Here is a 72,089-nt window from a genome sequence, read left to right on the forward strand (position 1 = left end):
GAGAAGTTTGGTTTGTATGCATCAGATCTAGATCCGACGGCTATTGGTGAAAGATGGCAGGCACAACATCATCACCAACTCAGGGCCTGTTTGATTCGCAAGATTTTGAAAACGCAGGAATAGGACACGGCAATATTACAAGTTTCAAACTGATATTACAAATGTTCGAAGTAATGCTGCACCTACGAAGAGGGAATTACTAGGAAGTTTACGTAAGAACATTCGTTACTTTAGGTGGATGCAGCATTATCGTACAAACTAAAATCCACCGCCCTGACAAGTCACTAATGGGCAAATAAGTTTTCCAGTCTCTGGCCACTTGATGTTTCAAAAACAAATTTAGCTTCTACGGAGACTTTGTCATTTAGGCTTAGACGCTTGCGGTGATCAGCACGCCATTCATTGTTGCACCAGAGAACGCCAAACCTCATTACCTTGAGCACACTTGCCTCCAGAGCAAAGAACCTGGCCAATTTAATCTCAGATGTGCTGCCTCGGTAGTCGATCAAATCAATTTCTGTAAGATGGAGATCAAGGCATTCGATGAGATTGTTATAGTGCAGCACATTTTTCACTTTTGGGTCTTTTTTATCTGCAAAAGAAGAGAACATATTAGAGCAGCTGGCTGTATAAGATTGTCGTGTCATCAAGAGGTACCAATATCATTCGCTCATACGATAGGGTTGGCTGGCTAGTGATATTTTTTCACTCTCTCTCTCTTTCTCTTTCCTCTCATTTACCTAGGAGTATGTGAAGAGCTTGGGCATTTGTTGCCTTCCACTATGGGGCCGATGCCATATTTCACAAAAGTATGCCACATAATACGCATCGATGTCAAATCAAAAGATTTTGGCACCGCTCTCGCGATGTGAGAGAGTTGGCACCACTGTGCACACAGACCCACATGTATAAACAAATCAATCAAACCAACAACACCAGCCTCTCACTCTCCCAAACAAGTGTTTTTATTGCCTCAGTCCTCTCTCTCTCCCATGAAAGTGTTTCTTCATTGCGTGAGTTAATTTGGCACCGGAGCAAAGTAGGTGATCCAGATTGGGGCACCAGATGAGCAATGGAGGGGCATCGATGCCAAATGCATCACAAGTGAATTTGGCACGTGTTTTGGCCTACATAGTGGAGGGCCGTTATAGCCCACTTTTGTACTACCTCTTATTTAGTATAAAATTTTGACCATATATTTATGTAAGAAAATGCCAATGCATGTCACTAAAAATTACACCATTTGAAATTATGTTCAAATACGAATCCAACGATATAGTTCTTAGTGACATGCATTAACACTTTGTCAGTTAAATCTATGGTCAAATTTTCATACTAAAAAATAGGAAGAGTAAACCAGGACGGAGGTAGTACTTGCTCTTAGGGTAACCATAGAGTTACTGGAGTAGTCTAAGTTACTTTCCACTATGACTAGCCTAGGCTACTATAGTAGTACAACAAAAAACGGTGCAGGTGATCACGTGAGAAAAAATACTAAAAACATTTCTTTCGGTGCAGTGCGTAGATGCAGTTTTGAACACTACACTTGTCATCGTAATTTGGCAAAATTACGAAAAATTTGAGCTACGTTGTGATTACCGCTTACTAATAGGAAAGAAGTTTCACCTCGATGAGTAGCTTCTCCGTGCACGGAAAGCATGTAAGGAATCCAACAACTTGATCCAGATTGGGGCCGATAGATTTTATTGCCAAGATCTTCACTGTGCGCATAGACTGGGTCAAGCTTGTGGGAATCATTTTCTGGAAGACGGTTGTAAATACATCAAGAAGAAATTTAAAAATGTGAATTTCAAGAAGACGGAGAAGAAGATGAGTGCTGTACCTGAACGATTACGGATCCAATAAAGAGTTCGGATAATTTGGCAGACGAGTGCACCAACGCTGTCAATTTCGGCGCGTCAATGACCCTGATTTTTGTTGGACCTTCTAGATCCGATACAAGCAATCTCTCAAGGAAAGGCGCATTCTCAATGACCATAACGTGGAACAGCTGGAGTGATCTCTTCCCAATTGATGTCTTGTTGCGGGGCCAGCAAGACACATAAGTCCATCGGAGATTCGTCGAGGCGATGTGGAGGCTAATGAACCCGTGGATCTGCTCAAGACGAAGGTACTCGAGTGCAGTACAACTGCGGAGCAGGTGCTCCATAGCCTTGTTTGAGATGACAACGTCGAAGAGGTCGAGCTGCTTGAGTTGAGGGAGAAGAAGGGCGGGCGCGAGATTAATCTAGGGAAGATAGCAGGAGCTGAAGCTGGCGCGGCGCAGCGTTGGCGCGAGGCGGAGCGCGGACGGCGGTAGAGAGCGACATCGTCTAGCTTCAAAGCTGAGCTCCTCGAGCTGATCTAGGGCGGGGGATAAGAACCACTCATCAAACTTGGGTTGGACCTTGCAGTTGGTACTGAACATGCGGATGTCAAGGCGTCTGGCTGGCCCTGGGTGCGATGAAAGGATGTTGGAGACTGCGGCCATGCGTTTGCAATCCCCATCGCAGAGGCAGCTGTCGACAGTGAGGTTGAGGGGGACGCGGCGCCAGAGGGGGCGCCACCGTCGGGAGAGCAGGGCGGTCTGCACGACAGATTTGGTGGGGAGGAGGCCGATGATGACGAGCAGCATGTCGTCGGGAGGCTGCTGATGAACTCTAGGCTTGCCGGATGCGGTTTTGGCTCGAGCCGCCTCCGCTTGTTGGCTGCCTCGCCGTCCATCTCAACCGGCGGCGACGCCGGTGTACACATGTGCTGGTGTGTGTTGTGTGCCGGGTGTGCGCGAGTGCGTCCTTCTGTGCATGCCGCCGCGCGATGGTGAATTGTGCGCGAGTGCGTCCTCCACGCGGAAGAAGTGTGTCCTCAATGCGCCCTCAATTTACTAGCGTGCGGGGTGCTACCCCAAGTGGTTTCAACTTTGTTTACTTCACCGGTGTCAGATGGGCCTCTAGTTTACTTATTTTCACCCACTGCCACATGGGCCAGCACACAAAGATACAGAACACGAGCTGACAAGGCAGCATGTGGACTGGTTGACCGGTCAACTAAACAATATACGAAGCTATACGCTGACACAACGAGCGTATAATCCGTCGGTATAGAGTGTTCGTGTGAGAGGGGAGGCCCATGAGAGATAGCAGAGAGAGAGAGAGAAAGAGCTACTCCTTCTGTTCGATAATGTAGTCCCAACATTTTTTTAAAAGTCAAACTTTTGAAACTTTGACCAAGTTTATAAAGAAATTACTTATATCTACAATACCAAAGATAAATGATAGTATGAAGTAAGTACATGTTGTGATGAATCTAATGATCTTTCCAGATGTAAATGTTTTTCTTCACATATATCTGGTCAAACTTTTCTGAGGTTTGACTTTTCAAAACATCCATATGGTTATGGACATGAGAGAGTCCCTAACTAGAGAGAGAGAGAGAGATAGAGAGAGAGAAATAGAAAGAGTGAGTGAAAAAAGTGTGTGTGCGTGTGTGAAAGAGACATGGACAACACTCGATAAAAGTCGAGAAAAAACGTGTGTGTCTTATGCAAACATATCACAGATGCATCTTCGACAACGGAAGCAAGGTGAGGAGATAGTATGTGGTTGTTTGCAACCGAGAGAGCAAGACCCCTAGCACGTGGCCAAGAGGGCTCTGACAAACAAGGGAGAGAGGTCGAGAGAGACATACGAAGGATGCAGACATGGGGGGGAGAGAGTGCATGTTTGTCACAGAGAGATCCTGTGGAGATCGTGATGGGACTACATGGGTATGAGATCGAGTGACAAGGTGTGTGCGTGATAGAAGATACCCCGAGAGATATCGAGATAGACGTATGGATGGAAGGAGACAATACGTGTGTTCTTGATGGCTAGTGAGAGATAATCATACTTAGGGGGGGGGAGTGCTTGCGCCTATGATGGAGTGAGGGATTATGGTACTTATTAGGGGGGTGCGTGTCACATAGAGAGAAAACAAGGGCGGAGAGTGTTGGATGGGTCTATCTGTATAGCGCGAGCAAGACATGTGTATGTGTGAACCAGGGAGATATGAAGTTTGAGACAGATTGAGGAGCCCCAATAAGGCTGAGTGGTGCGTCAGATAGCTGAGAGGGGGAAAGAGATATTCCATCCGCTCGATAATGCAGTGCATGCAACTTTTTTAGAAGTCAAACTTTGGAAACTTTGATCAGGTTTACACAAATGTTATTTATATCTTCAATACCAAAGATACATCATACGAAACTACATCTCATGGTGAATCTAATGGTATATGTTTCTCGTTCCAGATGTAATTGTTTTTCTCCACGTACATGGTCAAACTTTTGATGTTTGACTTCTCAACAAATCAATATGCTATGGACCGAGGAGAGTGCCTAAGTCAAGAGGGATCAAGTGCGTGTGAAGGAGAATGAGTAAGTGTGCAAAAAGAGTGTGTGTGTGTGTGAAAGAGAAAGTGACAACAAAAGATAAATTAGAGAGAGAGTGTGTTTTTTTGTTTCTTAGGCAAACATATCACGCATGCATCTCCGAGATAGAAAAGCCAGGCGAGGAGATACACGAAGATAGCTAGTGTGTGATTGTTTGCAACGGAGCGAGACACCCCTATAGCACATGTCCAATAGAGGTCTGGCCAACAAGGAACAAAGGTCGAGTGGGACACATGGAGAACATGGACGCATGGGGAGGGCGAGAGGGTGTGTTTGTGATAGAGAGACCCCCTCGAGATCGTGAGGGGACTATATGGGTGGGAGATCGAGGGAGGTGCGTGCGCGATAGAAAGATGCCCCGAGAGAAATCGAGATAGACCATGCACATGTTTGTGATGGAGACTAAGATTAGCTAGTCATATACATATAGGGGGGACTGCGTGTGCCTACAATTGAGTGAGAGACCATCATACTTGGCTAGCTAGGCATGAGATTGTGTGTGTGTGCGTGTGAGATGGAGAGAGAACGAGGTAGGGAGATAGAGTTTTAGATGGGCCTATCGAGTGCGAGTGAGATATGCATGTGTATGTGTGACCCAGGTAGATGGAGAGTTTGAGAGAGAGGGGGAAGAGCTCCGAGACGACAGAGTGGTGCGTGAGAGAGTTACGGGCAACGAGCCAAGGAATTTGTGTGCGTAAGATGAGTGCACCCAAGATATCTAGCTTGGACTAGAGAATCATACATAGTGTGCGAGAGAGACCTATAGATGGAGTATATATGCATGCGAACTAGAAAGACCCCCCACCCACCCACGCACACACACAAAGAGAGAGAGAGATGGAGAGAAAGAGAGAGGACCAACAAGGTTTGTGTGTTGGATGCGTGCGACAGAATTGAAGATTGTCGGCGAGAGAGAGAGAGAGAGAGAGCAGGAGTCCGGGAGAGCGGGAGGTCGCGTTTTATGCATTAAAGACTGATATAAACCATGTTTCGATATAAACATGTATTCAAATATTTAAATTGGAGAACATGTTGTCTGCAATCCACACATGAACGGATATATGCGTATATCAAACAAGTTCATTAATTTGACTTTCAACATGTTCATGGAGTACTATAATACTGTACAACATGCTATTCGATTGAGGTGTTCAATTTTGGATTTAGTTCACTATTTTGACCTGGTGAACGAGCTATTTCATTGAATCAAGATATTTCATTTTGGGTTTGATTCCCGTTTTTGAGTGGGTCAACTATTTGTCATATAGTAAATCGCTAGCAACGAGCATGTAAAAACACATTACTCCCGAGCATCATCTCTCCATCTAAAAAAGAAGCGGCAAGCTAATATTTCTAAATTTGATTCGAATCGACTTTTTTGAGCTTGATTCGAATCGACTTGGTAAGGTAGACGTGGATGCTCGTTCTCCCAAATTTTGAACGAACCGTTAAACATCCTCTGCTCGGTGTTATTTGCCTGAGCAAATAAATGGGAGACGCGAAATTACCGTCATATGTGGGAGATGCATTAATTGGCCCGTTGTGCATCGAGGGTAGGTTCGTAACTTCATCCAAGCGCGCCTTCTCCTCGGCCGAAATGACATGTGCCGAATAATTCATAAACCATGGTCAGAAAAACACGCTCTCCTCGCCCGAAATAGCTCGCGCCCACTATTTCAAAACACGCTCTCCTCGCCCGAAATCGCTCACGCCCACTATATTTCAAAACATGCCCTCCTCGCCCGAAATCGCTCCCGCCCACTATTTGGGGAGAAGCAAAGTTACTCTACTATCCCCGACCCTCAGTACACAGACCCAAGCCGAGAATCCTAAAGGCAGGGGTAGAACTGTATCCCCCCCTCACATTTCAAACAAATGCGTCCGTAAAAACATGGTTCCACTCCCCTCCCAATTCCCCCCCCCCCCCATTCATACCTCGTGGGCACCAAATCACCTTCTCCCTAGAAGCTCCCTTCTCCCGAACCGCGAAACCTCAGCCCCTCCTGCATGGTGCCCCCACCGCACCAATTTCACAGCCGCCCTCCTCCCTAACGCCGGAGACACTGTCCATTTGCCGTCGTGCACTGGGCCGTGTGCCTCTTACTCCGTGCTGCTGGAGCTGCCTCGACGATGGCCGCGTGAACCGTATCGGAGCCGATTCACCCCCGCCGTTGTTCACAGCGCCGGAGCGGCTCCAACTTCGGAGTCCCGGCGCTGCTTCCCCGTAGCCATCGACTGTCGCGACATCGTTGTTTCCCTGCCGCCGGTGGCCACCGCAACCGCGCCGGCCTCACCGACTCGGCAGCTGGACCTGCCTACTTCACCATGCCGCCAGATAGGTCGCACCCTCATCTCAAATCACTTTATTTAGGAGTCAGTTGTCTAAATTTTTATTCTGGGCCAATCGATTCCCAATGAGAAGCAGCACCTCTCGAGGCGGCGGAGCTCCTAGGCTGCCGGTTGGCTGGTGTCAAGCGTAAGGGTGCGGGGCCGCAAGTTCGCCGCGGAAGCAGCTCTTAGATGGCTATCTTAGAGTTGCGTGGGTTCAAGGTACTGCCGCCGCCGGATCTGAATGACGGGGAGTCTTTATGGATTGGCCCGGGGGCGGCGCAACCACGGCAGTGCGGTGGGGCGGGGAGCGGGGTTTTGGCCGGGGCCACGGACGGCAGAGGCAAGCTGCTCTGCCGTTGGTCACTGGCTCTTCGGGGAAGATTCCTAATAGTGTCACCCGGGAGGCACAAGACGGCCATCAAGCCATCTGGCGTAGATCAGACAGTACCAAAATAAAATAAAATCGTGTGACCCCAATTTAGTCTCAGTCAACAGACGTGTGACCACTCTCGTGCCTTGCTGTTGATCTCTTAGTGTATTTCTTCAGATCAAAGAGATGTGTCGTTCTTAACATTATGCGTTATCTGCATGTTCAGCCACACCGTCTTTCGACTCACCGCAGCTGCTCCAACAAGGGAAGCATACACCAGAAGGGAGCTATAGTCCCCACTCAATAGTTCCCTGCATCGAATGCGCGTGCCCGACATGGATAGCCACAACAACTGCAGGGCCATCGACAAGTCAGCACATGATGCTCACTCCTATGGATGGCGGCCAGATAGGTTGTACCCTCATCTTACTTCTGTGCAACATTTATGGCTTTGTTATTCATCTAAGCATGGAAAATAGATTATCACATTTCACTGTATATTCATGCTGATCTCTTACGAGTCTTGTTCAGGAGTTAACGCTATTCCATAGTTCAGCTAAGATACTTGTTCTTTAGGTAACGCTGTTCCATAGTTATCATCCATCAGCCAATGCTATCCCACACGCTGGTTACCTATGTTGCTCTTTAATACTTTTGTGTGCCATCTAGTTAATCTCGAGTACAAACGATACATATTCTGTAGCTTTCATCTCTATTCTCCCTTTAGTGTTTGAGACCTGTTGCTACTAGTTAACCCCAGTCCTACTATTTATGTCGTCTCCTACAGGCACTCATTACATAAATCTAACTACTAGTTGTCTTCCATGCATGTCAGATATAATTGCACACACTGATATATCCACAAGAACCTCACGGAGCAATGTAAAGGCCAATAAACTTGATGTCAATGATACCCAATATGATGGAACATGTAAAGGCAGTCCTTCAGAAGACTTGCAGAAAGATGTTGAATCCTCTTCACCCCACAAGGTCCTTGCTCTATCGCAATGCCATCTGCTTAATTTAGACATCATGCTTCTGAATATCTTATGCATTGTTATTCATCAGTATGTACTTCATCTATCTACCATACCATGTTTTTTACATTCAAGTGCTGTTCTAGTGCTCTGTTGCAATGCCATCTTAGTTTCCCAATCATACACGTGTATGTTGCCTTAGTTTTTTCTGTACGTATTCCGCTAGCATACAGTTTTACATTCAACTAGTGCTTTTTACTATGTTTTCCTGTCGTATCCCTAGCTCTTACACCATACTCCCTCCATCCGGATTACATGTTGCCGAAATGGATAAAAAAGGATGTATCTAGAACTGAAATACGCCTAGACCCATCCATTTTTTTCCGGATGGAGGGAATACATGTCAATATTTCATGCCTTTCTATTCTTCAGTACCTATTCCATTTCTCTGCTGTAGCATGTTTTATAATTGAAGCACCATTCTTCTATACAAGGCATGCAAGGGGAAGACGACTATGTTAGAATCTGAAGGGTTACAAACCAGGTCTTTGCAAAAGATCCAAATGCCAGGAGATAATAAACCAACTCCAGTTTTTATAGATACTGCTCCAGCACAGAGAAACCCAACTCCTATTGATAATAAGCAGATTTCAGTGGCCAAAGAACTAGTCCGCTCCAGTCCAGCAAAAATATGTCAACTCCATTCTAAGAAGCGTGTGCGTATCCTTGCATCATGAAATTTTATAGCATGCTGATCATATTTTCTACATGTTTCTTACCCATCTCTCTTTTAGAAAATAAGCTTAACAGATAGAAGAATTTCTGCACTGGTATCGTCTGTGAGGAAAGATTCTTGCAGGAATTCTCTGTACTCCAATGTAGATGTAAGTACCTCTTGTATATCACTATATTTTTACATCAGCATGTATTTTGTTAATCGGCGTGAATCCAGCCTTTATCTGATCTAAATTTAGTTGTAGCAAAATGTATGATTAAAGGCCACAATGTTGATTTTTGTAAGGAAAACTGCCTGGTAGTTTTGCATCCTGAGCTGCATGAGGTACTATCTCATATCAGTGGGTTTTTTACTTTGGTTCTGCAGTGGGTTTTCAGTGTTTTTTTACTGTGTTGTCCTGTCGTATCCCTAGCCCTTACATCATACTCCCTCCGTCCGGATTACATGTCGCAGAAATGGATAAAACTGGATGTATCTAGAACTGAAATATGCCTAGACCCATCCATTTATTTCCGGATGGAGGGAATACATGTCAATATGTCATGCCTTTCTATTCCTCAGTACCTATTCCATCTCTGCTGTAGCATGTTTTATTATTGAAGCACCATTCTTCTATATAAGGCATGCAAGGGGAAGACGGCTATGTTGGAATCTGAAGGGTTACAAACCAGGTCTTTGCAAAAGATCCAAACGCCAGGAGATAATAAACCAACTCCATTTTTCATGGATACTGCCCCAGCACAGAGAAACCCAACTCCCACTGATAATAAGCAGATTCCAGTGGCCAAAGAACTAGTCCGCTCCAGTCCAGCAAAAGAATGTCAACTCCATTCTAAGAAGTGTGTGCGTATCCTCGCATCATGAATTTTATAGCATTCTGATCATATTTTCTACATGTTTCTTACCCATCTCTCTTTTAGAAAATAAGGTTAAATGATAGAAGATTTCCTTCATTGGCATTGTATTCGAGGAAAATATCTTGCGGGAATTCTCTGTGCTCCAATGCTGATGTAAGTACCTGTTGTATATCACTATATTTTTACATCAACATGTATTTTGTTAATCGGCGTGAATCCAACATTTGTCTGATCTAAAATTTGTTGTAGAAAAATGTTAAAGGCGCCAATGTTGATTTTTGTAAAGAAAACTGCCTGGTAGTTTTGCATACTTAGCTGCATGAGTGTACTATCTCATATCAGGCACATTACCGAATTGTAGTGCTGCTCTGGTTGCCCATTCATTCATTGTGTCAATGTTGCTTTCGTATTAGCTTACCTGGCTGATGATAGCTGTGCCATATTGTGTTAATTTGGTGTTGGCTAGTTGCCCAAACATTCGTTGTGCCAATGTTGCTTTCCTATTTTCTAACTTCGCCAATGATAGCAATGCTAGTGTCTTAATTTGGTGCAGGCTGCTGAAGATAAGAAGACAAACTCTGAAAACAGCAAGGCAACCCCATTGTTTCTTTCCAATAAATCTAGGCCAGGTAATATGCCAATAACTCATGATTAATCTGTTTGGTTCCCCTCCTAATTTATGTTATGATGCAGTGGTCGAGACACTCTCCACTATCAATAATACAAGCCTGCCAAAATCGCCATCTGAATCTGTTAAGTATCCTCTGTCTCGAATGCAATGGAAAAAATGTATGTTTGTGAACCAATTAATGGCTGAAGGAATGATGGAAATGGTGGAGGAATCAGAGGTGCAGAGTCGTGCGACACAACAACTGATCAATGTTTTCAGAGAGAGTGTAGCAAAGCAGCAAGAACTTGCCCACATGCTTATGGGCGTCATCCGTGCTGAGGTTGCAGATTGTGACGTTGTAGATCATTAGGTTCTGTTCATTTATTTGCACTGGCATCAATCTTTGATTGCCCAGTGGATGTAATTTCCTGTAATATATGCTGGATGTGCAACGTTTTTGCCTGTATGTCGTACCTTTGCTTGATCGGTTTTGGTCCTGTGCATAATTGCTCGTCGTAATGGGCTCAAATTATCTAATTTGGCCTAAAGACATGTACGAACTTTAGTGGGCCCATTAAGTTAATGGGCCGTTACCAGGCCGAAAGTTAATGGTCGGCCCTCTTAACACCCGGGTCGTTAACAGGCTGACATCAAAGCGGGGAACAGGTGGGCCCAATTGATTTCACGGGCCGTTAACAGGCTGTTACTAAGTTCGGGCTACATATGGCCCAACGATACTGTGGGCCTTTAGCAGGCCGAAAGAGACAGCGGGCTTGTACTGGGCCATGTAGAGCATGGGCCGCTAAGAGGCTGAAAGTCAGGTCGTATTGTAAATGGCCCAACTGTGTTGTGGGCCTTTAGCAGGCCGAAAGAGAAACCGGGCTGGTATTGGACCATGAAGGGCATGGGCCGTTAAAAGGCCAAAACTCAGGTCCGACTACAAATGGCCCAACTCATTTATGGTCGGTTAACAGGCTGAAAGGCACACAGGGCCGGGAATTGGCCCAACACTTAAATGGGTCGCTAAAAGGCCAAAACTCAGGTCCGACTACAAAATGGCCAAATAGATATATGGGCCGTCACCAGGCTGAAAGACACACTTGGCCAAAAATTGGCCGAACACTTAAATGGGTCGCTAAAAGGCCGAAACTCAGGTCCAACTACAAATGGCCCAACTGCTTTATGGGCCGTCAACAGGCTGAAAGACACACCGGGCCGGAAATTAGCCCAATATTTAAATGGGTCGCTAAAAGGCCGAAAGATGTACATCGTGAGAATTGGCCCATCCACCGAATGGGCCGTTAACATGCCGAAATCTCATCGGGCCGATATTGAGCCCAAATATATAGCGGGCTGTTAACGGGCTCGAACTGACGACGGGCTGCAATGGTGTCAAATCTTTAACGGGCCGTTGACGGGCCGAATTGGCACATCTCGTATGGGCCGTGGGCTTAAATGGACCTGACACAAGTAGGCCTTATATGGGCCGGCCTGCTATTTTTTTACTAGGCTGGCCTTTTTCACCGGAATGGGCCACTGTTGGGCCATGCCACGTGTTGACCTATCATAGGCGCCTCCTGTCCAATAAGTGGATGACATCTGTCCCAACGGTGAGGCAACACGTGTTTCCTCCGGCCAATGATGATTTTACACGTGGAAAATCCCCATTGGTCCGGGCTGTTAACGGGTTATCGGATCCAAAACCGGACCCGATAGCTTAACGGTGTTCCGTTACGGTGGATGCCACGTGTTGGTCACCCTTGACGAAAGCACTTCTGTGACGCGCGATTTATCGTCATGGAAGTGGACACTTCCGTGATGATAATTTTGGTAATGTCATGGAACACTTCTATGACAGCACAGGTATGACTATCTTGATTCTGTCATAAATTTGTCATGGATGTACATGCATGACAGAAAACGTGACCTACTGTGACAAACACGTATCATCACAGAAGTGTCTTTTTTGTAGTGCAACAATCCCACACTAGAGTAGGGTGGTGCATGGTTTCAAAGTGGCGAGGAGATAATTGCCATGATTCCATAATGGGGCACCTTAGGGAAGGTGACTCTTAGAATCATTCCCTTGAGTGGCAAAAAGAATTACTTTTGATATAGAAATCATTGAAACTCTCCATACTAGCCTAAGGAAAATCAGAATCAATCATTTGAAGGAGTTCGAAAGAATGGCATACTCGGACTAGAATGGATGACGTGGACTACCTTGTTGAAGACAACGCAATGGATGATTTTTGCTCATCATCGAAAAATGGATGGGACCCATGGTAGGACCACTTTTGAAGATGATCCTGAATAAGAATTACTAAGAAGGCAGCACATAGTAAAATGGCACAAAGACGGGTGCAAGCTGGGAACAAAATGCAAATGCTGGGAATGTTCCAACCATCATATCTGCCTGAGATTCAGATCTGGTTGGTAATGGGATATTTCAGACATCATTTCTGGAAAACAAAGTTTGCAACACAAACCGACGAGATGACATTGCGAGATTCTCGAGAAATGAACTACGATAGCAAGCTCCAAACCATGAGCTGGTTCTGCTACATACCTGTGAACATGCTGTCTAAGACAAGCATGACAACATAGTTGTCTTACAACAAAACACTATCGGGTTCAGGTGGGGAACCATCATCGAGGATAGTGGAATCTTGTGCATGAACTAGTATTCGCACAGCAACTCCATTTCCTTGAACAAATCAATAATTGGTTGTAACAGCCCCAAAATTGGGTTATCAATTTTTGTGCTGTTATTCCTTCCTGGGAATCATTTTTCAAATCTTTCTCTTGAGTTTGCTGGATGACTCTGACAATTCTTGCCATTTCAACCTTTCAAAACCTTGCTCATGTCTTTGTTACTGGGCAAGACCCCATTTGCATCATCTCAAATCCATCAAAACCCTAATTCCAATTTTTCGAACTTGAATATGTCCTTTGTGATTACAAAGGATCCTTCATTTCTCTTGATCAGTTGATCTTCCAAATCCTCTCAGAGATCCCCCTACCCTTTCCAATCTTGGATATGCAAAAATATTGCTAAGTCTTATGCAATATTTTTCATTTGTGATTTATTCCTTTTCTTGTCTATCTGAGGGATAAAATCCAAAGGCATAGCTATTCATCTCCTAAATTCATGAAAATTGGTGGAGATGATATTTATGCCTAATCCTAGCTCTGGCAAAAATATTGGCCCTAAGTAAATAAGGAAAATTGCCTTATCCTATTTTAAGCCAATATTGCATTTGTGCCATTTTCCAAAGGAGCTACCATTTTTATAGCAAGGAAAATTCCCAAATAATTTGTGGAGCTTGTACTTGCTATTTCTTCACCATTTCCATCCAAACCCATGCTCCAAAGATCATAATTTGAGCACATGATCCAATGCAAGTTTCTGCCCTGTTTGAAATTTTTGCAAAGAAAGTGCTTGAACCCTTGATCCATTTGAGCTCCAATTTGGCAGGGTGATTAAACTTGATAAATCACCTCTGGATACCAAAAATCAGCTCAATCCATCTATGCTATATTCCTTGGCAATTTTCTCAAGTTTCTATTCAGACTGCTTGTCTGTGAAGGAAGTACCCTCATAGATGATCAAAATGAGCTGAAACTTTTCCAGCAGTCTCTAATGATCATATCACCACCCTTCTCCCAATTCATATCATTCCATTGAACTATGTGAGCACAGGAGCAATTCTTGGTTTCTGTCCAAATTTTCAGTTTGTGAAGCAAGTGTATTTTATCTTGCTCCATTATGGCTGATAATTTTCCCAAGCATTCTCCTATCCATATAACCTGCCTCCACAATATTTTGGCTCATTTTATCTAGCCATTTGTCCTGACGATTTTTCTCAAGTTTCTGGGCAGAAATAATAGCTGTGAACGAAGTACCATTTTGGCAAGTTCATTTGGTATGAAAATTTTACAGCAACATTATATGCCCAAATCATCAAGCTTTGCCAAGTTTTAGCCCAATCCAACACTCCTAGTGAGTGTTTCTTCATGAATTAGCTTCTGAGCCAGATTTGGTAGTTGGACAGCAACTATGTTAAATAGTTGTCCAAATCACCTCAAACTTAGCAGGATCATAGTCCTTACTAACCTAAGCCTCCCAGACATCAAGTTTACTCTTTAACCTCCTTGGTTTTATCTCAAGGATGTGGTCAAGTTTGCTACAGCAAACTTATAGAGCTTAGTTTACTCAGCTCCCTTTGTCTTTGCCCGTTTCTTTACCGTAGTAATACTCTACCTTGGAAGGCCATCACTAATGACATGGGCTGGCACTTTGAAAGAGTCCAGAGCGCGCCTTGCCTGTGGTGACCACGGGGGTAGACCGGCCAAAATGGTGGTCTACGCACTGTTCTCATCGGCAGCGCTGCTCCGACCGGCTCTAGCCTCCCCATTAATGTCCTACAGCTCCCTCTCGACGTCTTCTTCCATATGGACCTCTGGCCCCCTCTATTTTCTTCTCCCGCGAGCCGTTCCAATGACCGAACAGTGAGCTCCGTGGCCATCGTCGCCTTCCTCGCTTTTGTCCTCTTCCTCCTCTCGTCTCCGAGCGCTGCTCGTCTCCGTGACCCTTTGGCACTCGTCCGCAACCCCCTCGCCGGCTTCCCGTGCCTCCCCGTGACCTCTGGGCACGACCAGAGCCACGGCCGGACGCGCTCGGTGGCAACCGGCTCGAGTGCCCTCGCCCGGCTATAAATAGCCAGCCCGAACCCTCCCCGAGCAAGCCAGCCCCCTCCTCTGTCCCTCTGGAACCCTCTCACACCCGTGCCCGGCCGAATCCCCTGCCGGAGCCCAGTAATTTAGCTGGAGTCCGCCCACGGCCTCCGTGCCTAACCTCTCTGTCCGGCCGACCCCTGCCCCGTCCGAGACCTCCATCAAGCACGCCACTCCCCGGCGAACCTCCCTGGCTCGCCGCCCACCTCATTCCCCCACCGGAGCCCCCAATCGCCGAGCCCGGCCGCCCTCTGTCTCCGACTGTCACCGCAGCCTCCCCATGGTGCGGGCGCTCTGGTGCACGCCAGACAGGCCCGCGACCACCATTGGGCGTGGCAAGGAGCGGCCGTTCTCCTGCGCTCGTCGGCCGGCCCACTAGAGCAGCGAGGCGACGGCCAGGCCGGCGGTCGGCCCGCCTCTATGCTCTGTATCACGGGCGAGAAGAAGACCGTGAGGAGAGAGAAGGAGATGAAGCGGGTCCCATCCGTCATTGTCTTAGCGCTGACCAGGCCCACCCGCTGACTGGATTAAGTGGAAGCGCACTTCGGGTGAGTATGTCCTCCTTTATTGAAAGCACATTTAGCTGTTTCCTCTGTTAGCTTTTTCCATGCTAGTTGGGATGTTGTTATTGATAATGCCATGTCACTACTCTACTTTATTTTCATGTCATCATTATAAAATGTTACGGTGGTTGTAATACACCGTTGATATGCTAGTACTTGGTATTGTCATGTTCTTTATGCTATAGTTGTTCAATTGAGAAGCTTGGAATTTTGTTAAAGCATTTATATGATGCATGCTCATTGTTGCATTCATGTTAAATATGTTCATGATGATGGAGAGGATAATAATATGACTTAATAATAGCAAACCTCCTCCGTCATCGATGGATAGAGTCATAGTGCCACCAAATCGAAAAAAATTTAGTGCAGCCACATTTGCCTTTATGGGAAGGCCCTAATGCAATCTATTGTCGTGCCTCTCACCGGTGCCTCCAATGAGGGAAGGTTATGGGCGCGCGCTACCCTGATCAGGTAGTTGGACATAAGCCTTGTGTTCCCGGGTTTGGTTTTGATCTCATGTCCCCGTTTGGGACCGTTTTGTTTTGCCACGACGGTGGCCGTTGGTGCCTTTGGTAGGCACGGGGCCACCTAGGACTGAACCCAAAAGGGGTGTTGGTCAGAGTGGCCGGGAGAGTGTCATGGCAGTAGGTCAGTTTTGTCGGAACGCCGTTGGTCCACCCGAATGGGAGTGCGAGGCCATAGGTTTCGTGGTGTGGGTACACTGCGCTACCTCTACAAAGTGTTTATTAAGCCTATCGATAGCAGCACAGTTCGTAGTAGGTCACACTATCGGGTCTTGGTCAAAATGGAGGATAAACCTGAATAATTAAGTTGATTAATTCGTAACAAATAATGTGGTGACTTGGACTATGAGACAGTCGTGGGTAGTCACGATGATGTGTTGATATGATCACGAGACGAGGTCTCGGCGAGTGTTGAACCAAGTGTGGTTCCATTTGTGATCCGTGAATGATCACCGTTTGGTTACAAGGTGACCCGTTGAACCGACTATGGTTCCGTTTGTGATATGTGAGTGATCACCATTCGGTTGCGAGGCAACCCATTGTTAAGAGAGTCCGAGAGACTCGGTGCACAAGTTTGGTTGCATTGCATGAGTAATATGTTGTTATTTGCATTTAAAGAACCATGGCAGAACAGGAGATGGTTGCATAAAGTTAACATGGTATGTCTGCATTGGATATGACCGGCAGTTTATATTCAGCATAGTTTCATGATGCCATGTCATGCTGTAACGCCCCGGATCCGATGCGCCAGGTGTCTGTCAGTTATTCGCAGTCATTGCCATGTCTTTTGCTTGCGTGTTGCATTTTGCCATGTCATCATCTGCATTTCATATCATGTCATCATGTGCATTGCATTCGCATACGTGTCCGTCTCATGCATCCGAGCTTTTTCCTCGTTGTCCATTTTGCAATCCGGCACTCCTATCTCCTCCGGCGCACCCCTCTTGTTTCTTTTCGTGAGCGGGTGTTGAACGTTCTCGGAATGGACCGAGGCTTGTCAAGTGGCCTTGGTATACCACCGGTAGACCATCGGTCAAGTTTCGTTCCATTTGGAGGTCGTTTGGTGCTCCAGCGGTTAACCGGGCAACCGCAAAGTCCATTTGTGTGTTGCAGCAAAACCCCCCCTTCAAACAGCCCCAAACCCCCTCTAAGTCCCCGCCATGCTCTCGGTCGTTCGATCACGATCGCGTGGGCGAAAACCGCACCCCATTTGGACTCTCGTAGCTCCCTCTACCTATAAATATGCCTCTCCCCCCGAAATTCCGGGTCCAAACCCTAGTTTTTCCCCTCTCGCCCGCCGGACATGTCCGTCCCGGACCGGACGAGACCCCGCCGCCGCTCCCCGCCTCTCCCGTCGCGCCACCTGTCGCCTCCGCCGCCTACCTCCACCGCGGCCCGCGGGGCCCGAAGCAGGCCCGCGCGAGCCCGCGGGAGCCGCCGCCGACCCTCGCCTCCACCTCGCGCCGACCGCCGCCCGTCCCGCGCCCCGCCGCCACTCGCCGCCGGTGACCTCCATGCCGGAGCCCGCGCCGCGCGTCTCCCGCGCCGTCCGCGGCCGCCACCGCCGCGCTTCGCCGACGCCGCCTGCGTCCTCCGCCCCGCACCGCCCGACCTCCCGTCGCCGGCCCCCTGTCGCGCTCGCCGCCTCGCTCGCCGGCGCGCGCCGCCGCAGGGAGCGCCGCCCGCCGCCTCCTTCGCTCCGGCCAGATCCGGGCGGATGGACGAGATCCACCCGTCCCGTGATCCAAACGCCCCGCCGTCCCGCTCCGCTCCATCCCGGGATCTCCCCATCCAACTTTCGCGGAGGTGAAATTCCACCAAGTCCTTTTCTGATGTTATTATCATGCCCTGTTTATCACGCCATATTTCCTCATCCGCTGCTCTGTTTTGCGTGCATATTATATTGAAATGTTCATCTCGTGATGCTCTACATTTTGTTCCATTGCACCATGTTCATTTGAGTTCATCTTGACGCACAAATCTCTGGTGCAAGAGTGCTAGTTGCTGTTATCTGCAGTTACTTATCAGAACTGGGAGATTTGTTATTTTTGTATCATTTAATCTGTGCATCTTATGAGTATGAGCTCTACATGTGTTTTGTTGTATGCCATTCCATCTTTCCAGTGGTGTATGTAATGTATTTTGGTGATCTCTGTGGTGACTAGCACAAGCACGCAAACTAGGCTCCGTAATGTTTCTGATTTCAGAGACTTACTAATTTCTCCAAGTCCTTGTCTGCTGTTATTTTGTTGCCACGTAAACTTGATGCTACAGAGAGATCCATGCATATTTTGGAGATGTTCAGTAAGGATGTTTTGTAGATATTGTCGTAATTGATCCATTCCTACCCTTGTTTGCAATTATGGAGCTACATAGCATGACTCAATCTTGCTCTACTTTTGCTATAAAATGTTCCTGGCAGATTGTTTACGTGTTATTCAATTTTGCCAAGCTTATTGTAGTTGTTTCATACATGCTATGTACTTGCTCTTGCCATGCATAGCTTCATAAACATGCCATCTTGCTGTAGGTATGCTTATTTTGTCATGCATTTCTTTGTGGGGGTGCATCAAGCTCACCAAGATGTCTTCATATTATAGTTTGTGCCATGCTCTGTTTTCTGCTAAGTCTGAAACCTGTTAACGAAACTTGCTATGTTTACATGGTTGCCATCATATCTTTGGTTCCTTTTGGCTTATGGTCAGTCAGGGACTTTTGTTATATGCTTTGAGTAGATTCATGCCATGCCTTGTTTTTCCATGTTACGTTCCTGTAGCATGTTGATTTCGTGCTCTGAACATTGCTACCTGATGCTGTTTCTGTCATGTCCAGTAATTTCTGCTAAGTCTGTGAACCTGTTATTATTTGCAATCTTGCCATGTCCTTTTGAGCATGTTCTAGTGATTTCTGGAGATAGCTCAGTGTTCATGTTTTGTCATGCTTTACCGGTACATCATGACCATGCCTCTTGTTTTCATGTTGAGCTGCTGTAGCATATTGTTTTGATGCTTGCTAGTTGCCTAGTTGCTGTTTTGGACAGAATATTGCTATGTCTTGTTTGGAGTGTATGTGTTGCACCGTTGCTCCGTTTCGAGCATGCTCTATATGAAACTTGCTTAGAATTGTATGTAGTTCCATATTATCGTGTTGCATCCTTGGTTTGATGTGTTTGCTTGATGTTTGTATGCATTTTGCATCAATGCCATGTTTATCTTGTGTTGCTCATATCTTCTAGGTCGTAGCTCCGAATCTAATGAACTTTATATGTAACTTGACTAGAATTTCATGTAGATCATCATGGTGCTCTTTAACTTGCTGTTTAACAACTTCAACTTAATGCTTGTTCATTTCTGTACCATTTTCAAAATTTGCATATGAGGACTTACCGGAATTATTATGTGTTGCTTCCGGCCTCATTTAAACTTGCTTTGATGTGTTGCTCTTGTATGCATCATCTCTTGTCATGAGTAGCTTCATATAGCTTTGTCATGCATCATTCTTGGTTGTGCATCATCCCTTGTTCATGTGTGGTGTGTTTACCTTGTTGTGTGCTTTTTCTCGATAGTTCCCGTGTCGTTGCGATCGTGAGGATTCGTTCGTCTTCGTGGCTTCATCTCCTTCATGGATTCGTTCTTCTTCCTAGCGTGATTTCAGGCAAGATAACCGTCACCTTGGATCTCATTACTATCATTGCTATGCTAGTTGCTTCGTTCTATCGCTTTGCTGCGCTACCTATTCACTTGCTCCTCAAGCCTCCCAAATTGCCATGAACCTCTAACCTTTGTCACCCTTCCTAGCAAACCGTTGTTTGGCTATGTTACCGCTTTGCTCAGCCCCTCTTATAGCGTTGCTAGCTACAGATGAAGATGAAGATTGCTCCATGTTGGATTATGTTTATGTTGGGATATCACAATATCTCTTATATTATTAATGCATCTACATATTTGGTAAAGGGTGGAAGGCACGGCCTTATGCCTGGTGTTTTGTTCCACTCTTGCCGCCCTAGTTTCCGTCATACCGGTGTTATGTTCCTGGATTTTGCGTTCCTTACACGGTTGGGGTGATTTATGGGACCCCCTTGACAGTTCGCTTTGAATAAAACTCTTCCAGCAAGGCCCAACCTTGGTTTTACATTTGCCTCACCTAGCCTTTTTCCCTTGGGAGTCGCGCTCTCGAGGGTCATCTTCATTTTACCCCCCCCCCTCCGGGCCAGTGCTTCTCCAAGTAGTGGTCCAAACCGAGCGATGTCCGGCGCCCCCTGGGCAACCAGGGTCTATGCCAACCCGACGTCTGGCTCATCCGGTGTGCCCTGAGAACGAGATATGTGCAGCTCCTATCGGGATTTGTCGGCACATTCGGGCGGCTTTGTTTGTTTTGTTTTACCATCGTCGAAATGTCTTGTAACCGGGATTCCGAGGCTGATCGGGTCTTCCCGAGAGAAGGAATATCCTTCGTTGACCGCGAGAGCTTATGATGGGCAAAGTTGGGACACCCCTGCAGGGTATTATCTTTCGGAAGCCGTGCCCGCGGTTATGTGGCAGATGGGAATTTGTTAATATCCGGTTGTAGAGAACTTGACACTTGACCTTAATTAAAATGCATCAACCGCGTGTGTAGCCGTGATGGTCTCTTCTCGGCGGAGTCCGAGAAGTGAACACGGTTTCTGGGTTATGTTTGCCGTAAGTAGGAGTTCGGGATCACTTCTTGATCATTGTTAGTTTTACGACCGTTCCTTTGCTTCTCTTCTCGCTCTTATTTGCGTAAGTTAGCCACCATACATGCTTAGTCGCTGCTGCAACCTCACCACTTATCCTTTCCATCCCCTTTAAGCTTTGCTAGTCTTGATACCCATGGTAATGGGATTTCTGAGTCCTCGTGGCTCACAGATTACTACACCACCAGTTGCAGGTACAGGTTTTGCGATGATCTTGACGCGAGAGCGATGTCTTGTTTTGGAGTTCTTCTTCTGCTTCTTCTTCGATCAGGGGATAGGTTCCAGGTCGGCAGCCTGGGCTAGCAGGGTGGATGTCGTTCGAGTTTCTGTTTATGTTTCATCCATAGTCGGATGTTGATCTTATGTATGATGTATTGATGTATTCTTGCGGCATTTGTATGCCTTGTATGTATCCCCAAATATTATGTAATGTTGATGTAATGATATCCACCGTGCAAAAGCGTCTTCAAGATGCGCTTCTATCCTTGGAGGGACCTTCGTGTTCCTTTAGGATAGGGTCGCATCTTGGGCGTGACAAGTTGGTATTAGAGCCTCGACCGACCCTAGGAGCCCCCTTGATTGATCGTGTATTTTGGCCGTTGTTGAGTCTAGAAGAAAAAATTTCGGAGTCTAGTTATATCGGAGAGTAGGAATTCTTTTTACTCCTCAGCCCCTTCGTCGCTCTGGTGAGAAATCTTGACGTAGGTGTTTTGAACTATTCCTCTTCCCCTTCAATTTTTCTTAGGATCACGTGGTTAGTTTTCGTTCGTTGTCCATCCTTTTTCTATCCGGCGCATTTCTCTTCGAGTGTTTTCGGTCCTCGTCATCTTTTGCGAGATCAGTCCTCAGTTCTTTCTCTTCCGATGTTGTTTTCTTGTCCGAAGTTGTCCTTGTTTTTCCCACCCGCCCTCCCTTCTTCTTCTCGGAACCGGAGTCTGTAATCGAGTATCCATTCTACTCGTGCGAAATCTTTGCATTCTCTCCTCAATTATTTCAACCGGTGTTTTTCTCTTCAAAGTTATTCGTCGATTTCCCCTTCCAAGTTGCCGTTGTTTTCCCCGCCCTCCCACCCCTTTTATTCACGGAGTCTGAGCCGCTATTCAAGCATCTATTTCATTCGTGCGGAGTATCTTCAGTCTTTCCTCAATTATTTCAACCGGTGAATTCTCGTCTCGTTTGACATTCTTCATCTCTTTTCTCTTCCGGTGGATTCAATTCCAATTTTCGGTAGTGATTATTTTTTTTCCTCGGCTCAAATGTTTTCCATTGCTTGTTCCCCTCTCGTCATTTAATCGTTCCGGAGTGATGAAGACATCTCAGGAGATTCGTCTGTGTTCGAATTAATTCGAGGTTGTCACCTCATTCAAATATTTCAATTGTTCCGGTGCATCATCTATCTCTTCAACAATCCTTTCTCAACGGTGTTTCTTTTCAGTGGGCCCTAACCCACAGGTCTTTTCCCAGGATCTTACCTGACTCTTCTAATTTTTCCGGAGCTATTCTCAAATCTTTTTCGAAGTTTGATGCAAGTATGAATTTCATCAGTCAGACGCTTTCCATTTTCAAATTATTTTCATTGTTGGCTCAACCTCTTCGCTTTTTATTCTCCCGGAGTATCTCAACAATTTTGGTGTTCTTTCTCGTCGTCATTCTCAACTTTTGAGGACTAAAGAAGAGTTTCTTTTAAATCTTGCCCGTTCTCTCGGTGATTCGTCATGCTAGCTTCTTGTTGTCCTCTCAAATTTTTTCTAGCCGTGTAATTCTTTTCATTCATCCGGAGTATTTCAGGAGCTGTTTTCCGTCTCAATTATCCGGAGGCCTCCATTTCGGAATATTTCTTCATTCTAAGTTTTCAGATTCGTTCTCCATTTATTATATATCCGTGCCCCTTCGTTCATTTACATATTCTTCCGGTGCTGCGTTCAAGTATGCTTCAATCAGCTCGCGATCTCTTCTTTCTATTGCATCTTGATTCCTTCAAGTATATTCGTGCTTTTCCTATTTTTCCCGGTGAGTCATCCTCCTTCGTCAGTCAATTTTTGAATTCTTACGGTGGCTCGTTCAAGATTCTTTCTGTTGTTATCATATAAATTCAGTCGTTCTTTCCAAATCCTACCGGTGGTTCATGAAGACTTTCGCAAGTTTTGCGCTATATCTTCCCCTTAATCTTTCCAACGAGAATAAGTAGTATGCGAAATCCATTGCTAGTCATCAATTTATTTTGATGAAGGATAAGCATACAATAAATCTTATTCTTATTTCCTCTAAGTGATTAATCCCCTTCTTCGGAGTTTGTTCTTGATGAATAAATCCTAGTTCCAAGTGTTTTTCATCTTTTCTTTTCCGGAGTTCCTAGCTTCTCGCCGATTTCGTCGCGAACCTCCTTCCAAATCATCGCAAGGCTTTAATCTTATTCTTGTCATCCTTTAGTTCTATCTCATCATTCTTTTGTGACCGGTGGCTCGTCGTGATTTAATTCATTCTTCAAGTGTTCATCAAGATTGTTTTGGAGGAGCTCAAGTATCTTTCTTTCTTGCTTCCTAAAGTGCAATTAATTCTTCGTATTCTTTTGAAGTGGAGTTTTGCATTTCTTCGTTCTTCTCAGCTATCCAATCTTTTCCGGTTGTGGCCGGTTATCACCTTATGATCTTGAGATGTTACCTATAAGACCACAACAAACTTATTCTTTTGTTGTTGAATTTCAAACAACTCCGTTCAATCCTTTCTTCTAAGGTTACGTTCTATTTCATTCGTGGCACAAGTTGTCATTTTTCTTCCCCGTTCTTCTCATTCTATTAATTCAAGTCTTCCGGAGGTTTTGTGTTGTTCCTCAAGTCAAGTATCATTCCTTCCTCTCTAGCTCGTGTTCTATACCTCCATGTTTCAGCCGGAGTGCTGCCTAAATCCTTTCAGTCGTATTCATTTTCTTATCTCGTCTAACCGGAGTGGTTTCAAATTCAGGCTTATTCCTTGAGCTTTTGCTTCTTGTCTCACTCAACATTCCTCTTTTCTTCTCGAGTGTTCTTGGCGTTGTTCATCCTCACTGTTTTGTTCTTATTTGACCTCATCTTCTTTCCCTTCCATCTCGGTCCTAAGATCTCGGGACGAGATCTCTTGTTAGTGGAGGAGTGTTGTAACGCCCCGGATCCGATGCGCCAGGTGTCTGTCAGTTATTCGCTGTCGTTGCCATGTCTTTTGCTTGCGTGTTGCATTTTGCCATGTCATCATCTGCATTTCATATCATGTCATCATGTGCATTGCATTCGCATACTTGTTCGTCTCATGCATCCGAGCTTTTTCCCCGTTGTCCGTTTTGCAATCCGGCACTCCTATCTCCTCCGGCGCACCCCTCTTGTTTCTTTTCGTGAGCGGGTGTTGAACGTTCTCGGAATGGACCGAGGCTTGTCAAGTGGCCTTAGTATACCACCGGTAGACCACCGGTCAAGTTTTGTTCCATTTGGAGGTCGTTTGGTGCTCCAGCGGTTAACCGGGCAACCGCAAAGTCCATTTGTGTGTTGCAGTAAAACCCCCCTTGAAACAGCCCCAATCCCCCACTAAGTCCCCGCCATGCTCTCGGTCGTTCGATCACGATCGCGTGGGCGAAAACCGCACCCCATTTGGACTCTCCTAGCTCCCTCTACCTATAAATATACCTCTCCCCCCGAAATTCCGGGTCCAAACCCTAGTTTTTCCCCTCTCGCCCGCCGGACATGTCCGTCCCGGACTGGACGAGACCCCGCCGCCGCTCCCAGCCTCTCCCGCGCCATCCGCGGCCGCCGCCGCCGCGCTTCGCCGACGCCGCCTGCGTCCTCCGCCCCGCACCGCCCGACCTCCCGTCGCCGGCCCCCTGTCGCGCTTGCCGCCTCGCTCGCCGGCGCGCGCCGCCGCAGGGAGCACCGCCCGCCGCCTCCTTCGCTCCGGCGAGATCCGGGCGGATGGACGAGATCCACCCGTCCCGTGATCCAAACGCCCCGCCGTCCCGCTCCGCTCCATCCCGGGATCTCCCCATCCAACTTTCGCGGAGGTGAAATTCCACCGTCCTTTTCTGATGTTATTATCATGCCCAGTTCATCATGCCATATTTCCTCATCCGCTACTCCGTTTTGCGTGCATATTATATCGAAATGTTCATCTCGTGATGCTCTATATTTTGTTCCATTGAACCATGTTCATTTGGGTTCATCTTGATGCCCAAATCTCTGGTGCAAGAGTGCTAGTTGCTGTTATCTGCTATTACTTGTCAGAACTTGGAGATTTGTTATTTTTGTATCATTTAATCTGTGCATCTTATAAGTATGAGCTCTACATGTGTTTTGTTGTATGCCATGCAATCTTCCCAGTGGTGTGTGCAATGTATTTTTGTGATCTCTGTGGTGACTAGCACAAGCATGCAAACTAGGCTCCGTAATGTTTCTGATTTCAGAGACTTAGTAATTTCTCCAAGTCCTTGTCTGCTGTTATTTTGTTGCCATGTAAACTTGATGCTACAGAGAGATCCATGCATATTTTGGAGATGTTCAGTAAGGATGTTTTGTAGATATTGTTGTAGTTGATCCATTCCTGCCCTTGTTTGCAATTATGGAGGTACATAGCATGACTCAATCTTTCTCTACTTTTACTATAAAATGTTCCTGGCAGATTGTTTACGTGTTATTGAATTTTGCCAAGCTTATTGTAGTTGTTTCATACATGCTATGTACTTGCTCTTGACATGCATAGTTTCATAAACATGCCATCTTGCTGTAGACATGCTTGTTTTGTCATGCATTTCTTTGTGAGGGTGCATCAAGCTCACCAAGATGCCTTCATATTATAGTTTCTGCCATGCTTTGTGTTCTGCTAAGTCTGAAACCTGTTAACGAAACTTGCTATGTTTACATGGTTGCCATCATATCTTCGGTTCCTTTTGTCTTATGGTCAGTCAGGGACTTTTGTTATATGCTTTGCGAAGATTCATGCCATGCCTTGTTTTTCCATGTTACGTTCCTGTAGCATGTTGATTTCGTGCTCTGAACATTGCTACCTGATGCTGTTTCTGTCATGTCCAGTAATTTCTGCTAAGTCTGTGAACCTGTTATTATTTGCAATCTTGCCATGTCCTTTTGAGCATGTTCTAGTGATTTCTGGAGATAGCTCAGTGTTCATGTTTGTCATGCTTTACCTGTACATCATGACCATGCCTCTTGTTTTCATGTTGAGCTGCTGTAGCATATTGTTTTGATGCTTGCTAGTTGCCTAGTTGCTGTTTTGGACAGAATGTTGCTATGTCTTGTTTGGAGTGTATGTGTTGCACCGTTGCTCCGTTTCGAGCATGCTCTATATGAAACTTGCTTAAAATTGTATGTAGTTCCATATTATCGTGTTGCATCCTTGTTTTGAGGTGTTTGCTTGATGTTTGTATGCATTTTGCATCAATGCCATGTTTATCTTGTGTTGCTCATATCTTCTAGGTCGTAGCTCCGAATCTAATGAACTTTATATGTAACTTGACTAGAATTTCATGTAGATCATCATGGTGCTCTTTAACTTGCTGTTTAACAACTTCAACTTAATGCTTGTTCATTTCTGTACCATTTTCGAAATTTGCATATGAGGACTTACCGGAATTATTATGTGTTGCTTCCGGCCTCATTTAAACTTGCTTTGATGTGTTGCTCTTGTATGCATCATCTCTTGTCATGAGTAGCTTCATATAGCTTTGTCATGCATCATTCTTGGTTGTGCATCATCCCTTGTTCATGTGTGGTGTGTTTACCTTGTTGTGTGCTTTTTCTCGATAGTTCCCGTGTCGTTGCGATCGTGAGGATTCGTTCGTCTTGGTGGCTTCATCTTCTTCTTGGATTCGTTCTTCTTCCTAGCGGGATTTCACGCAAGATGACTGTCACCTTGGATCTCATTACTATCATTGCTATGCTAGTTGCTTCGTTCTATCGCTTTGCTGCACTACCTATTCACTTGCTCCTCAAGCCTCCCAAATTGCCATGAACCTCTAACCTTTGTCACCCTTCCTAGCAAACCGTTGTTTGGCTATGTTACCGCTTTGCTCAGCCCCTCTTATAGCGTTGCTAGCTGCAGATGAAGATGAAGATTGCTCCATGTTGGATTATGTTTATGTTGGGATATCACAATATCTCTTATATTATTAATGCATCTATATATTTGGTAAAGGTTGGAAGGCTCGGCCTTATGCCCGGTGTTTTGTTCCACTCTTGCCGCCCTAGTTTCCGTCATACCGGTGTTATGTTCCCGGATTTTGCGTTCCTTACACGGTTGGGTGATTTATGGGACCCCCTTGACAGTTCGCTTTGAATAAAACTCTTCCAGCAAGGCCCAACCTTGGTTTTACATTTGCCTCACCTAGCCTTTTTCCCTTGGGAGTCGCGCTCTCGAGGGTCATCTTCATTTTACCCCCCCGGGCCAGTGCTTCTCCAAGTGCTGGTCCAAACCGAGCGATGTCCGGCGCCCCCTGGGCAACCAGGGTCTATGCCAACCCGACGTCTGGCTCATCCGGTATGCCCTGAGAACAAGATATGTGCAGCTCCTATCGGGATTTGTCGGCACATTCGGGCGGCTTTGCTGGTTTTGTTTTACCATCGTCGAAATGTCTTGTAACCGGGATTCCGAGGCTGGTCGGGTCTTCCCGGGAGAAGGAATATCCTTCGTTGACCGTGAGAGCTTATGATGGGCTAAGTTGGGACACCCCTGTAGGGTATTATCTTTCGGAAGCCGTGCCCGCGGTTATGTGGCAGATGGGAATTTGTTAATATCCGGTTGTAGAGAACTTGACACTTGACCTTAATTAAAACGCATCAACCGCGTGTGTAGCCGTGATGGTCTCTTCTCGGCGGAGTCCGAGAAGTGAACACGGTTTCTGGGTTATGTTTGCCATAAGTAGGAGTTCAGGATCACTTCTTGATCATTGTTAGTTTCACAACCGTTCCTTTGCTTCTGTTCTCGCTCTTATTTGCGTAAGTTAGCCACCATACATGCTTAGTCGCTGCTGCAACCTCACCACTTATCCTTTCCATCCTCTTTAAGCTTTGCTAGTCTTGATACCCATGGTAATGGGATTGCTGAGTCCTCGTGGCTCACAGATTACTACACCACCAGTTGTAGGTACAGGTTTTACGATGATCATGACGCGAGAGCGATGTCTTGTTTTGGAGTTCTTCTTCTGCTTCTTCTTCGATCAGGGGATAGGTTCCAGGTCGGCAGCCTGGGCTAGCAGGGTGGATGTCGTTCAAATTTCTGTTTATGTTTCATCCATAGTCGGATGTTGATCTTATGTATGATGTATTGATGTATTCTTGCGGCATTTGTATGCCTTGTATGTATCCCTAAATATTATGTAATGTTGATGTAATGATATCCACCGTGCAAAAGCGTCTTCAAGATGCGCTGCTATCCTTGGTGGGATCTTCGTGTTCCTTTAGGATAGGGTCGCATCTTGGGCGTGACACATGCATATTTTGATATACCATGTTAGAAGCATATTCTGATATACCATGTTATTTCCATGATAGTAGATGTTATAATGTTGTTCATGCTTTGTTGATCTATATCATGCCATGTTTAGTAATTGATATGAGATAGGTTGGTGCATGCGCTTGGTTCTTGCTTTGTCTTCTGCTTGTTTGGATGGTATATAATTGGTTGTCTTGCAAGTACATTCAATGTACTGACCTGGCGTGTCATGCCAGTTTGTAGGTCGTGTCTTGATTGTTTGCTTGGTCGCGCTAGGCCGTAACCTTGCCAGTCTTGTGAGTTATGGAGCCCAGCCAGAGTTCTTATGTTGCTAAACCCAGACTTCCGCTGCCATTTAAATAGACTTCTGCTGCCATTTAAATAGCCTTAGGGCTATGCTAGATAATTGTATTCTTCAATGATGTAACCATATACACATATATTTGATGAATAATATTGTACCTGGAATGCTGTATCATGGACCTGTCATGCGTCAGGTGTCATCCTGGGCTGACGTGCGAAGGCCCCTGCTCCATGCGGATTGGGGTGCCATAGGAGATGGTATCAGAGCAGCCAAGCTGGCATAGGTTATCCTAGCATTAGATCACCGCTACCATTAAACCGTAATGACCCTAAGGATTTGACCCATCCCTAGCATCCGGCATGGCCACTGTTAATCAACAGGTGGCGCAGTCGGGATTGATACGTCCTTACCCCGCTATCCCCGCCTAGTTATCCGTGGAGCGAATAGCAACCATATCCTTTCTGGTCGGCCGCACCGTTTACCTTCACCATTAAGGGAAAGGGGCCCCACCATGTGGGCATGTCCCACATAGCTGCCTATAAAATCCCCTTTCCGTTAGCCGGACCGCTCACTCCTCAGTCAGCCTTGTCCCTGCAAAGAAGCCTAGCTAGTAACACCCCAGCCATGACTCGTGCTCTCAAAGCTCCCAAGTTTTACACCCACACCTTTGTTGTCAACCATAGAGGCTTTCCACCTCTTCTTACTGAGATGTTCACCAAAGCCTTTAGCTGTAATGCTAGCCCCGATTACCTGGTGTTCCAATCGGCACTCGTCCCTCACCTTCACCGCTATGATGCTAGAGTGCAAATCTGCCCAGGTCCCGCGGCAAATGGTCAGCCTTTGGTTTTTTAGGGCAGAGCCATGCCCACTACTGATTTGGCCATTCAGGCCGCTGCTGTGGAGGCTATCCTATACCTCCGAACCAAGTTCCCGCAAGTGGCAGAGAGGCGGGAGTTCTGCTTTTTCCCCGTGGTGACACAAGCGGGAATACAGCCTCCTACCACTGTTCCGGGAGATGACCCAACAATCCCTCGCCTGGTGCAATATATAACTGCCCAGGGGTTGATGATTGCCAAGATGCTTGCCGAGTTCACAACCATGGACAACGATGCGGTACGAGTAGTCACAGAAGCCAAACATCATTACCCTCGACAACACTCTTTACCGAATCCACTAGCAGCATTTGCTTGGATCAATTTCAGCCACACCCCCAGTAGTCGAACCCCAACTCATAGTAGTGTCGGAGGATGAAGATGGAGATTGGCTCAGTCTTCGTCCTCCCGGAGAGCCCCAGCAAGGCTAGTCCTCTGCATGACCTCAGTCACGTAGTCAGGTGTTTCTGCGAGTAGGTTGATCTGTCTGTTCATCCTTGATGTGAGGGTAGAACTATGTATCCCGGAGTGAGTTGTTTCTTTCAGCGCATAGCACTTTCGTGCTTTGTTGTATGCTTGCACTATTGTAACTCGTATGATGTGTTTTATGTATGCTTTCTTGCTTTTGTTTTTGTTTTTGATTGTCTCTCTGTCAAGCAAAATGTTTGACAGGGCTGCCTCTACGATCAGGGCCTGGGGCCCCATCGGAGGTAGTTGCCCCTCAGCAAGCTTGGGGTACCCGGCAACCTCCTTGCCGGCGGCTCCTGGGAGCTCAGCAGGAAGGTACTTGCCGGGGCTTGTCTTCCTTCGTTTGTTCTGCCCTGCCGATAGCTCTACGGATGGTTGTATTAACTGAAGTACGAAGGTACCTGGTTCCACGGGCAACTTGAGGGCAGCGCGTTTCGATAGGTCGTCCGCAAGGCTGTTCTCCGATCGGGGAACATGTTCTGCCTGTAGGCCGTCGAAACGTTCTTCCAACTTCCTCACTTCATTCACGTAGGCCTCCATCAACGGGCTCTAGTAATCCTTGTTGACTTGCTTGACGACGAGCTGCGAATCACCTCTGATGATGAGCTTCTTGATTCCGAGGTCCACCGCGATCCTGAGACCGGCAAGCAACCCCTCGTACTTCGCCGTATTATTCATTGATTTTTCTCGGGGGAAGTGCATCTGGATTACGTACTTGAGGTGCTCTCTGGTGGGTGCGACGAGTAGCACGCCATCACTAGCACCTTGGAGTGAGAAAGCTCCGTCAAAGTACATAACACACTCACTACTCGTCTCCTTGCCGGGAAGGGTGGTCTCTTGGATCTCCTCGTCGGGTGTTGCGGTCCACTCTGCTATGAACTCTGCCAAAGCTCGGCTCTTAATTGTTGAAGTACTTTCAAACCTGAGGCCAAAGCTCGACAGCTCCAGTCTCCACTCCACAATCCTCCCTGTCGCATCTGGGTTGTGCAAAACCCATTGCAAAGGGAGGCGGGTGACGACGGTGATCTCGTGCGCTTGGAAATAGTGGCGCAGCTTCCTCGAGGACATGAGAAGGCCGAAAACCAGCTTCTGCATTCCAGAATATCTGGACCTAGCCCCCTACAAGAGGGAGCTGACAAAATACACTGGGTGCTGCACCATCTTCTTCTTCTGTCCCACTTCACCCATCCGCTCAGGCTCTGCCTCGCCAGGTTCGGGCCTTGCCGGGGATTCTGGTTTGCTGGCATTAGGCTCTGCCGGGGAAGACCCCGATCCGCCATCCTACGGCTCTGCCGCAACAGCTGCTTCTCCCTCAGGTTCCCTCTGCGCCACCAGCGCAGCACTGGCCACTTGATTCGTTGCTGCTAAGTACAGCAGCAATGGCTCTTGTGGTTTAGGCGCGACTAGTATTGTCATGCAGGAGAGGTACCTCTTCAATCTTGCAGTGCTGCCTCTGCCTCCGGAGTCCATTTTACTGGACGCGCCTTTTTAAAACTTTGAAAAAGGGGAGGGCGCGCTCAGCAGATTTGGAGATGAACCTGCTTAGGGCGGCAATGCAGCCGGCAAGCCTACGAACGTCTTTGACCCGTTTTGGCGCCTCAATCTGCTCAATCACCTTGATCTTGTCGGGACTTGCTTCGATACCGCGTTGAGACACAAAGAACCCGAGAAGCTGCCGGAAGGGACATCGAACACGCACTTCTCTGGGTTGAGCTTGAGGTTGATCTTGCGCAGGTTTGCGAATGTTTCTTCTAAATCTTGCACAAGCGTGGCCCTGTCCTTGGTTTTGACCACTATGTCATCCATATAAGCTTCCATATTTCTATGTAGCTGGGGCTCAAAACCAATCTAGACTGCTCGGGCAAACGTCGAACCAGCGCTCTTCAACCTAAAAGGCATTCATACAAAATAGTACGTACCACATGGGGTGATGAACGCGGTTTTCTCTTCATCTTCCTTCATCATGAAGATCTGGTGGTACCCTGAGTAGGCATCAAGGAATGACAACAGGTCACACCCGGTAGTGGAGTCTACAATCTGGTCGATGCGTGGCAGAGGGAAAGGATCCTTTGGACAGGGTTTATTGATGTCTCTGTAGTCAATACACAGCCTCCACTTCCCATTTGCCTTATGCACCACCACTGGATTGGCCAACCACATGGGGTGGAGTACTCCTCTTACAAGGCCTACCGCCTCCAACTTCCTGATCTCTTCAATGATGAACTCTTGCCGCTCCAAAGCTTGATTCCTGACCTTCTGCTTGACGGGCCGCGCGTGAGGACAGACAGCAAGATGGTGCTCAATCACCTCCCTTGGAACGCCGGGGATGTCAGATGCTTGCCATGCAACATCGACATTCGCCCGCAGGAAGGCGACGAGCGCGCTTTCCTATTTGCTGTCGAGGGTGGAGCTTATAGTGAAAGCCCCGCCCGTTCTGTCCTCCTTGACGGACACCTTCTTGGTTTCAGGTGGTGCAGTCTTTGACTTTTTGCTCTTGCCGGTGGAGCTCTATGGCACGTCCTCAACGGGAGCACAACACTCCGAAGAGGTGCGCTTGCCAGAGTGGGTGCAAGAGGTCTTGCCGGAAGAGGTCTTGCCGGCCTTCTTCCTCCCTGGATCTTTAGCGGCAGGAGCAAGTGCCCTGCCGGCAGTTGCTGCAACTGCCTCTCGGTAGAGTTGGTCGGCGCAGATGAGCGCGTCTTTCTTGTCAGAGGGGATGGTGATGATGGTCAACGGCCCCGGCATCTTCAACGTGTTGTAGGCATAGTGGGACGCCGCCATGAACTTGGTCAGCGCTGGGCGGCCAAGGATCCCATTGTATGGCAAGGGGATCTCGGCGACATCGAAGACGAACTTCTCCGTCCTGTAGTTCAGCTCGCCTCCAAACATAACGGGCAGCGTGATTTTACCTTTAGGCTGGCTCCTTCCCGGGTTGACCCCTTGAAACCTGCCCGTTTCTTCGAGGTCTCCATCAGGAATCTGCAGCTTCTTGATCACAGCAGGCGAGAACAAATTCAGACCGGCCCCACCGTCAACCAGCACCTTTGTCACCTTGAGGTTGCGTATTCTTGGTGAAACCAACAACGGCAAACACCCAACCGAAGTTGTGCGGTCTGGGTGATCCTCGGTGTCAAAAATGATGGGCGTGCGGTACCACTTCAGTGGCTTCTAGGCATGATACGTCTATGTCGTATCTACTTTTCCAAACACTTTTGCCCTTGTTTTGGACTCTAACTTGCATGATTTGAATGGACCTAACCCGGACTGACGCTGTTTTCAGCGAACTTTCCATGGTGTTATTTATGTGCAGAAGCAAAAGTTCTCGGAATGACCTGAAACTCCACGGAACATCTATTTGGAAAATAAGAAAAATACTGGAAGAAAAATCCACGTCAGGGGGCCCACACCCTGTCCACAAGGGTGGGGGCGCGCCCCCTACCTCGTGGGCCCCCTGACGCTCCACCGACCTCAACTCCAACTCCATATATTCACTTTCGGGGAGAAAATATCAGAGAGAAGGATTCATCGCGTTTTACGATACGAAGCCACCGCCAAGCCCTAAAACCTCTCAGGAGGGCTGATCTGGAGTCCGTTCGGGGCTCCGGAGAGGGGGATTCTTCGCCGTCGTCATGATCAACCATCCTCCATCACCAATTACATGATGCTCACCGCCGTGCGTGAGTAATTCCATCATAGGCTTGCTGGACGGTGATGGGTTGGATGAGATATATCATGTAATCGAGTTAGTTTTGTTAGGGTTTGATCCCTAGTATCCACTATGTTTTGAGATTGATGTTGCGACTTTGCTGTGCTTAATGCTTGTCACTAGGACCCGAGTGCCATGATTTCAGATCTGAACCTATTATGTTTTCATGAATATATGTGAGTTCTTGATCCTATCTTGCAAGACTATAGTCACCTACTATATGTTATGATCCGGCAACCCCGAAGTGACAATAATCGGGACCACTCCCGGTGATGACCATAGTTTGAGGAGTTCATGTATTCACTATGTGCTAATGCTTTGTTCCGGTACTCTATTAAAAGGAGGCCTTAATATCCCTTAGTTTCCATTAGGACCCCACTGCCACGGGAGGGTAGGACAAAAGATCTCATGCATGTTCTTTTCCATAAGCACGTATGACTATATCCGGAATACATGCCTACATTACATTGATGAATTGGAGCTAGTTCTGTGTCACCTTATGTTATGATTGTTACATGATGAACGGCATCCGGCATAATTCTCCATCACCGATCCAATGCCTACGAGCTTTTCCTATATTGTTCTTCGCCTATTTACTTTTCTGTTGTTACTGTTACAATCACTACACAACACCAAAAATATTACTTTTGCTACCGTTACCACTACTATCATATTACTTTGCTACTAAACACTTTCCTGCAGATACTAAGTTATCCAGGTGTGGTTGAATTGACAACTCAACTGCTAATACTTGAGAATATTCTTTGGCTCCCCTCGTGTCGAATCAATAAATTTGGGTTGAATACTCTACCCTCGAAAACTGTTGCGACCCCCTATACTTGTTGGTTATCAAGACTATTTTCTCGCGCCGTTGTCGGGGAGCATAGCTCAATTCTTTGAGTCACTTGGGATTTATATCTGCTGGTCACTATGAAGAACTTGAAAGACGAGAAAACAAAAATCTATCCCTCAACTACGAGGGGAGGTAAGGAACTTCCATCTAGCTCTGCACTTGATTCACCTTCTGTTTTGAGTAAGCTTGCGACACCTAAACCTGCTTCTGATATTTGTTCTGATATGTCGCATGTTATTGATGATGCCACTTCTGCTATGCATGATACTTATGATGAAACTACTACTATGCTTGATACTACTGTGCCACTTGGTGAATTTCTTGATGAACAACTTGCTAGGGTTAGAGAGAATGAAATTATTGAAACTGATTACATTGATGAAAGTGATGATGAAGACTCTCCCCTTAATAAATATGAATCGCCTGTTATTCCCGAGGGTTATGTTTTTGAAAAAGAAGCTGCTTTAACTATTTTAGCTTGCAAGGATAGATACGAACTCAAGAGGTTATTAGCTACATGGAAGCAGCAATCTCTTAATGCTAGAATGAAACCTAACCCTGCTTTTGCTACTTCACCTATCTGTGTTACTGATAAGGATTATGAATTCTCTATTGATCCTGATATAATTACTTTAGTTGAATCTGATCCTTTTCATGGCTATGAATCTGAAACTGTTGTGTCACATCTTACTAAATTAAATGATATAGCCACCCTGTTCACTAATGATGAGAAATCTCGCTATATTTATATCCTTAAAATATTTCCGTTCTCATTAAAGGGTGATGCTAAGATATGGTTTAATTCTCTTGATCCTGGTTGTGTGCGTAGTCCCCAGGATATGATTTATTACTTCTCTGCTAAATATTTCCCCGCTCATAAGAAACAAGCTGCTTTAAGGGAAATATATAATTTTGTGCAAACTGAAGAAGAGAGTCTCCCACAAGCTTGGGGGAGGCTTCTCAAGTTACTTAATGCTTTGCCTGATTATCCTCTTAAGAAAAATGAAATACTTGATATCTTTTATAATGGACTAACCGATGCTTGCAGAGATTACCTGGATAGTTGTGCTGGTTCTGTTTTCAGGGAAAGAACACTGGATGAAGCTGAGATTCTATTGAATAATATGTTGACAAATGAAAATAATTGGACACTTCCTAAGCCAATTCCAGAGCCTATTCATAAACCAACTCCGAAGAAAAGAGGTGTTCTATTTCTCAGTCCTGAAGATATGCAAGAGGCAAAGAAATCTATGAAAGAAAAAGGTATTAAAGCTGAAGATGTTAAGAATTTACCTCCTATTGAAGAAATACATGGTCTTAATCTACCACCTGTTGAAGAAATATATGATCTTAATCCATTACCTATTGAAGAAACTCATGGTCTTGATAACCCGACACAGGTTGTGACGCCCCCGATTCAATCATACACTAATCATACACGCAAATGTGTACGATCAAGATCGAGGACTCACGGGAAGATATCACAACACAACTCTAGACACAAATTAAAATAAAACAAGCTTTATATTACAAGCCAGGGGCCTCGAAGGCTCGAATACATAAGCTCGAAAACACAAGAGTCAGCGGAAGCAATAATATCTTAGTACAGACATAAGTTAAACAAGATTGCCTTAAGAAGGCTAGCACAAAAGTAGAAACGATCGAAAAGGCAAGGCCTCCTGCCTGGGACCTCCTAACTACTCCTCGAAGCCGAACTCCACGTAGAATCATCCTCGGGATCTCTAGCTCCTGCACTCCAGCATCTAGTTGCGACAACCAGGTATAGAAAGAGGAAAAGAGGGAGAAAAGCAACCGTGAGTACTCATCGAAAGTACTCGCAAGCAAGGAGCTACACTACATATGCATGGGTATATGTGTAAAGGGCCATATTGGTGGACTGAACTGCAGAATGCCAGAATAAGAGGGGGATAGCTAATCCTGTTGAAGACTACGCTTCTGGCCACCTCCATCTTGCAGCATGTAGAAGAGAGTAGATGGTAAGTTCACCAAGTAGCATCACATAGCATAATCCTACCCGGCGATCCCCTCCTCGTCGCCCTGTTAGAGAGCGATCACCGGGTTGTATCTGGCACTTGGAAGGGTGTGTTTTATTAAGTATCCGGTTCTAGTTGTCATAAGGTCAAGGTACAACTCCGGGTCGTCCTTTTACCGAGGGACACGGCTATTCGAATAGATAAACTTCCCTGCAGGGGTGCACCACATAACCCAACACGCTCGATCCCATTTGGCCGCACACACTTTTCTGGGTCATGCCCGGCCGCAGAAGATCAACACGTCACAGCCCTATCTAGGCACAACAGAGAGGTCAGCACACCGGTCTAAATCCTATGGCCCAGGGGTCTGGGCCCATCGCCTATTTCACACCTGCACGTTGCGAGGGCGGCCGGAAGCAGACCTAGCCTAGCAGGCGTTCCAGTCCAATCCGGCGCGCGCCGCTCAGTCGCAGACATCACGAAGGCTTCGGCTGATACGACGACGTCGAGTGCCCATAACTATTGCCGTGTAGTCGGTTAGTGCGTATAGACCAATTGGCCAGACTCAGATCAAATACCAAGATCTCGTTAAGCGTGTTAATTGATGTAACCGCGAACACCCACCAGGGCCAGGCCCACCTCTCACCTAGGCGGTCTCAACCTGCCCTGTCGCTCCGCCACAAAGATCCACCCAGAGGGCCGTCGGGACAAAGGTCCTTTCAGCCCCCAATCCGTGAATCACTCGCGGGTACTCCTCGAGCCGACCCGACTTTAGTCACCACATGTATCATGTATAATGTATATAGTATATACCCGTGATCACCTCCCGAAGTGATCACGGCCCAGTAGTATTGCACAGCAGACGGACAAGAAGGTAGGGCGACAGATGGAATACTAGCATCCTATACTAAGCATGTAGGATTGCAGGTAAAGGTAACAAGAGTAGTAGCAAAGACAGGCTATGCATCAGAATAGGATTAATCGGAAAGCAGTAACATGCTACACTACTCTAATGCAAGCAATATAGAGAAGAATAGGCGATATCTGCTGATCAAGGGCGGGCTTGCCTGGTTGCTCTGGCAAGAAGGGGTCATCATCACCGTAGTCGTACTCAGTGGCATCAGCAACGGTCTCGGGGTCTACCGGAGAAGAAGAGGGGGAAGAAACAGTAAATACGGAGCAAACAAAGCATCACAAAACATAATGAGCTAATACGCGATGCTAGGTGTGCCCTAACGCGGTAGGAGGTGATACCGGCGAAGGGGGGAAACATCCGGGAAAGTATCCCCAGTGTTTCACGTTTTCGGACAGATGAACCGGAGGGGAAAGTTGTGTGTTTGCTATGCTAGGGATGCGTGCCGGACGAACGGGCCACGTATTCGGATTCATCTCGTCGTTCTGAGCAACTTTCATGTACAATGTATTTTCATCCGACTTATAGATTATTTTATATGATTTTTCAATGTTTTTAAACATTTTCTGAAATTCCCGGAATTAAATTAATTCGAAAATAAATTAAACGCTAAATGCTATGGGTACACAGAAGTGTACCCAGAGATGTTCATGTGTGGCTGAGAAGGGGGGCCCAGTTGACTGGGTCAACTGCCCAGTCGGCAGAGGCTGACTTGTGGGGCCCGAGGGCTGAGTCAGGATGTACAGTCAGCAATTGACCAGTCAACGTTGACTGGTCAACAGGGTCAGCGGGGCCCACATGTCATTGACTCCTACCTTTTAACAGGGTCTTGTTTTAATTTAATTTATCCTAATTAGTAGGTGGGGCCCTGCTGTTAGTGTCTATTAGAGGTTAGCTAGTTTGACTAATTAGATTAGTTCCTAATCTAATCTGCTGGGGCCCGCGTGTCGGTGGCACGTGCTGCTCACGCACGAGCACACCCAGAGCCGGGGCGCCGGCGGTTGGCGAACGTGGCCTACGGCCACGGCGAAACGGCTCCGGGGAACCACGGCGGAGGGGCCCCGGGAAGCTACGAGAGCAGCGGCGGCTAGAGCCGTCGCGGGCGGGGCGGCAGGCAACACGGCCGGGCGGCACGGGCGGAGGCGGGGGCCCGACGGGAGCGGCGGCGGTGGACGCGCACAGGGATGGTGCGCTGGTCTGCGGGCGTGGGCACGACAGGGGCGAGCGCAGGTGATGGCGGGCGCAGCAGGTGCGGACAAGGGGCGCGAGGCGACGACGGGCGGCGGAGCGTTGGCCGGCGCAAATGGGGCAAGGCAGGAGGGCGTGCGGGGCGCTGGCCGGCGGCCTTCGGCGAGCAGCGTGGTGCGTTGGAAGGGGAGCGGAATGCGCGGCTAGAGCTCCGAGGGCGGAGGCAGGCGCGGCACCGGCGGGGTTGGCGGGCAGGACGTGGACGCATCAGCAGCAGCAGAGCAATATAGCAGCAGCGGCAGTAGTTGAAAGCAGCAGTGGCAAATGAGCAGCAAAGCAGCGATAGGAGAAAGAGGGGTTCCGGGGCGGTGCTCACAGAGATCTCATGGACGGATCGATGATGGTGGTCTCGCTGGCCGTAGATGAAGTAGATGATGTGTGCGGCGACCATGCAGCTCAACAGCTCCGATCCGAAGGGGCGGGCGACGTAGACGAGGCAGTAGGGGCTTCCACACATCTGCTTGAGGCTTCGGGACGGCCCTGGCCACGAGGACAGCGGCGGCATGACCATGGACGCGGTCGGGTCAGCGTGGAGAAGAAGGGGAACGGCGCGAGGGGAGCGATGAATGGGGATTAGGGTTGGCAAAGGGGGGTCCGAGGGCGTCAAGTAGTGAGCCGGGGAGCCTAGATGCGCGCCGCGTGGCGATCTCCGACCATGGACGTGCTCACTGCGTCCATGGAGACGCGATGAACAGAAAGGTAGGGGGGAGGGGGTTACGTGGGCTGTGGTGGATTGGGCCACATACCGTGCTACTTGGGCCCAGTAGCATAGTATGTCATTTCTTCTTTTCCTTTACCCTCCGCTTTTATTTATTTCTTCACAATTTCATATTATTTTGATCTACTATACCAGTTTTGTTTAATACAAAACTTGGCACACAATTCATGCACAAAAGTGTGGTGCTGCACAAATAAAGTTCCAGAGCATTTGGCAGGCTTTAAATATTTTTTTGAAATCAAAAGGTTAATTAAGTTTGATGCTCGTCCACTATATTTAATTCCTAGGGGCATTTTGGTAATTCAATTGAGGTTGGTTTCAACATGATAATTACTTAGGGATTTTATGGGACATTACCAACATTTTTGTTTTACTATTTGAAATCTTTTACCGTTTAACTCGATTTGAATTTTGAATTCGAACGGGATTTGAGTCGGAGTGAGTTTAGTAACAACAACAGTGGTGACGTGGCATCATTAGTACATGGTTACTGTAGCTTAATTATCCGGGCATCATAATTCTCCTCCACTATAAGAAATCTCGTCCCGAGATTTAAGAGGGGACTAAGGGGGAGGGGATTTGGTTACGAAATTCTAACGAGTCTTCTCGGTCTTGGTTGCTCTTCTCGAAGAGGTCGATCCATTACGTTGAGGTCTTCATTTCTCCGCTTTAGGTCATCATGATGAAGTCGTCATCATTCCTTCGGGATTTCCATCGTACTTACGAAAGAATAAAGGGTGGGTATTCCGGGAGAACGGACCTCTACAATGTTTGCTTATCTAGCAGATAACATCAGGGAAGGTGGCGGAAAGTAACTCTCGAATTGAAACCTTAGACATTATCGAGAGCAAAGTGAGGAGGTATCATGAGAAGTTTCGAGCGGATAGACAATCGTTCGCTGCCTGAAATAGAGTGTGAAATGGGTTCAACGCAACGGGAATAAGTATTGTGCCTAATACCAGAATTGATTATCACAGGGAAGGTGGCTCGTGAATTACATATGAAGCCAAGCATGAGGAATATCTTTGGAAACAGGGTGTACAGGAGAGTCAGGTTTCGATCCTGTGGAACTATGGGTTATGGGCCCACCATGTGGGTTAAAAGTAGGAAGGGCGATGACGTCTTGCACGATCATGTTAGCAAGGCATGTCCGAGGTTAGCCTGTCAGTTATATGTCAGTAACAACGTTCGTACCAAGGGCGAGGTACGAAGTGAACCATTTTCCTGCTCGTTGAAACGAGGCGGACCAATAGGCAAAGTTCTCGTCCATCGGTGGTTACCGGAATGTCATCAACAATAGTAACAGGGTCTTACTGACAGAATTGTACACCGAGATGTTTACATAGGCAGGAGAATATTACTGCTTAGTTCATACATATCACAAGAAAGGTTAAACCAAACAATGAAAAGGAAAATATGATTATCAGATTAAACAGAACAATGGAAAGGAAAATGTGTTTAAAACACATATTTCAAGGGTATATCCTTCCCAAGGACAAGCAGAGCATGATATCCATAACAGGATATAATGTAGAAAACTCTTTAGGTAAGGGGATAGAAATTTCATGACATTACCCATACAGCGGTGTTTGGATAATTGAGCAGAAAACATTTAGCATTGGGCTTCAAATGTTCTTGTTAAAAATCGGAGTACCATAGACATGCTCCGAGATAGCATTGACATGGTCATCAGGTGAAGATCAGACTTTGGAAACACAAAGGATCCATCAGGAATAACTTGTAGAATAAGTCTTACAATTTTCTCATGGAAGAATGGATAACCTTGCTAAAAAGGAATCTATAACAATATGGCCTCCGGCCAGGTGTGCTAGGCATTACATCACCTTACTGGGTCACATAAAGACCATTGTTATAACTCTTGGAAATATGTTCCAACCATCATATCTGACCGAGATTCAGATCCGATTGGTGTCATGATACTTCAGACTCAGGATGTCCGAGAAGAAAAGGTGCAACACAAATCGATGAAATGACATTGCAAGATTCTCGGGAAACGAACTATGGAAGCGAGTTCCGAAATAAGAGTCCATAATTAAATCAAAGAGAAGATGAGGAGGTGGATGATGGACTTAGTGGCATTTCATCGAGGTTTCCAAAAAGATGGGTTTCCACAATTATGTGAACAAGGAGATAACATTTGTCAGATGAAATGATATAATGAGGTATGCTCGAGGAAAACATGCCCAATTTAAACATTGGTTGAAAGGTGCGCCCGAAATATGGGCTGGGTTGCACGACCAACGTCGGAATGGTGATTCAATAATCAATAGTCTAAGAATGAACGGCTGACCATTAACTTCAAAGCAATAGGGTTGCTAGAAGGGCAGGATCCAAACAACACCGCTCACTTGTTGGTACCCCGGTTGGAATCAACACGAGGACCCAAGAAGGAATGGTGATGGTGAGAAGTATCACCATACCAAGATTTCTTAAGAGGTGGTGAAATTCTCACAACATTGAGGACAAAAGAGATGTTAATGTTCCAAGGTAAAGAAGAACAATTGCTGGATAGCAAGGAACTCAAGGTATAACACCAGACACGAACAAGTTTGTGTTGAGCAGAAGGCAATAAAATGGTCGATGATAACACAAATCATCAAGGGCAAGGATGGTATTTCACCTCATGAATTCAATTGATATCCTGGAAGAGCTCAGAATGCTGATGATGATCACGATGCATTTGTCGAGAGATTTCATGAAGATGTAATCGGTCGGTGACGACATCAAGCCAAGGGAATAGTGAAGCAAAAGGCTATTATAAACATAGATAAGATGTCATCTCGGGATTCAGAGTTGTCTCTCAAGACAAACATTATGATGGTGAAAGTTTGATGTAAGCTTAGAGCACTGTCGGGATTGTGTCCCGGGGATGAAGGATATAGGTAGAATGGTCAAGCAGTCAGCCTGACGATGATGATGTAGTCAATCAGCTAGGAATGACTGATCGAGTACAAAATCATAAGAATTGAAGATTACTAATAGTTGTTGAATCATAGTGCGGACTCGATTCAGTTGTCGGTGTCCTTGAGGGGTTCTATCAATTCAGAATCCGTTGGAAAAAGGAATCGGCAAGAATATTAGTTGATGAAGAACTCATAAGAAGTTATGTAGTTCCGTGGTATCCTCGAGATACCAGAGGGTAATACTCGAAGGCAGATCAGAATAGAAACTGAACTGGAGTGTTGACTTGCAAAAGCAGATACTTTAATCTTGTCATAATAGACGAGGCAATGGAATGGTTTCCTTTCAGAGGTATTGAATAAGGTTAGCATGGTCGAAACCATAAATGCAAGGGATCCAATTTACTACACCGGAAGAATTATTCGAATGATTAAATATTCTTGCAAGAAGCTTTCATGATAAGTTCCACATCGTGTCCGTGGGCATGAACACAAAGGTTCAAGGTCGACTCCCACTTCTCCAATGCATGACCATTCATTCACTCCTCACTTTCGAAGAAGTTGTAGTGTTGAAATTTTATCTGGCAAAATACCATAAGAGTATGACTTGTGAAAACCTTCGGGTTCATACGGTTTTTAGGGAAGGTATAGGTTCAATCCATCGGGGCATCTTAGAAACATATACCTCAAACTTCAAGAGTAAAATCACCAGCTCAAAAGTAGAGTATGGTTATCAAGCAGAGGATACAAATTACCAAAGGCATTATATATCCATGGAAATGATCACAAGGTTATTGACTATGAAGGACAGTGTCGGATAATGACCCAACAAGGGGTCTTGTGGTCTACAACGGAGCTGATGCGAGTATCGGTACTCTATCAAAGGAAGAAGGAACGAAAGGGCATCGGACTATAAAAACAACTGAGTAATTCAAAGCTCAAATGCAAAGGAATTATCATTTCCAAATCAAGGGATCAGAAGCCAATGGTCTGATTAAGAATGGATAAGTTGAATAGACTTAGGGGTACAACCGACGGCAATTTGATTGGTCGATAACCAGTTCACGTTCCAAATGACGTCTGAGCCGGAAGGATGAAATCTAGGCTCTGATTGAGGATTGCGAGCATTCGCAATAAATTGAATCAACGGACTCAAAATGATAGTGACAAGAGATGCCAATAAGATTACGAGACTTAAGATTAATCATAATGCAAGTAAGCAAGAATTTCAAGAGCAAAAAGGCTCCTGAGGATTTTCGGAAGATCGAATGGTATTTTGAACACTTTTGTGAAATACTTGAATCAACTGGGGGTGAGCGGATACTCGGTAAGTGCGAGAATTATCCGTAGGGGTATTCAGGTGACAAAGAACTGCAAGGCAGTAGGCACAAGGATTCTTGGAACAACAACGAGTATTTCAGGGTAACTTGTAATCGCAAGAGCAACTGGGGACTAATGTAAGAATGACAAGTGCATGTAGTTATCTGTAGGGGTTGACGGTGGAAGGGGAATTGCAAAAGAAGTGGGCACAAAGTCTCGAGAGAACTTTAGAGAGTATCTTCGGAATCTTCTGGTGCAGCAAGCGACCATCTGGAGTGAGGGCTCTCCGGGAGAAAGTATTTACGAGAACCTAGAGTTAGAGTTAGCAAAACCATTTAACCCGAATAGAAGAGAGATCAGAATCCCAGAGTATAGACGAGGAATAAAATATCCTAATTCCACCCAATGGCGACGTGGGCCCGTAAGCCGCATAGCCATGTTAGTAAAAGTTTTTCAATGACTAGACTCGACTTCGGCCAAGGAGTTGGAAAGGGGGATTCCTACAGGCAGTCGGCTCTGATACCAACTTGTGACGCCCCCGATTCAATCGTACACTAATCATACACGCAAATGTGTACGATCAAGATCGAGGACTCACGGGAAGATATCACAACACAGCTCTAGACACAAATTAAAATAAAACAAGCTTTATATTACAAGCCAGGGGCCTCGAAGGCTCGAATACATAAGCTCGAAAACACAAGAGTCAGCGGAAGCAATAATATCTGAGTACATACATAAGTTAAACAAGATTGCCTTAAGAAGGCTAGCACAAAAGTAACAACGATCGAAAAGGCAAGGCCTCCTGCCTGGGACCTCCTAACTACTCCTCGAAGCCGAACTCCACGTAGAATCATCCTCGGGATCTCTAGCTCCTGGACTCCAGCATCTGGTTGCGACAATCAGGTATAGAAAGGGGAAAAGAGGGAGAAAAGCAACCGTGAGTACTCATCCAAAGTACTCGCAAGCAAGGAGCTACACTACATATGCATGGGTATATGTGTAAAGGGCCATATCGGTGGACTGAACTGCAGAATGCCAGAATAAGAGGGGGATAGCTAATCCTGTCGAAGACTACGCTTCTGGCCACCAACATCTTGCAGCATGTAGAAGAGAGTAGATGGTAAGTTCACCAAGTAGCATCGCATAGCATAATCCTACCCGGCGATCCCCTCCTCGTCGCCCTGTTAGAGAGCGATCACCGGGTTGTATCTGGCACTTGGAAAGGTGTGTTTTATTAAGTATCCGGTTCTAGTTGTCATAAGGTCAAGGTACATCTCCGGGTCGTCCTTTTACCGAGGGACACGGCTATTTGAATAGATAAACTTCCCTGCAGGGGTGCACCACATACCCCAACGCGCTCGATCCCATTTGGCCGGACACACTTTTTTGGGTCATGCCCGGCCGCGGAAGATCAACACGTCGCAGCCCTATCTAGGCACAACAGAGAGGTCAGCACGCCGGTCTAAATCGTATGGCGCAGGGGTCTGGGCCCATCGCCCATTGCACACCTGCACGTTGCGAGGGCGGCCGGAAGCAGACCTAGCCTAGCAGGCGTTCCAGTCCAATCCGGTGCGCGCCGCTCAGTCGCTGACATCACGAAGGGTTCGGCTGATACCACGACGTCGAGTGCCCATAACTGTTCCCGCGTAGTTGGTTAGTGCGTATAGACCAAATGGCCAGACTCAGATCAAATACCAAGATCTCTTTAAGCGTGTTAATTGATGTAACCGCGGACACCGACCAGGGCCAGGCCCACCTCTCACCTAGGCGGTCTCAACCTGCCCTGTCGCTCTGCCACAAAGATCCACCCAGAGGGCCGTCGGGACAAAGGTCCTTTCAGCGCCCAATCTGTGAATCACTCACGGGTACTCCTCGAGCCGACCCGACTTGAGTCACCACATGTATCATGTATGAAGTATATAGTATATACCCGTGATCACCTCCTGAAGTGATCACGGCCCAGTAGTATAGCACCGCAGACGGACAAGAAGGTAGGGCCACAGATGGAATACTAGCATCCTATACAAAGCATGTAGGATTGCAGGTAAAGGTAACAAGAGTAGTAGCAAAGACAGGCTATGCATCAGAATAGGATTAATCGGAAAGCAGTAACATGCTACACTACTCTAATGCAAGCAGTGTAGAGAAGAATAGGCGATATCTGGTGATCAAGGGGGGGGGGCCTTGCCTAGTTGCTCTGGCAAGAAGGGGTCGTCATCACCGTAGTCGTACTCAGTGGCATCCGCAACGGTCTCGGGGTCTACCGGAGAAGAAGAGGGGGAAGAAACAGTAAATACAGAGCAAACAAAGCATCAAAAACATAACAAGCTAATACGCGATGCTAGGTGTGCCCTAACGCGGTAGGAGGTGATACCGGCGAAGGGGAAACATCCGGGAAAGTATCCCCGGTGTTTCACGTTTTCGGACAGATGAACCGGAGGGGAAAGTTGCGTGTTCGCTATGCTAGGGATGCGTGGCGGACGAACGGGCTACGTATTCGGATTTGTCTCGTCGTTCTGAGCAACTTTCATGTACAAAGTATTTTCATCCGACTTATAGATTATTTTATATGATTTTTCAATGTTTTTAAACATTTTCTGAAATTCCTGGAATTAAATTAATTCGAAAATAAATTAAACGCTAAATGCTATGGGTACACAGAAGTGTACCCAGAGATGTTCATGTGTGGCTGACAAGGGGGGCCCAGTTGACTGGGTCAACTGCCCAGTCGGCAGAGGCTGACTTGTGGGGCCCGGGGGCTGAGTCAGCATGTACAGTCAGCAATTGACCAGTTAACGTTGACTGGTCAACAGGGTCAGCGGGGCCCACATGTCATTGACTCCTACCTTTTAACAGGGTCTTGTTTTAATTTAATTTATCCTAATTAGTAGGTGGGGCCCTGCTGTTAGTGTCTATTAGAGGTTAGCTAGTTTGACTAATTAGATTAGTTCCTAATCTAATCTGCTGGGGACCGCGTGTCGGTGGCACGTGCTGCTCACGCACGAGCACACCCAGAGGCGGGGCGCCGGCGGTTGGTGAACGTGGCCTATGGCCACGGCGGAGGGGCTCCGGGAAGCTACGAGAGCAGCGGCGGCTGGAGCCGTCGCGGGCGGGGCCAGCGGCAGGCAACACGGCCGGGCGGCACGGGCGGAGGCGGGGGCCCGACGGAGCAGCGGCGGTGGACGCGCACAGGGATGGTGCGCGGGTCTGCGGGCGTGGGCGTGAGAGGGGCGAGCGCAGGTGATGGCGGGCGCAGCAGGTGCGGACAGGGGGCACGAGGCGACGACGGGCGGCGGAGCATTGGCCGGCGCAAACGGGGCAAGGCAGGAGGGCGTGCGGGGCGCTGGCCGGCGGCCTTCGGCGAGCAGCGAGGTGCGTGGGAAGGGGAGCAGAATACGCGGCTGGAGCTCCGAGGGCGGAGGCAGGCGCGGCACCGGCGGTGTGGGCGGGTAGGACGCGGACGCATCAGCAGCAGCAGAGCAATATAGCAGCAGCGGTAGTAGTTGAAAGCAGAAGTGGCAAATGAGCAGGAAAGCAGCGACAGGAGAAAGAGGGGTTCCGGGGCGGTGCTCACAGAGATCTCATGGACGGATCGATGATGGTGGTCTCGCTGGCCGTAGATGAAGTAGATGATGTGTGCTGCGACCATGCAGCTCAACAGCTCCGATCCGAAGGGGCGGGCGACGTAGACGAGGCAGTAGGGGCTTCCACACATCTGCTTGAGGCTCGGGGACGGCCCTGGCCACGGGGACGGCGGCGGCATGACCATGGACGCGGTCGGGTCAGCGTGGAGAAGAAGGGGAACAGCGCGAGGGGAGCGATGAATGGGTATTAGGGTTGGCAAAGGGGGGTCCGAGGGCGTCAAGTAGTGAGCCGGGGAGCCTAGATGCGCGCCGCGTGGCGATCTCCGACCATGGACGTGCTCACTGCGTCCACGGAGACGCGATGAACAGAAATGTAGGGGAGGAGGGGGTTACGTGGGCTGTGGTGGATTGGGCCACATACCGTGCTACTTGGGCCCAGTAGCACAGTAGGTCATTTCTTCTTTTCCTTTACCTTCCTCTTTTATTTATTTCTTCACAATTTTATATTATTTTGAGCTACTATACCAGTTTTGTTTAATACAAAACTTGGCACACAATTCATGCACAAAAGTGTGGTGCTGCACAAATAAAGTTCCAGAGCATTTGGCAGGCTTTAAATATTTTTTTGAAATCAAAAGGTTAATTAAGTTTGATGCTCGTCCACTATATTTAATTCCTAGGGGCATTTTGGTAATTCAATTGAGGTTGGTTTCAACATGATAATTACTTAGGGATTTTATGGAACATTACCAACATTTTTGTTTTACTGTTTGAAATCTTTTACCGTTTAACTCGATTTGAATTTTGAATTCGAACGGGATTTGAGTCAGAGTGAGTTTAGTAACAACAACAGTGATGACGTGGCATCATTAGTACATGGTTACTGTAGCTTAATTATCCGGGCATCACACATGTGGTAAAGGTAAATTCTCTCTATAGATTTGATGAAGGTGATATTCCTCACTATAAGTTTGCTAGACAATGCTTAGAAGAGTTTGATAATTTTATAGTCAAACAAGAAAACTTCAATGCTTATTTTGGTAGACAATTGAAATACAATTCCGATACGATTGAGCACTTGGGTGATTATATGTCTAGAGTTAAAGGTGAACTTAAACTCATTAGTAAACATGCTTCTATGGTTACCACTCAAGTAGAACAAGTACTTAAAGCTCAAAATGATTTGCTCAATGAAATGAATAGTAAGAATAATGATTATGCTGTTAGAGTGGCTACTGGAACTGGTAAGATGACTCAGGAACCTTTGTATCTTGAAGGCCACCTTAAGAGAATTGAGCAAGATTCTCAGAGAAATAATATTGATGCACCTAGTCCTTCTAAAAAGATGAAAAAGAAAAGTGATAGGACTTTGCATGCTTCTAGTGAACCTATTGCTGAACCACCTGAGAATCCAAATGATATCTCTATTTCTGATGCTGAAACACAATCTAGTAATGAACATGAACCTAATGAAAATGCTAATGATGATGTTCATGATGAAGCTCAACCTAGTAATGATAATGATGTAGAAATTGAACCTGTTGTTGATCTTGATAACCCACAATCAAAGAATCAACGTTATGATAAGAGAGACTTTGTTGCTAGGAAACATGGTAAAGAAAGAGAACCATGGGTTCAGAAACCCATGCCTTTTCCTCCGAAACCATCCAAGAAAAAGGATGATGAGGATTTTGAGCACTTTGCTGAAATGATTAGACCTATCTTTTTGCGTATGCGATTGACTGATATGCTCAAAATGAACCCTTATGCTAAATACATGAAAGATATTGTTACGAATAAAAGAAAGATACCGGAAGCTGAAATTTCCACCATGCTTGCTAATTATACTTTAAAGGGTGGAATACCAAAGAAACTTGGAGATCCAGAAGTACCTACTATACCATACTCCATTAAAAGAAACTATGTTAAAACTACTTTATGTGATCTTGGAGCCGGTGTTAGTGTTATGCCTCTCTTTTTATATCATAGACTTGATTTGAATAAGTTGACACCTACTGAAATATCTTTGCAAATGGCTAATAAATCAACTGCTATACCTGTCGGTATTTGTGAAGATGTGCCTGTTGTGGTTGCAAATGTTACTATTTTAACGGACTTTGTTATTCTTGATATTCCCGAGGACGATAGTATGTCTATTATTCTTGGAAGACCTTTTTTGAATACTGCAGGGGCTGTTATTGATTGCAACAAAGGCAATGTCACTTTTCATGTTAATGGCAATGAGCATACGGTACACTTTCTGAGGAAACAACCTCAAGTCCATAGTATCAACTCTATTGGAAAAATTCCATCGATTACTTTTGGAGGTTTTGAATTTCCTCTTCCTACTATCAAGAAGAAATATGATATTCTTATTATTGGGGATGTGCATATCCCCGTTGAGGTAACATAGTGTTATTCGAAATTTCTCCCGTTCCATGTTATTCGGAATGAGTTTGTTAACAAGACCTGATCAACCTTGTTAGTGGATTCCTTTTGATGAGAATGAGATGGATGAAACTAGAAGGCACAACCTTCTGTGCCCTCTTTCTACTTTCTGTTATTTAGTTGAAATAAAGTATAAATAGTATTTTTTTTGTCTGTTTTCTGATTTATCCGTGCAATATAAAAATACCCCGAAAATAAAAGTTCTCCAAATGCCCTGAAAATGGAATATGATTTTTTCTGGAATATTTGAGAATACCTGGCACAGAGAACACAGCAGGAGGGGCAAGCACCTGGCCACGAGGGTGGAGGGCGCGCCCTACCCCCTGGGCGTGCCCCCCTACCTCGTGGGCCCACGGTGGCCCCCCTCCACTTATTCCTGCACCCACGCACTTCTACTTCCTCCCAAAAAATCACCATCCAGCTCAAGGACGAGTTCTAGCTCATTTTGCTGCGATTTTCGATCTCCTTGCTCAAAGCACCTCTCACAAAACTGCTTGGGGAGATTGTTCCTTGGTATGTGACTCCTCCATGGGTCCAATTAGTTTTTGTTCTAGTGCTCTATTCATTGCAAATTTGTGCTGCCTAGGTGACCATGTTCTTGAGGTTGCATGTCAAATTTCTATGGTTCCAAGTAGTTCTAATGCATGATATAGTCTCTAGGCACTTGTAGGAGTAGTTGCTATCAATTTTGTTGAGCTTGGTTCACTTTTGTTTGAAGTTACTAAAAATTTCAGAAATTTTTTCAGAGGAAGAAATATGCTTAGGAAAATGTACCAAGGTGGTTCTTCAAGGAAGCAAAGACCCCGGCTTGCAATGCGTGATGCCGACGATGAGCCACCAAGGGACGCTCCAGTGCGGCCTTGTGAATGGCCTTCAGAAAATTTTATGGATCGAGCGGGAATCAAGGAAGAATTTAACGCATATTTGCGTAACGCTGATCTTGTGAGCTTCGAGGCAGAAAAATGCCGCCAGTACCACTATCCCACTAGTTCCTTTGTGAGGAGGTTTGAATTTTCATCTTCACATAATTCTCCAACTGTCCTGTTTCATCTTTATGAAAAATCTTATACCATGGAGTTAGAGGATTTTACCACTGTTTGCAAACTTCCGCAATGGGGTTGTGCTAGTGAACCCCGCAAATCTGAATTTAGAAATTTTCTTGCTAGTGTAACTGTGGGGGAATCTAGAGATATAACACAAGCTACCATAGGGAGCATTCATTTTCCTGCTATACATTACTTTGCTCTCTTCATAGGTAGGTGCATAAATGGTAAAGATGAAGCATGTCACATGTGTGTTCCTGACCTCAGTATTCTTAGGAGTGCTGTGTTAGGAGACAAATCTTATAATTTGGGAGCCATTGTTGCACGTAGGTTGCATAATAATAGATTTAATGGAGATTTCTTTGATGGAATTTATGTAACCCGCTTAGCTGATTTTCTTGGTGTAACCATACGTGATGATGATATTGAATTGCCTCCTGCTTACCTAGACTTTAATGCTATGGTTCACCACCAGTTTGTTGAGAGGAATGAATCACCTCTCCAGTATAGCTTAATCTTTGACAGACGTCGTGCTGTCCGTATTACTCTCCCTGCTCCTGCCTTCTTTGATTATCAGGCAAAAGGAAGATATGTTATTACCAGAGAGGAGGCAGATGAGTACGAGAGGAGGGCGGAGGCAGCTCGCCGCCATGCTGCAGCTCAGGAGGCGATAGCCGCTGCATCTCAGTACGAACCCTGCTACAACTACGGATATCTGTCAGGCCACCCGTGGCAATGAACCAACTTAGGCCAAAAGCATAAGTTTGGGGGAGTACGTACTTCCCACCGACATTACATTCATGTTCACACACTCATTGCTAGATGTCGGTGCTCATACTCTTTCATTGTATTATCCATGCTAGTTTATTTTCTTTTTCTTGCTTTCTTCTTGTGCGTTTGATAAACTTTAAGAAAAACCAAAAAAAATTAGTGTAGCTTTTAGCTAGTTTACTTTTCATGCTGTAGTAGTAATAATTAAAAAAGAAAACCCAAAAAGATATCCCGTTCTTCTTTTTCTTGTTGCGAGCTTTCCCGTGTAAATAGTTTTATTTCTTTTCTTTTCTTTGGGGCTCGATAGGAGAAGACCATAATTAAATTGTTGAAGTGGCTCTTATATGCATTATTGTTGATTTAACCAAGAGCCCATATTGCCTTGTCTTCTCCTGTTTATTGAATGCTCACAGATTCCAGCTTAGTCCAATGCACGTGCACTCTTATTATTATTCACATCGTTCGGTCGTGCAAGTGAAAGTCAATTATGACGATATATGATGGATTGTCTGAGATGAGAGAAGCTCGTATGAACTCGACCTCTCTTGTTTTGTAAATATGATTAGTTCGTCGTTCCTGATTCAGCCTATTATGAATAAACATGTTTGCAATGACAATTAGAGATCATAATTGCTCGTGCCATGCTTTATTAGCTATGAGTTATAATGGTTTACCTTGCGTGCCAACATGCAATTAAAATGGTTGTGATGTGGTATAGTGGGGTGGTATCCTCCTTTGAATGATTTAAGTGACTCGACTTGGCACATGTTCACACATGTAGTTGAAACAAATCAACATAGCCTTCACAATATTTATGTTCATGGTGGATTATATCCTACTCATGCTCGTACCCAATGTCTATTAATTTTAATGCATGTTCATGACTGTTGTCGCTCTCTAGTTGGTCGCTTCCCAGTCTTTTGCTAGCCTTCACTTGTACTAAGCGGGAATACTGCTTGTGCATCCAATCCCTTAAACCCCAAAGTTATTCCATATGAGTCCACTATACCTTCCTATATACGGTATCTACCTGCCGTTCCAAGTAAATTTGTATGTGCCAAACTCCAAACCTTCAAATGAAATTCTGTTTTGCATGCTCGAATAGCTCATGTATCAACTACGGATGTCCATATCTTCCATGCTAGGTGGGTTATTCTCAAGAGGAGTGGACTCCGCTCCTCACACATGAGAAAATGGCTGGTCACCGGGATGCCCAGTCCCATGCTTTATGCAAACTAAATCAATATAATTGCAAACAAAACTCCCCCTGGGACTGTTGCTAGTTGGAGGCACTTGGTGTTTCGAGCAAGCTATGGTTTGATGCTTGTTGGTGGAGGGGGAGTATAAACTTTACCATTCTGTTTGGGAACCGCCTATAATGTGTGTAGCATGGAAGACACCGCCATCTCTTGGTTGTTATGTTGACAATGAAAGTATGCCTCTCAAAATATTATTTATCTCTATTTCAAAACCGAGCTCTGGCACCTCTACAAATCCCTGCTTCCCTCTGCGAAGGGCCTATCTATTTACTTTTATGTTGAGTCATCGCCCTCTTATTAAAAAGCACTAGCTAGGGAGCGCAGCTGTCATTTGCATCCATTACTATTAATTTATATTGGGTATGACTATGATTGGATCTCTTTTACCATGAATTACAATGTCTAGTCAGTCCTTGATCTTTAAAGGTGCTCTGCATTTATGTTTTGCGGTCTCAAAAAGGGCTAGCGAGATACCATCTTGTTATATCATATCATGATTGTTTTGAGAATGTGTTGTCATCCGAGATTTATTATTATGTCTCGCTAGTTGATTATGCCATTGATATGAGTAAACATGAGACCTAAGAGTTATTATGAATGTGGTTAGTCATAATTTTTGCTGAAAACTTGAATGCTGGCTTTACATATTTACAACAACAAGAGCAAATAGAGTTTGTAAAAGTTTTCTTTATCACTTTCAGTTTATCAACTGAATTGCTTCTGGACAAGCAAAGGATTAAGCTTGGGGGAGTTGATACGTCTCCGTCGTATCTACTTTTCCAAACAATTTTGCCCTTGTTTTGGACTCTAACTTGCATGATTTTTATGGAACTAACCCGGACTGACGCTGTTTTCAGCAGACTTTCCATGGTGTTATTTATGTGCAGAAACAAAAGTTCTCGGAATGACCTGAAACTCCACGGAACATCTATTTGGAAAATAAGAAAAATACTGGAAGAAAAATCCATGTCAGGGGGCCCACATCCTTGTCCATGAAGGTGGGGGCGCGCCTGCCCCCCTGGGCGCGCCCCCTACCTCGTGGGCCCCCTGACGCTCCACCGACCTCAACTCCAACTCCATATATTCACTTTTGGGGAGAAAAAATCAGAGAGAAGGATTCATCGTGTTTTACGATACGGAGCCGCCGCCAAGCCCTACCTCTCGGGAGGGCTAATCTAAAGTCCGTTCGGGGCTCCGGAGAGGGTGATTCGTCGACGTCATCATCATCAACCATCCTCCATCACCAATTTCATGATGCTCACCGCCGTGCAAGAGTAATTCCATCGTAGGCTTGCTGGACGGTGATGGGTTTGATGAGATCTATCATGTAATCGAGTTAGTTTTGTTAGGGTTTGATCCCTAGTATCTACTATGTTCTGAGATTGATGTTGCTATGACTTTTCTATGCTTAATGCTTGTCACTAGGGCCCGAGTGCCATGATTTCAGATCTGAACCTATTATCTTTTCATGAATATATGTGAGTTCTTGATCCTATCTTGCAAGTCTATAGTCACCTACTATGTGTTATGATCCGGCAACCCCAAAGTGACAATAATCGGGACCACTCCCGGTGATGACCATAGTTTGAGGAGTTCATGTATTCACTATGTGCTAATGCTTTGTTCCGGTACTCTATTAAAAGGAGGCCTTAATATCCCTTAGTTTCCATTAGGACCCAGCTGCCACGGGAGGGTAGGACAAAAGATGTCATGCAAGTTGTTTTCCATAAGCACGTATGACTATATTCGGAATACATGCCTACATTACATTGATGAATTGGAGCTAGTTCTGTGTCACCCTATGTTATGATTGTTACATGATGAACCACATCCAGCATAATTCTCCATCACCGATCCAATGCCTACGAGCTTTTCCTATATTGTTCTTCGCCTATTTACTTTTCTGTTGTTACTGTTACAATCACTACAAAACACCAAAAATATTACTTTTGCTACCGTTACTTTTGTTACCGTTACCACTACTATCATATTACTTTGCTACTAAACACTTTGCTGCAGATACTAAGTTATCTAGGTGTGGTTGAATTGACAACTCAACTACTAATACTTGAGAATATTCTTTGGCTCCCCTTGTGTCGAATCAATAAATTTGGGTTGAATACTCTACCCTCGAAAACTGTTGCGATCCCCTATACTTGCGGGTTATCAGTGCATCGAATGACGGCTCCGCCGCAGTGACCTCACGCGCCCACTGGTTCAGCTGGTAGTGTGAGGTGTGCAACGAGGCGCCACCGTCGACGCACATAGCCTCTGTAGCCTTCTGGAATTCGTGCTCGCCGGACTCGTCGACCTCGTCGTGATCATCATCCTCCTCTTTCTTGTCACAGCCCCGAGCGGGCCTCTCTTGTTGGTTATCTTTGCCACGGAACCCCCTTGGCCGCCACGCTTCTTGCCGGATCAATCAACACCATCCTGACCCTTCTCCTTGTCTCGCCTTTCATATTCAGCCTTCTGCTTTTCTGCAAGCAGCTCGACTTGTCGGCAGCTCTGGAGGTCATGGCCCTTGGTGAGGTGGATCTTGCAGTACTGCATGTCGGAGCCTCCTGGCTTGCCGGCGGCCGTCAGGGCCAAGCATGCGGCACACCCGGCAACCTCCTTGTCGGGGTCGTCAGCCTTGGCCTTTTTGGCGGTGCCGAGCTCGCCGGATACCTCAATGGCAAGCACAGTCTTGCCCTTGTGCTTCCTGTTGCGGCGCCGGCCTTTCTTTGTCGGGGCGGCGGTGTCTTCGTCTGTGGAGTCGGTTTCCGCACGGGCGTCCTCGACGGGGTACTTCCTCCCCTCTTCAGCTCGAGCACATCTATCGGCCAGAACATAAAGTTCGGCCACATCTTTGACCTTGTTCATCGCCAACTCTTCACGCGTCTTGCGGTTGCACACATTCTGATGGAATGCGCTGATAACAGCAGCGGGATGAACATATGGGATGTTGTACTGCACCCGGCCGAACCTCTGTATGTACTTGCGCAGGTTTTCACCTTCTTCTGGGGGATGATATGCAAGTCGCTTGCCTAGCCATGAGCTTGGTGGCCTCCAGTGAAGGCGCCAACAAACTCATGACACAAATCTGACCAAGAAGAAATGGAATCCACTTGCAAGTGCATCAACCATGACATGACGTTGGGTTTGAGCGCCAACGGGAAGAAATTGGCAAGCACCTTGTTGTCGCGGGCTCCAGCAGCTTGCATCGCGATGGTGTAGATGTTGAGGAACTCCGACGGGTGGGTCTTGCCTTTGTACTTCTCGCCAACATCGGGCTTGAATGTGTGGTAGGAGGGCCACTGGAACTGCCGCAGCTCTCGGGTAAAGGCTGGACAACCCACCTCGTAAGGCAGGTCGCCGGGGCCCCCCGGCGCCGGGTGGTCCCTAGTAGGCCCCGCATGCTGATCTGACTGATGGCACGTCTCCCGTCGTCGTTCAATGGTAGTTTGAGCGTCTTGTTGGGACCGTTCCCAAAGGACTTGACGTTGGTCATGGCGTGTTCGCGGGTCGGACAATGCTGTGGAAACATTGTCACCGTCGTCGGGTCGACGGGCCGGTGGCTGTTGTCGCGGTCGCGGGGGGGGGGGAGTGCACCGTCGTTGCAGCGCCTCTGGTCTCCCCACCGCCGGCATGCATCGACTTGTCTGGACGCCGGCGCAAGGGTCCCACCGGGAGCGGCTCGTCTTTGTTGGAGAAGCCGACAAGGCTTCGAATGGTAGCTCTCCACTCGTCGAGCTTCTCCGCAACAGGGGGGAAGTCGAGGAGCAGCTGCACGCGCGCAACGCTTCTGCTGGCGTAGGCGGCAGCGAGATCTGCGTAGACCGTGACGCGCTCTGACTTCTAACCGGGTTGGAAGGGGCTCTGTCGCGGTCTCGCGGCCGCACACCGCCCACACCAGCGTCTGAGCGTGCACGCCGGCCTGCTTCGTCTTGTGAGCGGCGCACAGGGCTCTTTCCGCGGCGGTGCCCGGGGGCTCCGGCATCGCGGTGTTTCTCATCGCGCGTGGCCTGGGAAGGGCGCGATGCAGGTGCCAGCTGGGGTGCCATAGAGGCTACTGCGCCGCCCGTGGGCCGCACGCCCCCACCCCCGGACCCAGCGACGCGTGGCTCGTCGTCTCGGATTCAGATGACGCCTCTCGCCTGGCTCCGATCGCTAGAATGTCATGGACGCTCGCGGGCCACGTCTCCGGCCCCATCCGTGGGCACCCGGCAGCCTGCTCGTGCTGGCGCGGACGCGCCAGCCCCGGACGAGCCGATTGCGGTGATCCCCTTCTTCTTGGGAGCCATGGTGATGAAGAACTGCTAGACTAACTGCTAGACCTGGATTTTCAGAACTGCGCCACCCCTACCCGGCGTGCCAAAGATGTCGGGGGAAAACGACACCTATGGGATCACTGGAATCCCTTATATGGTTGGCGGGCGCGGGGTTGTGCGAAGAGCGGGTCTAGAAGCCAGCACAAAGATCGTTTACCCAGGTTCGGGCCGCGAGGATGCATAATACCCTAGTCCTGCTTTGGTGTATATTTGGGTGTTCTTGAGCTTTTGAACTAGCTATGGTGCGTGCGTCGTCCCAAAGATCCGAATCCTTTCCCAGTACTCCGCGGGCATCCTTTTATAGACAAAGGGGCTGCCAAAGTAGCACACAGGAGGTGGAAAGGTATACAGTGTACAAGTTTATCGCCTGTCATTACAGGACAAAGCGCATTAAATGCGCTACTTAGGTGTCCACTTGCTTTATCGGGGGCGGTAAAGAGGCCCGTCCCGTCCGTTGCCGCTCCGCCTTGCTCCGACACGCGTCCAGGCCAACGAGGCATGCAGAGCCACGTAGGCTGGCAGGCTGCTGAGTTGGCGTGGTGGTAGGATCTTCATGAAGACTCGCATGCCACCATGGAGGTGCTTGCTGAGTTGGCCTAGAGGCCACACGTCGCCACGCATGTGTTCGCCTAGTTGGTGGGCTGGTAGTTGCATGGGAACGGCGGCGGAGCTTTGGCAGATGTGGGCCTGGCTACGGCCTCGTGGATGTCTTCGGGAGGTGTCGGAGTAAATGGCCACGGGTAGCCTAACCGACCCCCCTGGCTCTCTGAAAAATTATCAGGGCGATTGGGCCTTCAAGTATCCAAAACACAGGGCCGCCTTCCCCTGGTCGGCTATCTCACAGGCTGACTACAGGAAGGCGACCCGACCTCCAAAAACCTTCCCAAAGATAACCATAAGATGGCCGACTCCCAGAAGCCGGCCATAAGTAGACCGACTCCCAGAAGCCGGCCACAAGAAGACCGACTCCCGGAAGCCGGCCAAGACTGCACCCACCAGGGCTGCGCCCACATAACGGTGATGAGATGGGGCGTGGCCACAGTACAACCTGCCACCCCCGATCCCGGAGCATGCATCGCCACAGTGTGCCGTACGGGTCAGCCATCCCCCGTCCGGCGCGGCACTGTTGCCATGTTGACCATGACGTCACCCACGACAAGCGCTAGTACGGCCAGCGGGCGGCGGGCCCCTTTAGCCAGAGAGACGCTCGAAGGCGGCCCGGCCTCCCCTAGTCGGCCTGAGGCGTAGCTGGCTTCCAATAGCCGGCTACCTCCCTCCCTCGAAGTATGCGCATTATTAAGGAGATAAGACGAGGTGAGGCTACAGTGAGATACCGCCAGGCGGCGGCACTGTAGCCACGCTTACCCCAACCAAGCCCTCGTCATCAGGGGCGAGGAAACAGTAAGCAGCCGCTGACAAAGCCCCTGGGTGGTGGGGCCGGCCTGTCAACCAAGAGGCTGGCAGCCGGCGGGACCCACCAGTCGGCGGGCCCCAGCGGCCGGCGGAGAAGCCGGCGAGCACAGACACTGACGGCTGGGACCCGCATCCAACCGTATTACCATTGTATCCCTGGGGGGTAGGCCTATATAAACACCCCAGGGCACCCATGCAAAGGGTTGATCTCTAAGATAGTTTTAGCCACCACGTAGAGGGAAGAGGAGAGCTAGCCTTGCCTTTCTTCCTCCTCTAGCCAAACAGCTCAAGGAGCACTTGTAGCTACTTGTGTTGATCTAGTGATCATGTGGAGACCCCGCAGAGCAGGACTAGGGGTGTTATCTCCACGGAGAGCCCCGAACCTGGGTAAGATTCGTCGGCGTGCATGTCTTCGCCTTATCCCGTTTCCAGGCACCGGCGATGTCTTACTGGCTCCCAAGATGATAAGCCACCCGTTGGCATATGTCGCACCTACCACCCGACATTTGGCGCCCACCGTGGGGCCAGGTGCACCGTCGTCCGGAGACCTCTTCTGGACGGGAACCCTTTTCCTCCCCCGCGAGCGTAGCCAACCCGCTACGCCCGATGGCGCTTGCCCTGACGCGCTGCAAGGCGTCGACGATGCCTGCGCGGCGAGCTGCCTCGCCGATCTTCTTGGCGAGGCTCGCATCTCCGACGAGCCTGCGTCTGACGCGGGCACAGACTGCCCCGAGAGCCGCCTCGTCAGCCTCCTCGGCCAGCTTCACGTCTCCAGCGAGCTTGCTATGGACTTGGAGTCAGTTGGCTCCACCAACCCGATGCTTGTCGACTCTGACACGGCATCGCTTGACGCCTTGCCCACCAACGTGGTGATCATCGACGACCCTCTCCCTCGAGCTGACAGTGGCAGCAACGCTGTCACTGAGGTGCTGGTCATCAGCCACGGCGCCGTCTCGGGCGAGAACGCCCACGACGCCCTACAAGCGTTGCTGCACGACTTGTCCGTCCCCATCCCGGCCGACGCCGACGCCGAGACTCTGGAGGCACGCCGCCTCGCCCTCATCGCGGAGGGCCAGAAGATAGCATCCATGAGACGCCTCACTGAGGCTCACCAGCGCGAAGTCGACCACGCCGCCTTTGGTACGCCGCCTCCTAGCGGGCCGAGCCGAGCCGGCCTCGTGAAGAAGCGCTGCGCGGCCATCGCCAGCATGCTGGGAGCAGACCGCCCAGTCTACGCCATGCCACTCGAGAACCTGCGTGCCGCTTAGGCGGCCGTATACGAGCTGAACGGGCTGGGGGCTGATGAGCTCCCCTACATGACTAGACGCATCCAGCAGCCTATCGACGCGGCCGCAGAATGGCATGAAGCCGGCGCCCGCGCTGAAAGTCCTCCCCCACGCCGAGAGCACGCCGCGACATCCCGGACGCCGACTGCAAGCAGCGCCCGCGCAAGAAAAGATAAGGAGCCGGCTGCTAGCCGGAGTCGGACTCGGGACACCATTGAGCGCGACGCAGAAGGCCGCCCTCGAGCAGTGGAACGACAAGGCAATCCGCCTCCCCCGCCTCGTGGGGAGAGATATCCCACCCCGCCGCCTGTCACGCATCCGACTCTCGGCGGCCGACTAGGCCACCGCGAAGGAGTCGGCGAGAATGATGCCCACCACCGGATCGACCACCTAGCGCGATCCCTGGCGTTAGAAGAAGAAGATGATGTCGGCCCGCCTTGCTTTGGCCCCCGGATCCCCGACGAGCCCTTCCGCAAAGGGTTCTCACTCCCAAGAGACACGCCAAAATACAACGGCTCCGTGAAGCCGGAAGATTGGTTGATCGACTACTCTACCGCAGTCAGCATAGCAAACGGCAACAGGCGCGTTGCCATGAAGTACGTCCCTCTGATGCTTCAAGGCACGGCACGCACCTGGCTGAACAGCCTCAAGCCCTACAGCGTCAACAGCTGGCTAGACTTCACGGAAGTCTTCGTCCGCAACTTCACCAGCACATACAAGCGGCCTCCCAAGCCCCGCCAGCTCTCCTTATGCGTCCAAGGGCCCAGCGAATCGACTCGCGACTACCTCACACGTTGGGACGAGCTCCGCAACTCCTATGAGGTCGTGCACGAGGTTCAAGCCATAGAGTACTTCACCGCCGGGTGCCGAGAGGGCACCCTCCTCAAGCACCGACTCCTCTGCGACGAGCCGACTACCCTCGACGAGCTGCTGATCATAGCAGACAAGTACGCCATGGCCGACTCCTCAATGAAGACCGAGATCCGAGTGGACGCCTCTAGAAAGGTGCTCGCTCCGGCTCCCAAGACGCCGGCTGGTGACTCCAACCGACGCCCCTACCAGAGCGACCACAAGCGCAAGGCCCCTATGCTGCCTTCCACCAGTCGGGAAGTCGCCACCGTTGAAGACGAACAGCCCGAAGAGCGGCCCGCACCCAAGAAGAAGGGCGGCAGGCCGGCTTGGCAGCCGGCCTTCTCCTATGAGCAAACTCTTGATTCCCCCTGCAAGTTCCACAGTGGCGCGAAGCCGTCCAACCGCACAACCCGAAAGTGCCATTGGCTCACGCGGATCTCCAAGGGCGAGGGGCTGCTACCGCCTCCACCTCCTGGCCCGCCGCCTCCAGCCCCTCAGCAGACGGCTGTTCGACTAGCAGTCGGAGCCATTCAAGATGAGTTCTCGGATGAGCACGCCGCCTATGTCGTCTTCACGAGCCAAATTGAAGACAAGCGCAGTCAGCGCCGACAGCACCAAGAAGTCAACGCGGTCGCCTCCAGCAACCACGAGTTCATGCATTGGTCTGAGAAGCCTATCAGCTGGAGCCAGGCCGATCACCCAGAGGTGATGCCGTCTCCCGGCTCTAATGCATTGGTGTTGGACGCCACCCTCGCGACAGAAAGGCAAGCTGCCCATTTCTCCCGTGTGCTGATTGATGGTGGAAGCAGCATCAACATACTGTACCGCGACACCATGGAGAAGTTGAACATCAAGGCGAAGCAACTCATGCCAAGCCGGACTGTGTTCCATGGCATCATACCCGGCTTGTCCTATTCCCCAATCGGCAAGATCAAGATGGATGTTCTCTTCGGACACAAGGATCACTTTCGCCGAGAAGCGATCTGGTTTGAAGTAGTGGATCTAGAGAGCCCTTACCACGCCTTGCTTGGCCGACCTGCCCTGGCCAAGTTCATGGCTGTGCCCCACTACGCCTACCTCAAGATGAAGATGCCGAGTTCAAAGGGGATCATCACCATAGCCGGAGACTACAAGAAGTCCACCGAGTGCGCTGCGGCCAGCAGCCGGCTGGCCGATTCCCTCGTGATTGCTGAAGAGAAGAAGATGCTGGACCGAGTCGTGGCCATGGCCGGCAAGCAGCCGACCCTGTCCCCCAACCCCAAGGAATATGATGCTCAGGGCTCCTTCCAGCCGGCCAAGGAAACAAAGAAGATACGTCTGGACCCGGAGAACCCGGAGAGGTTTGCTGTCATTGGTGCAAACCTGGACAGCAAATAGGTAGGCGAGCTCGTCGACTTCCTCCGTGAGAATTGGGACATCTTTGCATGGTCCCCAAAGGACATGCCGGGTGTTCCGAAGGATTTCGCCGAGCACAAGCTACACGTCCGAGCGGACGCAAAACCAGTCAAGCAGCCTCTCCGCTGACTGTCGGAGGAGAAGAGAAGGATCGTAGGAGAAGAGATAGCCCGGCTCCTGGCAGCCGGCTTCATTATGGAGGTGTTTTTTCCAGAGTGGCTTGCCAACCCGGTCTTGGTGTTGAAGAAGAACAATAAATGGCGTATTTGTATAGATTACACCAGCCTCAACAAAGCTTGCCCCAAAGATCCATTTGCCCTACCACGGATCGATCAAGTGATAGACTCCACAGCCGGATGTGAGCTGTTGAGTTTCTTGGATGCTTACTCAAGCTACCACCAGATCAAGTTGGTCCTAGCCGACCGCCTGAAGACCGCCTTCATCACACCAATCGGAGCTTTCTGCTACCTGACTATGACATTCGTCTTGAGAAATGCTGGTGGCACTTTTCAGCGTTGCATGCAGAAATGCCTCCTCAAGCAACTCGGCAGAAATGCCCACGTCTATGTAGACGATATTGTGGTGAAGATGGAGAAGCGCGGCACCCTGCTGGAAGACCTCAGAGAAACATTTGCCAACTTGCGCCGATTTCAGGTCAAGCTCAACCCTGAAAAATGCGTGTTCGGAGTACCAGCCGGCCAGCTTCTAGGCTTTTTGGTCTTCGAACGCGGCATTGAGTGCAACCCAGTGAAGATCAAGGCCACAGAGAGAATGGAGATTCCTACCAAGCTGCCAGACGTTTAGAAGTTTACCGGGTGCCTGGCCTCCCTAAACCGCTTTATCAGCCGGCTAGGGGAGAAGGCTCTCCCCCTGTACCGACTCATGAAGAAGTCCACCCACTTCGAGTGGAACGACCAAGCAGACCAAGCTTTCCACGAGTTGAAGAAGATGCTGACCACACCGCCTGTCCTGGCAGCGCCGACTGAGAAAGAGCCCATGCTCCTTTACGTTGCTGCGACTAGCCGAGTGGTCAGTACAGTCATCATGGTCCAATGCCCAGAAGAAGGTCGAGCTCAGTTAGTCCAGAGGCCGGTATATTATTTGAGCGAGGTACTGTCCACCTCGAAGCAAAAGTACCCGCATTACCAGAAGATGTGCTATGGAGTGTACTTCGCCACCAAGAAGCTAAAGCCCTACTTTCAAGAGCATCCCATCCCAGTTGTATGCACTGCCCCGCTTGCCGAGATCATAGGCAGCCGGGATGCATCCTGCCGGGTGGCTAAGTGGGCCATTGCACTGGCTCCTTACACGATCTTCTACCAGCCCCGCACTGCCATCAAGTCCCAAGCATTGGCCGACTTCCTTGTCGACTGGGCCGAGACCCAGTACCTACCGCCGGCTCCCGACTCCACTCATTGGCAGATGCACTTCGACGGATCCAAGATGCGCACCGGCTTGGGAGCCGGCATCGTCCTCACCTCTCCCAAGGGCGACAAGCTCAGATACACATTGCAAATTCATTTTGCCGCCTCCAACAATGTGGCCGAGTACGAGGCGCTCATACACGGGCTCCGGCTAGCCAAAGAACTCGGCATACGCCGGATCCTGTGTTATGGCGACTCGGATTTGGTGGTCCAGCAGTCATCTGGCGACTGGGACGCACAGGACGCAAACATGGCGAGCTATCGATTCCTCGTCCAGCAAATCAGCGGACACTTTGAAGGGTGCGAGTTCCTCCACGTGCCACGGGCCGACAACGAGCAAGCAGATGCCCTGGCACGGATCGGCTCCACCCGACAAGCTATACTAACCGGCGTCTCTCTCCAACGCCTCCTCAAACCGTCTGTCAAGCCGTCTCCAGAATCGGACTCCATATTCATACCGCCTGCCCCTGATGCAGTCGGATCCGACTTGGGGAACCCAACAGGCGGCTCGGGGACTTCGACAAGCGGCCCAGGGACTGCCGTAGTCGCACCCGGCTCGGGGACTTCAGAACCCGGCCCGGGGACTGCAGCAGTCGGCCCGGGGACTGCAGCAGTCGGCCCGGGGACTGCAACGACACAACAGGCGGTGGCCGACTCCAACTCTTCACCACCCAACCCACCCACCCGGGTCACAGTAGTCGTACTGACAACAGAAGAAGTCACAGCTCCATCATGGGCCCAGCCCATCCTCAACTTCCTAGTAAACAGAGAGCTGCAGACTGATGAGATCTCGGCAAGACTAGTTCAACGCCGAGCCGGAGCATACACAATAATAAACAGAGAACTTGTTAAGCGTAGCGTCACTGAAGTCTTCCAGTGCTGCGTCGAGCCAGAGAAGGGCATAGCAATCCTCAAGGATATCCACCAAGGCGAATGCGGCCACCACGCGGCCTCAAGATCACTTGTCGCCAAAGCTTTCCACCATGGTTTCTTCTGGCCGACTGCTTTGGAAGATGCCAAGGAATTAGTCAAATGCTGCAAAGGATGCCAAGTCTTCAGCTCCAAGCAACACCTGCCGGCTTCTGCACTCAAGACCACCCCCCCTCACCTGGCCCTTTGCCGTTTGGGGGCTGGACATGGTGGGCCCATTCAAGACAGCCCGCGGCGGCATGACACATCTGCTTGTCGTCGTGGACAAATTCACCAAGTGGACTGAAGTGAAGCCAACCAAGAAGCTGAACGGGCCGACTGCCATGACATTCATCGCAGATATCACCACTCGGTATGGTATACCACACAACATCATCACCGACAACGGCACGAATTTTGCCAAGGGAGCACTGGCACGTTTCTGCGCGACACAGGGCATCCGACTGGACTTAGCGTCCGTTGCCCACCGGCAGTCAAACGGCCAGATCGAGCGAGCAAACGGCCTCATCCTCTCCAGCATCAAGCCCCGACTGGTCGTACCACTGGAGCGTTCGGCCGGCAGCTGGCTCGATGAGCTGCCGGCTGTCCTCTGGAGTCTGCGTACTACCCCGAACAAGTCAACCGGCTTCACTCCTTTCTTCCTTGTATATGGTGCCGAGGCTGTCATCCCATCTAACATCAAGTTCGACTCGCCTCGGGTCACCATGTACACGGAGGCGGAGGCCAAGGAAGCGCGAGAAGACGGTGTCGACCTGCTGGAAGAGGGCCGGCTGTTAGCACTCAGCCGGTCCGCCATCTACTAGCAGGGTTTGCGCCGTTACCACAACCGGAAGGTCAAGCCAAGATCCTTCCAAGAAGGCGATCTTGTGCTCCGGCTGATCCAGTGAACAACCGGCCAGCACAAGCTCTCGGCCCCTTGGGAAGGCCCATTCGTCATCAGCAAGGCCCTAGGCAACGACTCCTACTACCTGATCGACGCACAGAACCCGAAGGCACGCAAAAGGGATGATTCCGGCAAGGAGTCGGAACGACCATGGAACGCCAATCTCCTGAGAAGATTTTACAGTTAAAAGCAGTATGTATCACGCTACCTTTTTGTATTAAGTACAAGACAATGGGCCCCCCGAGGCGCACTCGGGGACTACCCTCTTTTATCTATGAATGATGAGTGTCATACCCATGAATGTACTATTACATTTGATTTTCTATCTGGCACCGGGTTCGACTAGTCGGCCCGGGGACTGGCCGCCTTGAGTTATATTAAAAGTTCTACCTGAAGTCAGACAAGTAGTGTGCCGGCACCCGAGCCCTCTCTTATTGAAAGTCGCAGCTCGAAGAACCGACTGTCCGACTGGCAAGAGCCAAAGGCAGGAAAGGATGCCCACACGAAAAACGGCTAAGGACTAACGAACCTATATAACACAAGCCGGCCTCCCACCACACCTACCGGCTATCAGAACAGCCGGCTGGCCGGCTTCCCAGTCACTTCGCTACAATCCAAGAAAGCTAGAGTACTTGCCCTCCCAACCGGCCAAGCACTTCTCCAGCCATAGACTGCAGAGCAGCTGTCCGGCTGGGAAGGCGGCAACCAAGGGAGGGCGGCAAAGGAAACAACCAAAGGATGAAAAGCAAGAACAATGGGAAGCCAAACACATGCATGATTACATTTACTCATAAGGCCTTCAACAGGCCGGCGGTCAACATAATTTGAATACACCCCTAGTGGGTGGAACTGCGCAAACTTAACAAAATATTGTTCGAAGAGCAATAAACAGGAAAGCAAAGATGGCGGATCAGACTAAGGGTGCAATAGGCGAGTCGGGCTGGTCGGTGGAGACGGCAGTGCCGGCTGGAGGAGTGGCCGGCTGGCGAGTCTCGGCTTGATTATCGCCGGCTCCAGGCGGCGCATTCGCATGCGCCTCGTTGCTGGAGGCACAATCAAGTTGAGGCTGGCTGGTTGCTCCACCATCTGGCACGGCATCTTCACCATCCTCCTCTTCGCCCTTGTCGCTGGAGTCGATCTCCTCCGCCCAGTCCTCACCATCCGCCGGGTTCAGCCCGAACCACTCCTCCGGCTGAGCAATGCCATTATCATCCACCTCAGGAGCAAAGGCGCTGGTGTCGGTGTAGTCGGCGATTGCCGAAGCGCGCTGGATGATAGCCGGCCGCACCGCCTCCAACTCCTCGTCAGCGTCCTGCTGCCAGGTGGCCAGCTGGTCCAAGCTCAACTCGGGATACCAGGCTTTGACGAACTCCAGCGCCCGCTTGGCACCTGACCGAGCTGCAGAAGCCTTCCAGGCCTTGAAGCGGCCAATCGCTACCTCCAGCCAGTCGGCAGTCCGACTGGGGGTACGGGGAACCGCCTCGCCAGGCCAGAGGGCGGCTAGCACTTGCACCCCAACGCGCTATAGACGGCGGAGCATGCGGTGAGCCGGCTGGAGGCTGGCTTGGATCGCCAGAAGCTGCTCCTCAAGCGACCGATGAGCATTCAGCGCGATCTCTACACCGGCTTGCCTTTGTGCCTCGCGATGGGCCTCGACAACCTGGTTGGCGGCGGTAGAGTAACCAGGGAAGTACTTTGCACAAGAAAGAAAGAGAAAAAACACAAAGTCAGAGAATGGACTAAATGGCAAGCAGCAAGCAAGAAACGAAGAAGAGGGCAGCCTACCGTCGACCAAGTCTTCGATCTGGCCGTAGCCGCTGATCAGCGACTGCCTTGCCGTAGCCCAGCTCGGTGCCTCGGTCTCGTACTCAGCTTGAAGGGCGGCCTCGCTGTCCTGCACCGCCTTCAGGGCCGCCTTGTAGCTCTCCTCCTGGTCGGCCAGCCTCTTGACCAGGCGGTCATGCTCCTGAACCAAGGCGTCAAACTCGGCTTCCTTGGCGCGAAGGGCGGTCTGGGTCCCACCCAGCTGCTCCCTCAGGCTAGCATTGGCCTCTGCAGATATGGCAAAGAAGAAAAAAGCAATAAGAAAGAAGTCGTCAAGAAAGATCCGACCCGACTGCTCAGCAGTCGGCCCGAATCTCGGGGACTACACCCAGTGGGTGCGCTGACGCGCCCCCACGTGAGATAAAAGATGAAGCACTTACTCTGGCTCTCTGTTAGATCAGCAGTCTTCTGGGTCAGCTCCCGAGCCTGGGAGTTGAAGGCAGCCGCACGGAGGTTGTGGTAGTCCTGCAAGTCGGACAGAGAAGCGAACAAGAGCAAGATAAGCAATCAAAGTCTACTAAGAAGTTCCAAGCCGCCTGCTCAGCAGCCGACTCGGAACACGGGGATTACACCCAGTGGGTGCGCTGACGCGCCCCCATGGAAGAGAGCAAGATCAAGAAACAGAAAAGCGGGAAGGCTCACCCGAATGGCCGCCCGTGTCGCGAGGAACTCATCATTGTACTGCCTCAGCCCGGCGGCCTGGGATTGAAGCCGGTTCCGGACTTCTTGCGCCGCCACGTTCACCACGGCCGTCCCGCCACCCGGCGTTCACCCCGAGCTGGCGCTGGCTGTCTCCAGATCCTGGGTCGACGAGCTAGAGCCCGGCGCCGAAGTCGCCTTCCCCGCGTGCTGGCGTGATGATGATCGGACCATCAGGTCCGTCTTCGCAGCCGGCTCACCTCCAGCCGGCCGCACCGGCGGCGCATCAAGTCGGCCGCCTCGGTCCGCCCCAGTCAGCGATGGTGGTGCCGCCTCCCTCTCCTGGATGACGACGTCGTCCTCCTCCCTCTCCATCCCCGGCAGGTCGCCGCTGGATTCCTCCGGCGGGGGCTCCGGGATCTCGGGCACCGCGACACGCAGGGGGGTGACAAGCAAGGCCCCCTCCGCTGCCGCTGCGGCTGCAGCCTCCGCCTGGGCCTTGGCCTCCGCGTCGGCTTGTGCCTTCGCCGACTCCTCCGCCATCTCCTGCGCTGCCTTGGCAGCGGCCGCCCTCAGCTCCTCCGCCTCCCGCTCCTCCCGCGCCTCCCGCGCATTCTGCTCCGTTGCCGCCTGAAGCTTGGCACGAGGGTCCACGCGGCGGGTATTTGCGGATCCTCCAGACGATCCAACCACGGAGGCGGTAACGATCCGCTCAAGAGAGGGCGGAGCCCTGTTTGATGAGACAAGACAAGGATTCAGAAATCGACAAGAAAAGAAGAAGGAATATGCAAGAGAATCTACACTTACGCTGAAACCGTTTGCGGCTGCTTCACCACCTTGCGGAAGCGGGCCGCCTTCGCGGCCGCCTCATCCCACCTGGTTGCCGCCGCCCCACTCTTGGGCTTCGTCGGCCGACTGCCGAACAAGCCCGACGCGGCTCGGCACTTCTGCGCGCCGCCTCGAGCAGGCGGCGCGGCGGAGGAACCCGCGCCATGGTCGGACGCCGGCTGGCGGCGCGGGACGATTTCCGCCTCGTCGTCCTTCGGCCAGTCGTCGAAGCTGGCTCCAAGCCCGGAGCGCCTGCTTCACCGCCTCCTGCCTCGGTGTTATCGTCCATGGCGGCCGCCCCCAAGTCGGGGTCCTCCAAGTCATGCTCCGCCCGGTCGGGGAGAAATTGGCGATGCGCCCCCGCTGTCCCGGCCGCAGGTCGAAGGAGAGGACTCTGCCAAGACGTGCCGAATGGTCAGAGTCGGCCAAGAAAAACTTGGTGACAAAACTAAAAGAAGAGAAGATAAAGAAAGCATACCATAGGCGGGGGATTGGCACGGGAGTACGGCTCCTTGCCAATCTGCCACTCTGCGGAGAGCTTGCAGTTCGCGAGATAGTTCGCCATATGAGCCACCTCGTCATGAGGCATATCCTTGGTGCACATCCGACTCGGATCGAGTTGGCCGCTCATTTGGCTGATCAAATGAGGGCGGCCTTGAAGTGGGAGCACCCGGTGCACCACAAAGGCGGCCAGCAGGTCGGACCCAGTCAGGCCCTCCGACTGGATCATTACCCGGAGTCGGGCGACGGCGGCGGCTCCAGCCGGCGACAGCGTCCTGGCCCGATAGGACCACTGGGGCCGCCTCCCAACCGGCGGGCCGGCTATGTAAGCCGGCAAATTGACGTAGTCGCCTTGCGCTGAAACCGTTCTTCACGTAGAAGTACGATTTCTCCCAGAGCTTCACTGACTGGATCAGCGCGATGGCAGGGAAGGGGTTGTCGGCTGTCGGCCTCCGCACCGCGATGAAGGCGCCGCTCTGAGCCGGCACGCCCTGCATGCGGGTACTAAGCTTGGATTGGAAGAATTCCCCCCAGAGCTCGAGGGTGGGAAGGACGCCGAGGAAGCCCTCGCACAGAGTAACGAAGGTGGACAGTAGCACCACCGTGTTTGGAGTGAGGTGGTGCGGCTGGAGCTGATAAAATTTGAGGAAGGAGCGGAAGAAGGTGCTCGCGGGCAGGCCGAGGCCGCACAGGAAGTGCGAGTGAAAGATTACCCGCTCGCCTTCCTCCGGCACCGGCGTGATCTCCTTCTTCGGCGCAAGACGGACCCGCACCTGGTCCTCGCCGGGCATCCGCCGCGTCATGCGGAGGAAGTCGATGTGGTCTGCGTGGACGTTGGAGCCATCCCAGTCTCCGCCGTGCTGCATGATGGCAAGAAGCTGGTGAGAAAGGGCGTGGCAACGACGAAATCACGGCCCCACGGCGGCGAAGCTGCGGGGTAGTGCAAAGACTAGAGGGACGGCGCGGCGGCGAAGGGCTGCTGCGGCGGAGAAGGAAAGGAAGAAAATGGCGGAGCGAGGGGAGCGTGCGAGCGCCTGCCGTTCCCCCTCCTCCCCCTACTTATAGCCTCATGCGGCGAAGCCGAGGAGGCGAGGCGTGGGGGGGGAACGTGGGATTAACTGCGTCCACTCCCCCACGTTCCGCGATTACTGCGCCCTAACGACGTGCAGAAACTGCCGCCGGAAGGCGTGCGGCCCGCTTTGGGCCACAGAGAATCCGCGCCTGGGCCTAGGCATGGGAGTGATGGGCCGCCGGCCTGCGGCGACGTCCCGTCGCGCGCGTGGGTTGGCAGGCTTTTTTCAGCCGGAGGGTGCCACGTGGTACGCGGGCGGCAAGCGGCCGGCCCGCAACCCGGCGTGTGCACCAACCGACTCCCGCCTTCAGACTTCAAAATCTCGCCAAGACGACGTACCCAACCGAAGCCGGCTCCTAGCTGCTGGCTCTTCAAGATAGGAAGCTGACCGAGCTTCTCGTCCTCTTCTCATCCTCGAAGCCCAACCAGCTTCGGGGACTACTGTCGGAGTAAATGGCCATGGGTAGCCTAACCGACTCCCCCTGGCTCTCTGACAAATTATCAGGCCGATTGGGCCTTCAAGTATCCAAAACATAGGGCCGCCTTCCCCTGGTTGGCTATCTCACAGGCCGACTACCGGAAGGCGACCAGACCTCCAAAAACCTTCCCGAAGATAACCATAAGATGGCCGACTCCCAGAAGCCAGCCATAAGTAGACCGACTCCCAGAAGCCGGCCACAAGAAGACCAACTCCCAGAAGCCGGCCAAGACTGCACCCACCAGGGTTGCGCCCACATAACGGTGATGAGACGGGGCGTGGCCACAGTATAGCCTGCCACCCCCGAATCCCGGAGCATGCATGGCCACAGTGCGCCGTACGGGTCAGCCATCCCCCGTCCGACGCGACACTGTTGCCATGTTGACCGTGACGTCACCCACGACAGGCGCCAGTATAGCCCGCAGGCGGCGGGCCCCTTCAGCCAGAGAGACGCTCGAAGGCGGCCCGGCCTCCCCTAGTCGGCCTGAGGCGTAGCTGGCTCCCAATAGCCGGCTACCTCCCTCCCTCGAAGTATGCGCATTATTAAGGAGACAAGACGAGGTGAGGCTACAGTGAGAGCCCGCTAGGCGGCGGCACTGTAGCCACGCTTACCTCAACCAAGCCCTCGTCATCAGGAGCGAGGCAACAGTAACCAGCCGCCGACAAAGCCCCTGGGCGGTGGGGCCGGCCTGTCAACCAAGAGGCCGGCAGCCGGCAGGCCCCACCAGTCGGCGGGCCCCAGCGGCCGGCGGAGAAGCCGGCGAGCACAGACACTGACCGCTGGGACCCGCATCCAGCCGTATTACCATTGTATCCCTGGGGGGTAGGCCTATATAAACCCCCCAGGGCACCCATGCAAAGGGTTGATCTCTAAGATAGTTTTAGCCACCACGTAGAGGGAAGAGGAGAGTTAGCCTTGCCTTTCTTCCTCCTCTAGCCAAACAGCTCAAGGAGCACTTGTAGCTACTTGTGTTGATCTAGTGATCATGCGGAGACCCCGCCGAGCAGGACTAGGGGTGTTATCTTCATGGAGAGCCCCGAACCTAGGTAAGATTCGCCGGCGTGCATGTCTTCGCCTTATCCCGTTTCCAGGCACCGGCGATGTCTTACTGGCTCCCACAATGATAAGCCACCCGTTGGCATATGTCGCACCTACCACCCGACAGGAGGAGTCTTGCCGGGGTCCCGGCAAGGGTCTTGCCGTGGCATCATGGTCGTCTTCGACAAGGATCTTGCCGGAGGTCTCGTGGGTATCCTCGGCAAGGATCTTGCTGAGGATCGTTGTCTTCTGATTCTCACCTGATCTTGCATGCTTATGGTCTTCACAAAGATCTGCATGCCACCATGGAGGTGCCTCCCGAGCCTTGGTTCCAATTTGGTTGATGGTGTTGGAACCCTCAGGCTCAGGGGTGGCAGCCCTGCTGGCGTTGGGCAAGTTTTCCCTTGCAAGGCTCTTGCCGGGGCTGTGGAGGCCGCCCCGGCAAGGGCCTCGCCGGGGGAATCCACCTCGCCCTTCT

The sequence above is a fragment of the Aegilops tauschii genome, chromosome 6 (genome assembly GCF_002575655.3).
Source record: "Aegilops tauschii subsp. strangulata cultivar AL8/78 chromosome 6, Aet v6.0, whole genome shotgun sequence".
In the NCBI taxonomy this organism is placed as follows: domain Eukaryota; kingdom Viridiplantae; phylum Streptophyta; class Magnoliopsida; order Poales; family Poaceae; genus Aegilops; species Aegilops tauschii.